Source organism: Coturnix japonica, chromosome 6 (assembly GCF_001577835.2).
Source record: "Coturnix japonica isolate 7356 chromosome 6, Coturnix japonica 2.1, whole genome shotgun sequence".
Taxonomy (NCBI): Eukaryota; Metazoa; Chordata; class Aves; order Galliformes; family Phasianidae; genus Coturnix; species Coturnix japonica.
This window is the reverse complement of record NC_029521.1, coordinates 28127324-28196723: the sequence shown is the minus strand read 5'-3', so window position 1 is coordinate 28196723 and position 69400 is coordinate 28127324. Positions and strand designations below refer to the sequence as shown.

The window sequence follows — 69400 nt, the reverse complement described above, 5'->3', positions numbered from 1 at the left end:
GCACGGTGTTGTGCATGACAAGTGGTTAAAATCTGCTCCATTCCATTGCCAGGAGGTAGAGGGATGGTGAGAGTAGTCGGTGCCTCTGAGAAAGGGATGCTGCTTCTCCAGGCAAGCAGTATCTGGGCTAAGTAGCACTTGGTAGTGAGCTGCAAGATATTCAGCTAAACAACAGTTTTAATGGGATTTCACACACTTCAACTCATTGAGTTGAGAAGCCCGTGGAAGCTGTGCTGCAACGAAACACATCCAATAAATGAATATTTAATTGCAAAAAATCACAAGAAAGGCATTATTTCATCTTTTTTCCCCTCTGATGGCTAATAAGCTAGGCTGTCAATTGTGAGAGGTATGGAAACCTGGCTGGATGTGAGCTGATCCCCTCTGCGTGGGGAAGAAGGGAGTCAGCACTCTGTGTATGTATTTAGCACCGAGGTCAAAACCCCATGCTGCAACCCTCACCCTGAAAATGTCATGCAGAACGGATGTCAATAAGTTTTTTAATTAGATTACATAAGTAGTGTTAAGATAAAGGCCAAATAATTTACTGGGTGTTTAAGAAGGTTTTAAAAAGGCAGTTTTTCCTGTTAAATGGAGTTTGAACAAATACAGACAAGCAGTGACGCGCTGTGATTCCACTTCACAAAGGTTAAGTGATAAAATTAATGCTGTGAAAAAGCTTTGTAGCGAGTGTTCACATTAAAAGTCAACATGTGTTATAAAGGCTATAAACACCTGTGATCACTAGGGAAAGAAGTTTGAAGAGAAGGAAATCCCTGCAGGTTACTGGCAGTATTCAGCCATATATGCAGCTTTATTCTAATCTTTATCACTTACTCCTGCCCAAAGTATCATCATCTCTAAAGAGAAAGGGCTGAGGGCTCTTGCACAGGACCTGAATTTCAGACTCTCCTTTGGCAATATTTATTTATGAGCAATTGGTTCAGCCATAAAGCCAGGAAAATAGTTGATCACTAAGGCAATGAGCAGCCAGCAAGGATGCTGCTGCAGACACACAGACAGCAACATCCCCAGGCCTGGGTCACCCCTGCAGCAATTTGGGATGAAGAGTGCAGCACGAGATCCAAGCTCGTTTTTCCTTTCATCTCAACCATTCCCAGATCGCAGACTGTGATTGCGGCTGCGGCTGGCTCCCTGCTCACACTGTGCTTCAATGCCCTCTCTTGTCTGCAGCCAGGCAATGCCTCTTGGTCTGCTCGGCACAGAGCCTGGCACCAGCAATGAGCTGGGCAGCTGCTGGTACTGCCTGAGGATGGCTGGGCACAGGGCAACATCTGCATCCTGTGCAGGGACCTGTTATAAAAAGAAAACTGCTCTTTCCCAGCATCGGAGCTGATACCGTGCGTCTTGCCTGGGTTAATGTCTGCAGTGCATAGGGAAGTGCCAGCTGATCTGCAGGAATGGCCGTTTTCATTTCAGCACAGCATTTATCCCAGTGCCCAGCCCCTGTCTGAATTAATAAAGATAAAAGCGCAATCGTATCAGTATCGGGCAACGCTTGAGAAATAAAAGGCACAGCTCAGTTTACACCATACATCCCTCAGGGATGAGAGTCTGCCTGCAGTGAATGAGCTCAGCTAGAAAGGCTGTCCACAAATAATAAAAATGATCAACTCCTTAGAGTTATCTTATCCAGTCATCTTCTGGGAAACATTGGGATCAGATATAGCCTACCTGAGTTATTTTATTTGGCAAATAAGCACTTTAGGCAAGATTTTCAGGAGGCAAATAGGAAATGAGAGTTGGAAAACATTAATTAAATGTGAATACAACAGCTTAATGGGTTTTATCTCCAGATGAACTGAAGATGACTCTTTGCCATTCACTTCGTCAAACTGCAAGCAGAGATAAATGAAATGTAGCAAGAAAAGGCGACCAGGGAAAAGGTGAAAGATGTGGCAGGTTGAAAAGACCAATGTAATTTGATTTGTATTCAGGATGGATCAGTTCACAAATTCTACATATTGCTGCCAAACGTCTGCATATTCAAGTAAAAGAACACTTGATTCTTGCAGTAGCCACTTTTGTAAATAAAGCCATGGTGTTTGAACACCCTTTAACAAATGGGCTTTTTCTACAGGCTTCATAGAGCTCTCTCTCCATAGGAGAGGTTTCCTCATGTTCTACTGACCAGGACAGACAGATATGTCCAGAAAGCTCAGCATCAGGTGTTCCTTCTGTATACAGAGCATGCTATATATTCATGGGACACAGCTAAGCTATATCTGTTTAGTATTAAACCTGCATATCATGTAGGGCCCTATGACATTCCTAATATTTGGCTTTTTGTTCTATATGTTAGAAATGGCCAAGAAGTAACACAGATGGTTTGGGTTGGGTGGGTTTAGTTTGGTTTGGGTCTTTTTAATTTGCTGTGTTGTTGTATAATTAGTGGAAACTAATCTAAGAGCGTGCTTGCAGGTTACCTGAAATGTGCATGGACTTAAATCAATTCTTGTCTGTAGATTTCATTACTATCACTAAAGGGAAAAGGTTTTCAATAATGCCCACTTTTAAACTGCCACTTGTGCTTTCCACCTCCACACTGAGTTAGAATTGGCTGACACAAAGACACAGCCCGTTCTCACTCAGCACTGCATCCCCTCGCAAGCACAGCACCATCTCCCCCACCAGTTCAAGGAGTGCAGTAGGGGATACTTATCTATAGATGGCAATCTTCTTCTTAGCAGCGAGCTGAGGTGAAACCCATGTGCTGCTCTTCTGGAATTAAAACTAAAGCACCATTATGTACATACACACACGAGTGCAGACAAACAGACTTTTACAGTGGGATTGTACAGGGTGCATTGCAACTGAGCTTCAGGCTTGTATTCAGCCCAGAAGTGCTGCTTTACAATTAAAAAATCTTGAATTAAAACAGGAAATTATTAATGTCTGCTCAACTGCCCAGCTTTGATGTCACAGGGAAGTCTGCTCTGAGTGAGTTCTGCACTGTCTTACATGGGCAGAGCATCAGCATTCCCGTAGTGTGGTCTTGTGTATTACAGCAGAACATTGTGCCTCACACTTCTCACTTTTCTAAAATATCACATCAATTATTCTATTTTTGATTTAAATCTATATTCCTTATGGTCCTGTTAGATAAAAAGAATAGCAGGACACTTTCAATGGGAGGCGTGGTGGAGAATTAAAGAGTGCTCTGGCATTCACTTTTCTGTTCCTCAGATTAAGGCTATTTAAGAGAAAATGGAGGGAATGATACAGAAATAGCATCCAAGGAGGGGACGTTTGATGTCTGTGGGGATCAAACACTGTAGAATGGATGGTGATTATCCTAAACCATGGGTGTCCAACCTTTTGTCTCGATTACACTGAGTGAAGAGAAATTGTCTTTGGCTACATGTAAAATATATATAATATAGTTAATGCATATGTGTAATTAAAGCTTTATATATATATATATAACATAGGAAAAAAGAGAGTAATGAGGACATAAATCTAGCAGGTTGGGCATGTACATTCCACACCCTCTTCATCTGATCAAGAAGAGTCTGAATGTTTTCAGCCTGTCTACGTGAAGACAATAAGCAATTGGCAATCACTGCGGACTCGATGGGGAAAGGTGGTTGGTGCCTAACCAAGGCACCTTTCCTCAAGTGGGTCTACAAAGAGAGACACCGAGCCAACTGCCACAAGTACACTCAAGGGCTGCTTTGTATTGGGGAATTAATGTTATATCAAAGGCTAGTCTGCAGCATTAATATGTTTAATAGACACGTCACATGCACCTCAAAGAGATTTTGATATGTATTTGAGATTGCTATGGCCTTCATTTAGTTCTGGCCCTGTGCTAACACTGATAGATATCAAATAACCTCTGCTGACAATGGTACTGTGTTATTGCTGGAAGCGCCCTCCAATGAAGCCCCCTTTGGCCTGGAGTCTGGGGATACAAAATGTCAATGCTGTCAGTTACCCAGAAGCTGAGTAATTAAATACACAAAAAGTCTGGGCAGATACAAAGTTCTCACACACGTTAAAGCTGATAGAGGCAAGATTCTCAAAGCACAAAAAGCCCCCTTGCTCTAAGTGCATGGCCCTTTTGACTCTCTTTACACGTGTTGGGATGCACTGCTGCCTGTTTTGAAGCAAGTCCCAGAGAAGCCCCTCTGTGCTGAATTCACCAGTGAGCGCTTTCAGGGCCCACTTTTGATAAGCTGCAAAATCTAAGACTCCTCATTAAATGCCAGATAATTTGACTGCCCTAAGGGCAGGATTGGTGAATGGGATATGCAAGCTTGGGTCCGATTTCTTGTAATTAATGAGGTCTGAATAAACAGAACCAATCCAGACTGAGAGTGGATTAAATTATTGCACCTAGCAAAGTTCAAACAAGGAATACATGAACAATAAAGTAGGTGAACACAAATCAAGACACTGAGTTTCTGTAAAAACTTCTATAAGCTTTGAAATCTGGAGCTCAGTATGCATCTTTTTTTCCCTAAAGATTTAGAGAATACCAAGTTTCCAGGGTGCCGATTCTGAAAGGTTTATGAAATGCTTGATATGGGGGACCTAAATAGTTATGCCTCTTCTAATTTCTATACGGTGAAGTCATCCACATTTATATTTTATCTATATTGGTCAAGGGAAATTTCATTCCTTGCAGCTTCTTAGTTTTCTTCACAGTGTTTAAGCATTGACACAAGGTATAATTACAGCTAAAAAAAAAAAAACAAAAACAAAAACAAAACCCACATTGAACTAGAGTAGGGTAGTTAAAGGAGGTTTGCTGTAAGCTGCAGTTAAATCCACATGTTGGCAGAAAGCAGAAGTATTGGTTGAGCCTTTGCTCAGGGAAAAAGCCAAAAGTAACACAAGCACATCTTTAAAGCAGCCACATTTTCTCTGAAAAGCAGTTTCTCAGGAGACTATGGTCAACTTCAAGGGTGCCTTTATCAGACATTCCAGGGGAAAAAACAGGAAGAAGAGCTGAGCGCAGCAGGTAACACGATAGGGGTCTGCAGCAGTCACAGGAGTATCAGTTACGATAAACCAAGCTGTGCAACAAGGAGATTAAGATGTGGATTACCGACCACTTACTATGTGACACAAAGAAAAGAATAGCTTCAGATGCCAGTTTGACTTAATCTGGTACTGGCGTTCTTTCCTTGAAAGGATTAATGGGCATGGTGGGTTTTTTTCTGCTGAGGCATTTTTAAAGGGTTTGTCATAATAAAGATTGAGAGGAGCAACAAGTAATGACAGAAACTTCAGCATCATCTATTAAGGAATTTGATCACTAATTAGCCATTTCTAAGTCAAAGCAAACGGCCATCAGCTGCGTGCCTTGCTTAATTAAGGAAACATTGTATTCCAATGGAAATTAGCTGTGGTGGTGATATGGGGCCTTGAATCAATTTCTGTAAACGTGAATACAGCTCAAAACACACATTGATTGTAAGTGTGGGTGTATGAGTGCTTCTCATAGAATAGCTTGAGTTGAAAAGGACCATAATGATCATGCATTTTCAACCCCCATGCTACGTACAGGGTTGCCAACCACCAGACCAGGCTGCCCAGAGCTACATCCAGCTTGGCCTTTAATTCATCCAGGGCTGAGGTAAACATATCTTCCTTTCGCATGGGTTGATGATGCCATCTTGCTTTCCAGGCATTCCTCTCTACTCTTCCCATGCAATGCAATCTTCATGCCAATATACAGCGTAACTCACCCTGGTGTGTATTTTCATTCCTTACATCCTGAGAAGATAAGAATTGCCATAGAGTAAGTGCTCCACATGGCATTTTCCAGCAGAGACTGAGAAGCACAGAGGCAGGGCCACAGGACTCCAGCTGCAAAGAGTCTCCCTGATAACACACCTTTAAATAGTTTGTGATGAATATTTACAAGTGGAGATTGGGGGGGAGGGGGAAGGGAAGAGGTTAGAGCTTTATAGGCACTCATTCAAAATTCCATACGTGGCTTCAAGCAGCTCAGCTAACACCAAGGGGTGCACCTACAGGACCAGAGCACCAGGGTACCCATCTGCTGGAACATGTCCTATTCCCATGGCTCTCCCTTCTTTCAGTCTGCTGATATTTCCTCTTAACAGATGAAAGGTGGCATTTTTTCCTCTAAATTGAATCATCTCCAGTCAGTTCAATACTGCTCTTCAATGTTCATCAGCATACATTAGCACATCATTCCACATTTACTTGAATACAAAAAGCATTTCCATTTGATTTTTTTTGGGGGGGTGAAGTAGGCTTACCTATAAAATCATTTCTGAGTTTTAGTCAATCATAAATTCCAAGCACTGCTGTAAAAGAAAGCCACCTCTATTTAAATACGTCAGGAAGCGAGCATCAAAGAGAACTCTCAGAGAAACCTTCCTTAATTTATACCTGCAATACAGAGATTTCATGCAGCTCAGGAACTTTGGGTTCATGCTCACCCATCTCCCTCAACTATACATTTGGGACTCTTGTCCATCCACTGCAGTTCACTCACATCCCAGGACAGGTGACAATCTCTGGCTACAGCCGTGGGTTTTCCTCATTGCTTTTTCCCCAGCAATGAAAACAGGGGCAAGACAGCAACAGCATCCCCAGCTTAAGTTCCTGTCTTGGCTTACACCCAGTTCCAGCCTGTTGAAATCAAATGGGCGAGGACACATTAATCAGATGTCTCAACAAAGAAAACCCAGGCTTGAAGACCTTGGAAGCTTTCAAATGCATTTTTATGATCAGAGAGATGCATTCGTAGAGGTTGGGTTGTAGGTGATGCCATCTGGGGCCAGCCTGGGTCTACCAGGATCAATTGAAAGAGAATCATTAACTTCTACATGCTTTTAATTAGTCATTAGATAGGATGAGTAAAGTCACACCAGCCCCGCAGATACTTCCTTCCAGACTGTTTCCTGTTATTTCCATCATAATTCAAAATTATTTCCTATCAGGAAATAAATAAATAAAGCAGAAAATCTTATTCCAAAGTGTTGCAGTGAGAAAGGTCTGCAAAGTGAAAAGGCAATGTAGGAGCATAGAGGCAAAGGCACTAGTGTGAATAGAATGGCGTGATAAAGGAAAAAGGCTCACCCAACTCCAAAGATCTAGATTTGTGAGGAAAACTCCACAAGAGAAGAACCTCTAACCAGAGATCCTTCTTTAGTGCTAGCCAGCCCTTAAATGAGGACTAAGAGAGGTGCAGCCAGGCCCCACACCCTGCAGCCTGAATTGACTTCATCTGTGCTCTCAGGGCTGGTCGGGTCCTTTCCCAGGTGTTCAATCAGTGGCTCAGGCCGTGACTCAACAGTTCCTATACATGAGGCATACAGAAAATCTTTCCACATCATAGCAAATCCTTAGCAATGATAAGTTTGGAAGCTACTACTTTCCATCATCTAAAGATCATGCCCAGCAAATACACAGTGCTGCTAACAGCAGTGGAATAAATATATTTATTTAAAGCCAACTGGACCTGTTAAGAGGAGCAAAGGCATTTTAACACTTGGTTCAAGACAACTCTTGAGCATTACTGCAGTTTTTAAGCAGCAGTAATCTGTTCATCCCATCCACATACATCTACATCTGCACAATGGCTGAGCTCATCCACACTGGTCCATCCATATGGAGAAAAGGAGGGAAGGAGCATCACTGACAGCATGTCCATTCATGTGGTCACTGCAGTGCCAGATGAATTGCTCTTGAGTTCACCCCAACCACACACTTTGCTTTACGGAGTTTATGGAGCACAGCCAACTGCAAGACATGGGAACTGCCCCAGCAGGATCATAGCACGGGAGATCTGCCACTCATTCCTGTGCCACTGTAGGATTTGTAAATATCACAATTAAAGGCTGTTTTTTTTTTCTCCTATCCGCTACACAGGTGGTTGGATTTTCACCAGACCATTTATGATCAAAATTAAAACCTGCTATTTGGTCAGTTCATAAGTATGCTCCACCACACACCACTGTGACCTTTAGAAATGCCAGTGTTAACTGGAGCACTCAGGGACATCTGAAGGATATTTGTTTTCATGGGCCAACGTGCAAAAGAGCTCACCTTCATTTTTAGCAGTTTCCCCAATATACACATGCGAACCAGCCCAGATCTCATCACATGTAATTGAAAATGTACAGTTTTGTGCTTCCATCCTGAAGGGAACAAGCCAAACAACAAGCTCCTGTTCGAGTCCGATTCGGACAGCAGCTCGGCAGTGTCTCGCTGGCTGCTCCCTAACAAACCCTCCATTCATTGCAGTTCCGTGCAGCTGAGCTGTTTCCACCTGAGCCAGCGTTACAGACCTTTAATCAAACAAATGTACAAGGAAGCTCAACTACTTAACTGCTGTGCTTGTTCTGTGGGCTGAGATAGCCAAATACAACAGAAAGAATTTTACCCCGCTTGAGACGAGTGCATTTCCTTGCCGTTGTTCCCAACAAAGGGCAGCAGGTACAAATGGCCCACTATCTGTGTCACTGAGAAGTGGAGAGCAATTTGTTTCTATTAAACAGGATGCTTCTATTTTTTATTCTGTTGGCTTAGCCTCTCTGCAGCCTGTGCCAATCATGGTTTTAATCTGAACTGCCCTTGACCGTTCCTGCTATGCCACAGAAGAATTCTCTCTTTCCACCAACCCACCCCCTCCCTTCCCCGTCGTCTTGTACAGGTAATTGTGAGAAAGCAAGTGAAAGCCCTGGGGTATTGGATTCAAAACACAATCCTGCCATTCTCAGGAGCATACAAAGAATAAACTTGAATGCGACATTGAGTCCTTGCAGACTGCACCTGCTGGTGAGCTCCAGTTCATGGTGGGGTCACTGCAGGCCCCATTGCTCTGGTGGCAGGAGAGCTCCTATGTTTTCAGTTCACAGTGAGATTAGATCTACAATGTTTGACCTGTCTAATTTATTTTTTGTTTGATGAAGCAAGGAGATCCCAGCGCTCTGTTAAATGCCTTCCTACTTCTTCCCTGGAGAATGCTGCTGGTGCCTTTCAAGGACCACTGATGTGGTGGCATTTGGAAAGGCTGTAGATTGGAGTTGGTGTAATTTAATGTTGTATCTACATACAGCACAAAACTTTTCTGTCTTTACAGACTGACCTGCATCTTCTTTCCATAAGAGTCTAAGGGGAAAGGCCCACAGAACTGTCCCAGGTGCAAGTTCTGGTTTATGTGTTTAGGTTTCCGTGGGTTTCAGTTTGGTTTGTCTTTTATCCATCTTTCTTTGGATATGGAACCTGTCCTTAGCACCACTAAGAGTGACTTTGTTCACTTCTGGTTCATCACTCCCTATTTTTACTCTCTCTTATTTTTTAGCAGACAAAAACGTTGATGACTTGGTTCAATGTAAGACATTTCTGCTGGACTCCTTCAGAAACCATTTTTATTACTGATACTAGAAACTGCAGGAGCTGAATCCGCCTTAATGACATTTCTGTGATGTTTTCTGGCCTGCTTGCACCCAGAGCTGACTGGTTTGCTTCTGTTGACATCCATCAGATAAACTTCCTAAGCAATTTCACAGGCCAACACTGTGATGTAAATACATTTGAATGCTGAGGCTTAGCAGGTTTGAGGCATTCGCCACTCCCTTTTGGAAGCAGAACATGGAAATAAGAACTGAATTTTAACTAAACACCTAAAAATTCCTTTTTTTTTTTCTTCATTTTGGTCCAGAAGTCTCCTAAGAGAACAGATCTCCTGGCACACAGTGCTGTAAGGCCCTGGGAAACTGGAACTGCAGCTACTCTTTCTGCACCATACTATACCTGGTGCTGAGATAAAATCAGAGGCCTCCGATATAAAATCAGGTTTTTGTGAAGGGCTGCTGTTAAACAACTTCTTATCTTTAAAAAGGAAGGTGTTCCCATCTGAATTTTTTAGGGAAAAATTCGGGTTCATTATAATTTTTTTCTGAGTATTTTTGTCTATCCCTAAGGCAAGAGATAAATGAAGTGTGATAGTCCTTTGGAGAGCTTAGGAACTATTTGTGGTGAATAATTTATTCGACAAATTTCGTCCTTATTTCAGTTCATGAATTATCTGTGAACTGACTTGTACTTCCACGAATTTATTCATAATTCAAAATTATTCAAGAAATGTTTCTGCACAAACATATTTCTCTGCACAGTTTGCTTATGAGCAGATTATTGATCTAACTATTCATTATCTGCAGTGTACTGCTTGGAGAGTGAGGGGAAATTATTCTTTTTCAAAGGCCCTGTAACGCATCTGTAAACTCAATTTCAAAGGTTTTAGAAGGGGTAATCTTTCCGTTTGCTGCTTTCATGGGATCTGAATTCACTTCTGCTAATGTTTTTGGTCATAATTAGCAGCCCCAGCTTCTGTTTAAGTAGATGTTTGAAAGTGATTTAAGTAAACTGACTGTGGTACATAGGTTTTGACACCAGCCAAAAGAAATATTGACTGTATTGACTTCTCTTTCATGTATTTCCAACCTACAGTATAGGTATTTCCCTGTGTCTACCTAGATTTTAGGTATATAGACATATAGTAATCAAAAGCACTTATTAATTTATGGACAAGCATTAGAACTTGTTCTATGAAATATATATATAAATATATAAAAGGAACATGGAAAGAACTATTTTCCTCTAACTTCACCTTAGTTTTCTAAGGATCTAATGCCCTGATTTAATTTGATGCAATTACAATAAAAGCTGCAATCTAAGGCAAGCAAATGAATTTTGTGTCAAGAGTGAAATACAATCTGTTAAAATTGGTTTGAAAATACAATTTTAGGTCTAGTACAGCAAGTCCTGACATTTCAGATTAATCTGTCCTATAACAAAATTAATGACACTCAAAGTTGTTTAAGAATGGCTGTTAACTATTCTTACCCTATTCATCACCAGCTCTATCAGTCTAATCCAAGGAGTCACCAGGCTATTAAGTACAGTATATCAGCTCAGCTTAAGAACATTCAGATTGTGATTGTTTGAGGGATCACGTTCCTAGTAATAGAAATATGAAGAACGATGGTAAATAATGAGGGAAATCCCTCTGGAAGTTTGTTGATGTGGTGCCTGTACATTTCTGTCACCATTACTCTGCTAAAAAAAAATAAAAAAATAAAAAAAAGTTAAAAATTAGGGGTCATTTCTGATAGGCAGGTGGTGTGGGTAGCTTTCTAAGCTTTTAGGGCTTCAGGTGGTGCAGAATATCTCATGAGAGAGCCTTTGTCCAGAAAACTTGAAGATCCTTTCTCCAGCCATGTAAAATCCATACAAGCGCCATGCCAAAGGCAGGAAAAGCGAGATTTCTGCCACTGTCCCACCCTTGGTCCAGGCTGGAACCTGGAAGGAGACTTCAACCTGACTTCAACCTGAATGGCAGGGCCAGGTGCTTGTCCATTACACTTTGCTTTGCACCTTTTGTTACTCTCAGACACACCACAGTTAATGGTAATTTGTGTCCATTTCCAGAAATAGGGCCATAGGAAGCTTTTTGAGCAGTTACAGCAGTGTGTTCATCTGCTGAACTGAAACAGAGGAGCCAGAATAAATTTTGTTCTCTGCTTTCAATTCTTGGTTGTTGTTTTTTTTTTTTTTTTCTTAACTCAAAATGAAAATAATGAAATATTCAACTTTTATGTAAAGTGAGCTTTCTTGAGCTATGATTAATTTGGGGTACTGTTATTATAGGCTCCTTGGGAAGTTCAAAAGCATCTGGGCAACATTCTCGGTTGTATAGTCTGATTTTTGGGTAGCACCACCATGTTCTATCAATATTACAGTTCTCCTTGTTCTCAGAACCAGCACCGTGAGATATGCATTTCATCTAACAATGAAAATGGCACTTACCATTTCATTTAGCTTTGTATCTCTTTTGGTCCAAACTACTTCATTTTGCACAAACTATGGACCTGATTCTTTGCTTCTGCTGTTGTGAAGCTGGGCTAACATTACTGAGGTGAATGGAACTGACAAACAGAATGCTGGGCACACATCTCTGGCTGTGCACTTTGTACTCTTTCTGACAGCATCTCCTTCCCCTCCCCACAGAGAGGACCATTCTAGGATTTCTCACCCAAAACTTTCATAGCTCACATGGATAAGTTGATTCTTCCTTACTTTTGACACTGAAGGTGATATCCATTCCTCCAGGATAAAGTGCTACATTTGCTCACATAATAGCCATACTTTTTGCCCAAATGTTGCCATTAAAAACTCAGGTCTGGCCATTAGGCTCTCCCTGGAGTGAAGACGAAGAAAATTCAGGACTAAACCTAAGCTGTAATTACCTAACTGAATGTTCATCCACTCACACATTTTTCATCCACTTTGAAATTGCATTCCCCTATACGTTTCCTGTATTCTAATGCCTCTCCAGCAGCTTTTAGCTTGAATCACCGGAGTAATCGCTGTCCTTCATCGTAGTCCAGGAAGACTAAATGCAGAGCTAACACCCCACACGGAAGGGATCTGAATCACATCACCGCAAAAAGCCTGACAGCTGGGTTTATCACATTGGCATGTGGAAAAGAAAAATTGCTTTTGATGCTTCTCTCTCCCCCTGTTATTGTTATTTATTTATTTCTTTATTTTTTAAGAGATGAGGCTAGAAATATTACGCAGAGATTTTTCTTTTAAAACCGAGAGGGATGAAATGAAGAAACACCACCTTGTTACCTGCCTGGGTATTCCACACAGAACTAAATGTGAGCTTTCTTAGGGCAAGGGTGAGTTTTGATGCAATGAGAGAAAACATGTAGAAATGATGATGTTTCTCTTCTAAGTGAAAAGTGTAATTGTCCTTGAAAGACCGTGGACCAGGCAGTTCAGAGCATGCAGGAATGCAGCATCTGGGTTCTGGTGTGATTTTTATGCTTCCATTTTAATAAATACAACATATAACACTGCATCTCTAGGCACAGGAGAAGCAAAATAATCAAGAGCTTTGTGCTCAACACCATTCTATGTGATGCCAGCAGATAGAAAGGATGAGGTAAGTCTGGAAACCAAGTACATCACTGAAGTGTTTGCTGGTATGAATTCGCTCTTGTAAGCGATGGTCATGATAGGTACCTCTCTGCACCAAGTAGTACTGAGAGCAGATTCCTCTGAAAAGCAGGTGGGAGCTAGGAATTGCTGTTTGCTTGATGTTCCTGCTACAGTTTAAGCTAGGAGACACCTCTGAAGCTAAGCAGCTTATACAAACATGAAACAACCCATAACAAATGAATACTTACTTCTGCTTAGATAGTCTGTCTATCAACAGTTTTAAGATAGCAGCAGGGGCAATTTAAAGGGTAGAAAACAAATAAAGTCCATTTATTAGCAGCTGAATTTTTCATGAATATATTGGTATTAAATATTAACCATATATCAGTTTCTAAAAGAGGGTGAAAATTGGTTTGTGAGAAAATTGTTTTTAGTTAGACATATTCCTAAGTCACAGAGCCTTCAACATTTTATATTACTGCTTTAAAGTGCTAAGATGCAGGGAGATAAATTCACCTATGAGGCACATGTACATCACAGGAAAGGGCAATCTCTACTCACTTATTAGCACAGTAAAATCCCATTTTCTGTTACTGAGACCCATGTCAAACAAAATAGACATTTTGTAGTCATGTTTATTTTATATTTCACTTTATTATTTAAAAAGAACATGATTCAGAGCCAAGTTGTTGAGGAAGAGGTGAATTCAATTACCTGGGACTATAGCTACAGATATAGTAATACCCTTCTGCCTGAGAGGTTGCTCCAAAGAACTTGGAAAATGTGTAAGATGTTGGAGTTTGGAAAAGACCATGTGAAATTTTGGAAACTATGAAGGCTCAAGTGGATAAAGCATAATTCTGTCCATAAGAACTTCTGACTGTGGACTGTGCAAAACTACTGGTGTTGTCAAGAAAACCGTAGCGTTCAGCTGCAGATCTGGGTAGTGATGCTCTGCTTCTTGAATGGAGATGTAACTGATGGGTACTCACGGGGAGAAAGAAGCTTCACCTGAAGTCAGTGAGAATGAAGATCTCAGTTTGGAGGGAGTGTTGGTTGGTGCCTCTGGGCCATTGAAGGCAGGTGAATAAAAGGCCACTTGTAGTGTAGCCATTTCAGCTACCAATAATACAACTCATAGGAAAAAAAACAAATTCTAATTGAGGTCATGGGTAATCTTGAGGTAATTCTTATTGCTTTTCCCACACGAGATGTATGCAGAGTGAATGGTGCTGCTGACAGCAAGCAGCTCTCAGCATCAAGGCTGGACTACCTACACAGAAATTTCTCAAATTCCTCAAACTGCTGCTGTGATATAAACATGGCACTGAGTTATGGAAAGGGCAATGCAAGATAATAGAGTCCAGTGTTACTCTCCACATAACATTGCAATCCAAATTGGAATGATCACAAAGCCCCAATGACAGCCCTCTGTGCAGGTCAAACCACCACGAGGTCAGTTCTCATGGCAAAAGGAGCTCTCCCCTCCTCTGCTGAAACGTGAATAATGTGCCAACTGTCCTACTTTCTCCTGCAAAGTTCCCATCGAGATTTTTCATTAGGTGATGCACGAACCTTGTAGGCTGTAAATTAAGCATGAGAACAGCTTGGCTGGCAGTGTGCAGTGATCTTGGGGCAGCCGGGGCCAGGTCTGTGCCCTCAGATGAAGCCAGATGTAATTTCTCTGCTGTCAGGACTCATCTCTCTTTGTTTTCCTTCCTGTGTATATTGCACCCTGCTGTATCATCAGCCGCTGCCTGATTTGCATGTTTAGCTTTCCTCCAGCAGGAGTCAAATAGGGCCACAGGCTTCAGCTGTGATAACTCCCTTCTCTTTCATGTTGCTGCAGTAGCTTCCACGAGGCAAGTACGTTATCCAGAGAACAAGAAGTTGAGACTAGTTGTTTGGAAACAAATGATATCTGAAGCTGCAACAGTAGCGCTGGAGGTGCTACAAGCAACTATCTCCACAGCAGGAGTTGTGACGTCCAGGAGCTCAGCCAGCCAACCCTATTTCAGGTAGAAGAACTCAGACTTAATTATCCCAGCCTCCCAGGTCTGACTGCACCCAGACAGGTGTTTCAATGCCAGGGAGAACAGCCTGCAAGAACACCCAACTCCAGCACTCGGGAATGCTTTTGTGTGATGACATGCAATACCATTTTGCTGTATAGTTACTCTAAAACGTAGGCTTGCTCACCATCTTGTCCTTAAACGGCCACAGGGGTGATCCAATTGCTGAGCCAGTATCAGAAGAAATAGGAGTTGAACAGAAAGCTCACAGAAATTTAGTATTAGAAACACTGGAAAACCAGCTGCACAATCACCTTGGTGACAGGGTTCCACTCAAGTCAAACTGGATCTGCATTTGAAAGCACAAAGTCAAATAAAAACACAATATAAAATCTTGAAAGGAATTGAAGGAGTCACAGTCGCAACGCCTGAGCCTAGATTTTAAAATGCATGTATTGATGTAAGCCATATGGAAATGGCACAGAGCTATTGCTAACACAGAAGAACAATACATTTTAAGTCAAGCCTAAAATAGACTCATTTTAACGGTATTCTTATTCTAATATCAGGTTTCACAATGAATTAATTTGATGTGTCATTTTTCTCGCTCCACAGAAACGTTCTGTTCCTTGGAGAGGAAACAAAGGTCTTTGCTTTTCCAACTTCTATGTGTCAAAAATATTGAAACTTCATAAAACATCTTGTTCTCTCTGTTTTGCAGGATTCTGATTCGGTCAGTGACTGAACTCTTATGCTCCAATTAATTAAATGGCCATCTCATAAATTAAAAATATATATATCCCACGTCCTTAAATCTCTGAATCCCAGCTGGGAACCTGAAAGGCGTGAAATACACAGTAATCATCTCGCATCAACAGAAACTGATCTTAAAGCTGTAATTACATGATAAATGTCTTTATGACACATGCCCACTATTTGGTCATGCCCTAGAGACAAATGCTAAGAGCCAAGAGAACAGGGAAGGGGGGAGGAAATGTAGCTGATATCCAATCCCTTCAGCTTGTTTGCAATTTCATTGGCTTTCTTTCAATGACCTGAGACTTCCAAGAGCATGATAGATATTTCCTAAATATTTTACATTCAGGTAATTACAGTAGTATATGGATTTGCTAGTCAGTTTAGAGGAGACCAATTAATTGCTGCAAATCACAGTATAAGAGATGATCCTGCAGCAGGGGAAGGGTCACATCTTAATAAGAAGGAAAAGCTGGATACTTATGGCTAAAGTGTGCCACATTCACATCCACTGAAACTGGTCACCTCTATGATATTGGCTTAGGAAAACCCCTCCATATGTTGGGTGTTCTGCCTCAGGATCATAGGCTTAGGTCTTAAATGTCAGGAGCTCACTGCTCATCAAGTAATAGAGGATAAAAATTTTGCATCATTCTTTATATCAGTACACCAATACTTATATCATTATTATTCATCCAGCATTTCTGTGGCACACCACTCACCTTTGTTGGGGTTTTTTGTTTGTTTGTTATTAACTGAACTGCTGTGGGCTTGTCCTGTTCCAAGACTAAAAGCTGACATCCCTTCAAAAACACCAACCAAGGGAGGGTTGGGGCCATATTTTCAGCATCTCTCTTGTCTCATAATGCATACATTATGCAAGGAGAGTGATCACAGAGATATGTCAGGGTACTGGAAAGGAGTCCTGAGGAGATACAAAGCTACAGAGGCTCTAGCGTGGGCTGGATGGTGGCAACAGAAGTGGAAAGGAAATCTGCTCTAGCTTAGAATGTAGCCGAATCCCCTGAAGAATGTAAAGAGCAGACACATAACAGAAGTAAAGGTTACAGTAGCTGAAATACACTTGGCTTGCAAGAAAAGTTGCAAGTCTCCGATATTTGGGCCTACTGAAATTGCTAGGACAGACAAGATGCTATTATCTGCTTGGGAAACAGATGGACAGTACACTCAGAGAGGCTGCTTTTATTTCTAGTGTCTCTGATGAAGGCAAAGTAAAGTAGGCCAGACACTCATTTAATCTTAGAAAGCCTTTAGTTGAGTGATAGCACAGTTCCTTTTGTTAAAAAATGCATTATCGTGTCTAATACATATTGAGAAAATTGAAAGGAAGGCAGTTCCGCCAGTTAAAGTTTAAACATGCGGTCCTTAATGGTTCAGAAGCTCAAAATGCAGAGCCTCCCACACCTGTCAGTTTCGTACTTTCCAAACACTCATTCAACAAGGCTGAAATTAATATTGTTATATCTATTGGCGAAGCAGCATTAATAGATTGCAGAACTACTATTTAGGCAGCTAAAGTTATCAAGGTTTGCAAAGTCCTTTCAAGTAAAAAAAGTGGAATGGAAATCTCTTCAGAAACACCTTCTGACATCTCGCAAACCCATGGGGAACGCATTCATTTCCCTGTTAAATTATAATCATACAGTCACATTTTCAAGTTTAAATGCAACACAGTAGCGGTGACTTCTCAGTAAAATGATCATACTGGAGTGTCATCGTGGTACTCGGATGGTTCTCTGCTTCTATTAATCTCTACATCACAGGTAGATGCTGATTCTGACTGGAAAATGGCAAAATGGAGATTTTTGCCTTCTTTAGCATAGCAGTAAAGCTAATTGAACTGCCATACAAAACAATTCTGAGCTAGCTGCACCAATTCATCTCCATCCTGTACTTTTGTGGCTTCATTTCACTCATTGTCAAATATGCCTTGAAAATTGTTTTTGAAGCAGTTATTTTTCTAAATCCATCAGATCTTACTTACTGCCAGTAATCGATGAAGCTTCTCAAGGTTAATGAGAAAGATAACTTCCATATTTTGATGAACACGTGGCTTCTCCTATTGACTTCAAAGGCAATCTATCCAAAGACTGAAGCTGCCATTCAGAAAGGAATACTAAAGACTCAGGTTAATCTTAAATCAACACAGAGACAATTATTTTGTATATTAAATGCTATTCCATATAAAATTTCATTAAGGGCTCCTAATGACTGTACAACTTCAATCCCAGTTCCTTTTTAACTTGGATCACTTAAAAATAAATCAGATACTTGTTTAAAAGAAATATATGCTTGTATGGCTTTCTAGATTAGAGCTTTCAAAACAATCAAATCCTGCACTGTGCTTATTCCCACCAAGCAGACAATAAACCTTGAGGCCTTCTCAGTGAGATGATCACACTTTCTAACTTCATTGAGTGTCAAAAACAACAATGCTAGAAATAAAACAGAGTGCAAAATATCTTGTTTGCCAGCATCCCCTTCAGAGACACCAAATGTAGGGTCCGCAGCTCTGCTACAGACCAGTACTGCCCATGCCATTCTGGTGAGGCCAACCTTGTCTCTGCTGGGAACATCCCAGTGCAAAATGGACTTGGGTGAATCTCTTGTCAGTCCAACCCTTTCAAAAAATTAATGGGTGACCTCAAGTTTCCCAGACTTGAGCAAATTCTAGCAATTCATTCAGTAAAAAGCAGCTGCTGTGGTGGGATTCTTTTAATTTCTAAAAGGAATCTCATGACACTGAATGAATACAAAAGGTTTTGAGAGCACCAAAGCAGAGAGACTGGTAGAGATAACTCCCAAGTGTTCCAAGTAGTCGGACAACATGGACTGAGGGAGGTGTTTTGTTTATGAGACTATGCTCAAGGTTAAAATAAGTGACAAATAGCTTCAGAGAATAGGAGCTGGAATTCACAAATAAGCCAAGCGTGACGATGATATCTATGATACAGTTATAAAAACACATTGGTGCAATAAAATGTAAATTTGAGGTATACAACAGACCAAATGTCTGTATCATTTTTCTCTGCTTGGTGTTCTCCCTGGAAAGGCGAGGATGCGGAGTGGAATCAGTATTTATACAACCTCAATCTCAAAGAGCTTTCCTAATATTAAATGCATAAATGAGCTTTTATTTTCACCAACCGTCTCTGGAAATGCTTCAGTTTTAATGCAAATGAGTCCCAAAGAGACAAAGAGAAAATAAATATTTGTTTTCCATTCAATGATCTGTTAGGTTTTATCTACTGTGACCCTTCCCTAGCTTTACTATCAGATATCCATGCAAACAGGGTCATTAGAAGAGAGCAGCTTTCTTTGAAATTAAACATAGATTTGCCTGAAAATTTCCTTATCTCTTTACATTTACATTTCTAACAATGCCCGTCCATTATTGCGAGGCTCAGTAGTAAAATTCAAAAAGGTCATTAATAAACGCTTGTTCACAAATAAAGGATTTTAGTGACTTGTTTTGCAAAGAGAAGCTTGCTTGTTTAGTATACAACATAATTGCTTCCTTTGGCCATCTGCTAAGCGGAGAAAAACTTGGAGTTAACAGAGGTATATTTTGATTTACAAAGCGCAGCAAACATTAAAAGAGAGTATCCACATCTTATAAATACTATCTGTGCCATCCTCAGAGGTGAATATGCAGTATGTGTTCATGTGCATTTTACTAGCAGTACTCAAAGGACTGAAGCACACACGTCTACTTTCTATGGCCTGTCGCCTCCACATGTATATGTGCTCATAGATCTCCACAGCCTTCCCAGATCTTTCCTCTTTGCCCTCCCCCTGCTGCACAACACAGATAAAATTCTAACTCTGTCTTTTATCCATTATTTTCAAGATAGATGTCTGGGGTGTACTGAGAATTGGAGGGTCAACCAAAGAGCCAATTGTTGCCTTCAAGTAGAATCATATGATCATAGAGTCATCCAGGTTGGAAAAAACCACTAGAATCATCCAATCCAAGCATCAAATCCTGCAAACACATCTGTATTTCTAAATACAGATCTGTATATGTATATACATACATATATAGACATACATCTGTATGTCTAAATACAGAAGTGTTCAATACCAGATATTACCCCAATCATACAGCTTCTGAATGGGAATGTACACATGAATGTGAGCTAAAGGAGTACCTGTGACCGCTGAAGAAGAGTAGGAAAGTGATGAGGACCTTTCCAGAAATGCTGCAGTGAATCAAGCACCTAAAATGCAAAATTAGGGTTAAAAGCAAAGCAAATAAGTATTTTCTTTTTCTTTTTCTTTTTTTCTTTTTAGAAATAGTCTAACACTGACTGCAGTTTAGCTGAATAACAGATAATATTTTTTCTGTAGGGCATTTTAATAGCCCGTGGGATATTAATGAATAACCCATGCATGAGATTTCAGAGAGTTTTAACTATCTAGAAAGTTAGAAATACTCCAGCAGTTACAAGAATGAACTGCTAGATCAGCTAAAATGAGCTGACAACTTGTGTTGTAAACATTCAGGATCCAATTTTATATTTAACTAGATCATAAACTAATGAACCAACATCCTTAAAAGGTCCCATATATTTTTCATAGTCTCAAGGAGAATACACTATAAGTGCAAAGATGGCTCACTGCACTTCCTTCCCTATGAGATATGATGTTCTCACATGAAGTGAAAAGCCACCAGGAATTTTCTATGCTGACACATGGCACACAGCTCTGTGATGCTGGAGGTGCAATGAGAAGCACCCACCTTTCTGCCCTTCAGAGCAATTTTCCTTCAGGGGCCCAACAGCATTAAATGAAAGATTGTCACACTTTGGATGGCCCACAGAAGAGACAGAATGTTTTCAAATCGCTGCCAACTGACGAAAGTATCCCTTCTGAGCAAAGCACTTACAAAAGGGCTGCAGACTATTCTGGGATTTGACCTTTCAGTGCAAGGAGAAATTGGGCTCGCTGCAGCAAAGGCCAGCAGCATCCTTTTTGTCAAGCTGCCTGCGTGCCAGTCACCTTGCAGGATGAAGTCTTCCCCAAGGAAAGCATCCATCGGATTTTATGTCTACCTCCTGAAAGCACAAGGAGGCAGAACCTCCTCCTGACCCTCTGGAAGCCAACGAGAGAACTCCTTGACTTGATTGGGAACGCGTTCAAGTAATGATTCAGGTGGATTTGGTAGAGATTTGCAATTCAAAGGCTGCCATTAGAAAAGTAGCATTTGAAACTGTGTTGCTGTGTTGTGCCTCATGTAGATCAGTATCAAATTAAATTTCCCTATTGTACCTCTTATGTTGTTAACACAATGAGGGGAGTGTTGTTTGCCTCATCTCCATCCTCCTAACTGCAACATCCTTTTCAGTTTAAACTATACAGAAGTGAATAATTATTGAGGCCTTCTGTTTACCATCCTTAGAAGATTTAATTTATCCCAATAAACATTGTGAAGCAGACCTTTTGCATTTGCAGTGGCATATAATTTACTTGGAACAAATGCTCTGGGTTCGGTATAAAGACCATTCATCAGGCAAATCTGAATCAGAGGCAGCTTAGAAAAAGAATCCTTTGTGTAATTGTTTTCCATCACAAACAACATGTGGGAGAGAAATTTAGGCAATATTTTCAAACATTGTAAGCTACATAATTATTGTCCTCTGCAAACCTGGTGATAGTTTTTACAATCACAATTGCACTTTATCTGTCTAATCACCTATTCACTGTGACCAATTACAGACTTGGCATTGATGAGGAGGCATTTAATAATATTAAATACAAAACCCTAGATTTGAATAATGTTGAGTTTATGACACAAACTAACAAAAGCCAGGAAATTCAAAGGCAAGGTTTGCGCTCCATCCTTAATTCATGGCATTCTGCCTGAGCGTAAGAGCACATATGAGCACTGCAGAGACCTCTGCTACACAAAGATCATTGCAGCGCTGAGTTACAAAGGAATAATGAAGTCCTGAGATTAATTTTTAATGCTGAGGTCTTTTGCAGATTTAGTGTGTAATCGCAACAGTATTCTTGGTATGCTCTACATTCACATCATTTTACCATACAAACACCTGGGGAAATGGAGTTAGACCACACTGTTTTCTATGTCTGTTTAATACCACTGTCCTGGCACAAAAGAAGCAGTCAGTAAAAACTGGGAATCCCCTCTCTTTTTCCTCTGGTTGCTTCCACTGGTGCAGGCATCTCTCTGCAGCAGCGAAGTGAGCACAGCTGTCAAAGAAAATAATGAAATTGGTGCACAGAAAGTCCCTCTTCCCAGTATCAATTAGAGGAATTTTGAGGCTGCTCTAAATTTAACGAAACTGGAATTAATTTCTGGACACCCTGAGCAAAGAGTGATGGGAAGCGAGGGCAGAGCAGCATCTCCTCTCTGTCCTCCTGTACAGATTTCACCCAGTTTGGGTGTGCTTGGAAACTGCTCACAACATTATTCTGATAATTCAAGCATCCCTGTTGAATACACAGCAGAGGAACATAGAAAAGATATTTTCATCTTTATCTTCTCTCAGTGCAAGCACATTGCATTGTGCACTGTCTGCACAGATTGCTTTGTTCTAAGTTTTCAGTTTCATTCAAAGAAGTGCAGTGGCATCTCAGCAGTTTCAAGGAATCAACTAAATAAGCTACTGTGATCCAGTTCCAAACTTAGATACCATATATTTGTTATGCTGTAGCTTAGAGTAGCAGCTTCAACACCATTGGGACCTCTCTCATAATTAAGTATATCACAATATTTTGAAAACTGGATTTTGCATTGACAAAATGCAATGGCTTCCAAACAGCTGTTATGGTCTATCATGTAAATCCTTGTTAGTTTGTGGGTTATTGACCCAACAGACTCTAATGGGAGTTCTTTGGAGATGTTCAATCTATTGTATGTGCCCAGCTGCATCTGATGCGCCTGTTATTTGCTCTTTGAAGCTTTAGGGGCTATTATGTGGGTCCAGCTGCTGACAGTACAATACAAAATTTCTTATAATCTATCAGATACATAAATACTAAATTCCTCTTCTGCATTTAGGTGCGTGTTTTTGTGGCTTTTCCATCTGGCCCCTGTCATTACTCTTTTATCAGCTACTTTGGCAGAAAAGGTGGAAAGAAAGGCAGAAGCAGTTACTGAGATTTTACTTAGCCTTCAGCTTGGGAAGCATGAAACAGGAGGAGCCCTCCATAGGGACAAAGGTGAACAAAATCACAAGGCTGCTCCTCACCCGTTTCTAGCTTCATGTCCAAGATCAGCACCAAAAGCCAGTCTCTAATATTGTCAGACAGCATTACAGAAGTGGATTGGCTATTCTAGAACTGGAAATGAATACGTTACAAAGAGGAACTGGGTTACCCCATCTGCTGCCCAGCACATGAGCTTGGGGTACCATATTCCAGAGACTGCACTGCAGGAGCTGTCCCATCCCTTCCTGATACCATTCTGGGTTCACAATGAGAAGCAATCATCATTTTTGTATGAAGAAAAGATTTAAAGTCTTTAAAAATAATTATCTGGAATAAACCTTGTTAAAAATACTTTTTTTCTTGAGGTTACTGACTGAGGCTTCTTGCTGCTTGATATAGCCTACATTCTAGATGTTGGGTTGGAACATCATAAATACACATATTTTGATATGGTTGCTATCTATGCCAGTTATGTTAAATGAGGCTTTATTTTCTTCTGAATATTACGTTCATTTTAAAGACAGACCAAAAAAAAAGAAAAAAAAAAGAAACCCTAGAGAAATCACAGACGACTTCTCATTCATGAGGCATGATTTACAGTGGCTGTAATTCTTGACCTACAATTTCTGCAGACATTTTAGGGCCATCAAACAACAGAAAAAGCAGCACTGCACTTCTAAGGAAGAATTTGCCTTCTTCATTAAAAAAAAAAAAACAACCCACACAAATCACCCTATTGCATAAGAAATCCAATTAAATTAACAAATATAATCTGTCTTAAAAAGTACATTCAAACATTTAATTTGCATAGAAACAGGCAGCGCTATTCATTTTGATAGAAGAAAATCAAAAGTCATAGCTAGCAGCCACTCTTCTAAACCAGATTTTGAGCACAACCCCCCAGGGCTGTTTCTACCAGTTTTCCAATAAATCATGTAATGACTTTTAGAAAAGACAGATATTTAATTCTTGAATTAGAACTATAGGACCATAACCAAAGACTGACAGCCCTCTTTTTCTGCCATACTCCCATACAAACCCTTTCAGCCAATTGGCTGTGAAATAATGCAGTAATTAGGCAATTAGATATTTGGGAGAATGTAGAATGAAGCACCGAATGCTGACCTTTATTACTTAGATCAAAGAACATTGGAAGAATGACCAAATATATCTTGTTTACAAGCTCTCACTCATTTTTTTCAGCATTTCAAAATTAAGAATTGGGAGATCAGACCTCCAAAGCTATCCATAAATTTGCAGTTGGTATCAGATACATAGGAGATAAGCCACTTTCTTTGTGCATAGAAAGTACTATCTCTTTAATTACTAGGTTGTTTATTTCCTTAAATATATTGATTTATACCTATAGCAGTTATTGAGTAGCAACAAGATAAAAATTACAAGCTCCTTGTTCCCAAGTATCTTCTCCAATACCATCAACCATAATCAACACTTGGAAGAGTGAGGAAAAATGAAAGTAAACCACAAACTAAATCAACCCACTCCAAAAATTCCCTTTTCACTGAATCCTTAGTCATCAACAGAAGGAGAATCTCCAGAGATGGAAATTTGTGGAAGTGCTTTAATTTTTATTTCTCTTTCTGGTGAAAAATAACAACTTTCAGTCATGCATAAAAGAGGGAAGAGTCAAGAAGTTGATCTATTAACTAAACCCCTCTACCCTGTATTCTTTTACTCTCAAACCACCAGGCAGCTGGAAACTGCAGTGAATGCAGATGCTATACCAGGCACTGAAATAACCTACAATGTAACTGGTGGGAAGATTTTACATCTGGAGGCACTGGGAAAGTCAGGCTTTCTTATTCTGCTTCTTTCATTGGCATCTTGACTGGAAGAAGAAGAGTTTGTACATTTTTCCATCTGTTGGTCAGAAGTTTCAGACTGTTCTCCTGGTGGTCCTTTATTTGTCACTGGGGACAAAGAGTTGGATAGGTGCAAGAACTTGCCCTTTAGATGCAGCTCCTTTGGACCAAATCTAAATGCAGAGTAACTCCTCAGTCTGTAAAAGTTACAGCATAAAATGTTTATAGCTTGCACAGCTGGAATCCATGAACATGGAAGTTCCCTCTGAGTAAGATGCATTGCAAGACACAAAGTCTCTTTAAAGCATAATTTGTGAGTGAACATAATTCTCTAATTTAAGTTGCATATTGCTTCTTTGGGGTTTTAAAAGAATATTCTGGTTCTAAAAGCAAGAAATGTGATTATTTACGTGTGCACCTTGGAAGCCAATGAGAAAGACTACAGATGTAGAAGATGTGCTCAAAGTATAAGTCTTTCAAGTAAAAAATCCTGCAGCAGAAATACCTCATAGGCCATTCTGCCTCCTTCCCTCACCCCCATATAAAGAAGTTCTATTCGCAATTACAGGAACATCTTACTTGAAGCTGCAGGAGCCCCAACAGTGCTTCACTGGAAAATTAAATGCCCTTTGTGGAGGTGAATTTTTCACAGGCTTATTTTGGCTAGAGATTGTCTTGGATGCAAAATAAAAATATTCAAATGTAATTAGATCAAATTTGAATACGTGTTTTTTCTGCTGAACAAGTAGTTGAGAACAGTCACTGGTGGTCATTTGGCCAATTACAGTTTGAGGGTTTCATCAGGAGAAGTCACATTTTATAGATTGTCCACAAAGGCTTTTAAAATTGGTGTAGTTTAAAGTCTGAACATCTAAGAAAATACATATAAATTTCTTTTACATATATATGTATACTCATATAATTATATTACACAAATGTTATATATTTTATATCTCTCTACTCAAAATAGAACTTCTGAAATCCCCACCTTGACCCAAAATAGTAATGGAAAGTAGAACTTCTGTACTGATTTCAATGGGATTTGATTCAGGTTCTTCAACACTGTTAGAACAAGGGATAAATTAAGTAACAAGTTTGTTGAAACTTGACCTAAAGCCATTTTGCTGTTTTCATGCACACCGGTGAATTCCATCCCCTCTCTCCTGTGATGTAGCCCACCTTGAGGTCCAAGAACTTCTGTGCATCCTTTTGCTCTCATACCACATTCTTTTTTAATGTCTATACCTCCTGATAAGTCATTGAAAAGTAGTATAATGATCGGATTGAACTGCTTGTTCACTTAGATTCATACTACAGGACAAAACAAGTCCAAGTTGTACATGAAAAAAAAACTCACTTGCAAAAGTTTGCTATTGCACCTGAGTACTGAACCTGGAGATCGGAGCTGCCTAATCTCAGTAGTTAAAGATATAGTGGCACATCACATTTCATGACAGTGACTTTTCAGGACAGTTCTTGCTGTCCTGACATTTCCCCCCCTGGCCCCAGTCACCACACACTGCTACCAGTCATGTCAGAAACACCACTTTTCCCTTCCCTTGGTCTGTAGGCAGAGGCAGAAGGGATATCTGCAAGCAAGATCTAAGGAGTGAAGTTTTCTCATTGCTTTAGTGGATAGAATCGAGATGTTGGTTTGCACCCAAATACATAGAGAGCACAAAACTAAGAATCTGCATAAAGATGTTTAAATCCCTGTATCAGCTGTAGACAAAAGTTGTGCTTGTTACCAACATATCCTTTACATTCATTTGTAATTAGTATCAGGAACACAACGTAGTGAAATAAATCAAGTGAACAAGACAAGAGAAGGCATGCCTGGTTTAAACTCAACCTGCCATAAAAGCTCTTTTCCAGCACAGTACAAACAGCAAAATTATTGATTAACTTGTATTACTCCACAAGAAGAACAAATTATTGCTGATTAAAGCCATGCAGGTGATAAAAGAACTTAACCAACAAAAGCTGCCAGCTTTAGGTTGGGAAACAGCTGTGTCCCTAATTATGCAGCCTGATTTATACTCTATTAAATCAGTATATAAGTAACCCATTTCTCTGAAAGCATTTAAACCTCTTATATTCCACCAAACACAGCGATTTTATTTGAAATAAATGTATCCAGCTCTTTTGGGAACATATGGTATATTTCTCTCTTATTAATAATTCAGTTCAAATGAGCAAAAATTAGTTGGTGCAGTTACAGCTGATTTTGTCCTGAAAAGATCTGCATTAATTTTAGACGTTTTGTAAATTGGGCTATTAAATAAAAGCATTATATGTGAATTACCCTTTAAATTTTAAGCAAGTTGGTGGTTTAATGATATTTTCTCGTCAGATTCATTTTCAATCTCTAAAAAATTATAGTCATTATAGTAAGACAAATTTTTAAAACCCTCTACTTCCATCCAATTACATACTGTACTAATAAGTAAACTAGAAAAGTTTTGTGCTTCATTTCTCTATTTCATCTTTCCCATCAGACGGCAATTGCTCTCTTCACTTCTGCCTCCGCCAATGAAATCAGACACTGACCTCACTTCTCCTCACCTGGTCGCTCACCTCCAGCCTTCAGCTCCAACCTCTGAGCCTTATGCTTTGTATCCTTCTGCCCTTCTATACATCACTCCTGCAATGTGTGCATGTGGCTCTGGGCTGGCAGTGATGCATATCAGGGAATTAGGAGGAAAGCAGGTATGATTTTGTGTGAGAGAAATATCAGCCCATGCTATTGAATTAGCCTAACCTGGCTGTCAGCTCTTTGTGATGCATTCTCTGCACAATGGAGGTGCGTAGCTCCTGTAGCACTAATGGGAGTCCTGCTAGTGAATCATGAGGATGCACCCCTGTCCATTTAAGTCCTGCTTCCATTGCAGTGACCAAAACATGTTTAAAATACAAGTGCATGGTGGAATATAATGCCAAGTAAAAGACATTCCTGATTTGGTATCTGCTCCATGGTAAATCTTTAACTTTTTACAGAACTCAGACAGGCACAAACCCATGCATGTGGTAAAATTAATTCAGAAGCATGAAACCCGAGCAGGCAACTAGACAGCTATTTTTAGCATAATATTTTTCTTTTTAAACTCTTGTGGTCTCTGACATGCTGCTACAAGTAGGTTCATTGTTACGTGGTTCTATATTCATGTTTCGCAGGCAAATCTAGAACAAGGAAGCTTAATTCTGATCTTACTAACAAACACAGACCTTTGAGCCAATGTCCTTTTCCAATACACTGCAGAGTATCAAAGAAGCAGTCTTTTCCTTCCTGCTGCCCTGGGTTTAGTTCTGTAGCTTGGCTTAGTTTACATACTGAGTGCCTAACTATTAGCAGTTATGCGTGCCAATTAACAAAGACAGCCTCTTAGACTTCTACATGTAGGATATCTCAGAATATTATCACATAAATCACTCTAATGTTAATAACCGCTTTGTTCGCATAGATTCATCCGTATCTGTACCTATTTTGTTATATTATCTACCATTTTAGAAAGCTATCCAGCTTACTTACAGAGTTAAATTCAAATAGTCTAAAGGTTAATGTGAAACACTGGAAAGACATTATGAGTACAGCAGTATATTTTAAAGGCTCTTGGCTGTTAGAATCACTAAGAATGAACGCCCAGCTCAGTGTGACTCCCCAGTTCTGCACCAAGGAAGGTTACAGAAAAAAAATTTCCTCTTCTGCACGATGTTCTGCATGCCTTACCTCACTGATATCAGGGTTGCAAGATAAGATGGTGAATGGTAACAAATGGGGCCCTGGGCAAACTAATTTAGTACCAGATCTGGAGGTTGGTGGCCCTACCTGTGGCAGGGGTTGGAACTTGATGACCTTTGGGGTCCCTTCCAACCCAACCCATTCTATGATTTTATGAAATATAAGTCTCAAATGTTTTGTTTCTTGCAAATTCTTCATTTGACCACAAGTATTCTGGTGACAGAATCCCATAGGTTTCTTTTAAGCCCCATCATAGAATCATAGAATGGCCTGGGTTGAAAAGGACCTCAAAGATCTTCTAGTTTCAACCTCCCTGCCACAAGCAGGGTTGCCAGCCACTAGATCAGACTGCCCAGAGCCACCACATCCAGCCTGGCCTCAAATGCCTCCAGGAATGGAACATCCACAACCTCTATTCCTAACTATGAGTTCATGGACATGCAGATGGCTTTGACTCAGCCCTTCCAGGTTCTGTGTCCCTCCAACACCCCAGCCTAGGTATCCTTTCAACAACAGAAGACAGGTTTGGAAGGGGCTGCTCAGAAGCCAGTGTAGCTTTCAGAGGTAATGAAGGAAGTTGAGAAGGAAAAAGCAGCAGCAGTAAGAAGTTTAGCCAGTCTGTAACAACACTGTCTGTGCCCAGGTAGTATCACATCATAGGGCATGGCACCACCTTGGTCCCATCGAGCTCATGTTTTCCACGAATGTCAGAATGAGTTCAATAAGGAGCAGGGTAGAGCATCACAGCCAATGCTGGCACAGGAGGCCACATGCTTCTGGCATTTTAAAGAGCACTGCTTCTCCATACCCCAAGCTGCGAGGGTGATGTTGCCTGATGGGATGCTTGATGGGCACCATGGTTGTGGGTTTCATCTGCTCTTCTGAATGGCCATGAGTCAGCCCTGACAGGTACTGAGGAGGACATGCTTTGGGCAGATATGAATGAAACTGTCCCTGGAAGTAAATCATGTAAAGCAGCTTCCTTCCATTAGGAATAGAAGTGGCATCAATAACCAATTAAGAGACTGATTTTGATCCCCCATGTGGTTTATGCCGTTTTATCTCCACTTGCTTGCACTGACAAAGCCCTGACTTAACAGCAAGCTCAATATGACAAGACACAAAGTTGTTTTTGCTATATGTTCACATTCATTAGAGGGTTGATTTTTCAAATTTTGGAGAAGAGAATAAAGACAACATTGGGCAAGAGCCATCACTTTACCTGTGCTGCCACCAACTTTACAGTCTGATAGGAATGATTCCAAGCACCACTATATATATATATATATATATAATTATTTTTTTTCTGAAAAAGATAAAGGAAATAGGTTTCCATAATATGCAAAGAGAATGTGCTTTTACCTTACTGTAGGAAGCTTAAGGCCTTTGAATGAAAAACATACAGTTGACATAGAATTACACCCCAAACAGCTGCACTGTGTGTTTAAAATCACTGATGGGTAGTTTTTTATTTTTCTAATTCAGAAATTAGTTTTCCAGTGCTCATTACAGGATCTTTCTGCTGATCCAAGCCTGTTTTTCCATGCAGTCCCTCCTCCTTCCAATGCATGGCAAAGGCGAGCGGATGGATAACGTCAGATTGCACTGTTTATTTTATACCCTCACAGCTCTCAGTCATCACTAATGGTTGAGGCCGGGATCTGCACAACTTCTTTGCTGCTTTTCTCAAATGGATACAAACAGAACTTTCTGCTCCATGACTTTTATCAGGATATTTATATGAGCACCTGCAATGTGTATATGTGAAAGAGAAGTGCATCCTCTTATCTCTCCCACACTTTACCCGTTGTCCTACTGCCACTGCTTCCCCTGATATCCCATGCCTCTACGGCCCACTCAGACAGAAATCCTCAGGTTAATAATGGCAAGTACTGATAAGATAAAAAAAGGCAATAAAGTGTGTTCAAAGGGGCACTCTTTGATCTCCCAGCAATATTCTACTTCCACTGATCTTGAGTGCTGTCAATACTTTAATGACACAAACAACCTGGCCCAGAGGGTGCAGAGCTGGTAAAGCTGTACCACTTTATGCTAGCAGCTCTCAGCCTGACCACTGCAAGTAGAAACTGAAGGAATGTTTTCTCTTTAACAAGTTTCTTGAGCAATAGAGCAAGATTCATGTGGGTTTTTTTCAGTGAAATAAATGTTATAACCCTATTCACATACCCTCAGCTTTTTGCTAGTCCTCTGTAGGAAGATAGCATTTAAACATTATTCTAGCTGTTTTTTTAGTAGTTTTATATTTCATTTATCCCAAGCAAATAAATAGTTAATGAGCATTTTATATAAGTGTGTGTAGCTAACAGAAAGCTTTCCCTCTGTTAGGCTATTCCTGCAAGACACTGCAAGAGTTTAAGGCTGGAAATTTTCTCGTCTACACAAGCAGATCCCCACAGAACCATAGGCTGGAAAAGACCTTCATGAACGTTTAGTCCAGGCATCATGGAAGTGCTGTGAGGGACTTCAAGGGAATGGTAGCCCTGAGCAGAGCTATCATCCATAAACACTGGAGTGTCTACAACCCCATGCAAGGCACTGTAAGGAAGAAGCAGATGTTGCTCCTGAGTTGGCTTGGAAGCTCTGCGCAGGTCACCCAGAGATTTGGGCCCTTCTGACAGTGGTACCAGACTGGGGAAAGGAGAAGGCTGTCACCTAAACTTCCATCCTCACCCACTCATGTGAATAATCACTGGGAACCTCCCTTAGGTTTTTCTCTGTTCCTTTCCTTAACATTAGTACTGTTGGTTTCTGGATGGTCTGAGTTCAAGAACTCAGGAGAAGAGTTGGCTACATGTAAGTCTTTGAGTTTCAGATACTTAACAGGGAAGGATTTTCTTGTAGCTGAACCTTTCCCTTATGATAATGTGTCAGATCTGGTGAGATCCTAATTAGCTCCTTCACAGCTGGATCACCTTCACCCTGTCCCTCCACCAACTGCTATCAATAATGCAAACACACATGAACAGGTTTAAAGGGAAGGATTTTTCCCACTGAAACAAAAAAAATTCCTCAAAACCAAATTTTTAAAGGACTTAGATTATCAAGATCATTAAATCACATAGGTGATATATAACACCTTCAAACATTATATATGCACAAGGAGAAATAAGCATAACTTTCTTTCCTCATATTCCCCAACACACCCTAAAATTAGCTATATTATTCCCACCCTTTTATCTAGATTCTTTCCATCATTTATTTTGCAAGGCTGTAGCATAGGGAAGCGCATTTCTTTAATCTGACTCACCATTCCAGAATAGTGAATTCAATATGGGAATACAAATCCACCACCAGTCCAATGGGAGCCTATACTTGACAGAGGAAATTCCATGCTTACAACTGTGGCTGCTGATCTAGGCATACAAGATATGTACGTACATCTTCATCTCAGAATCAACACCATAATTTGCGTCATGATTTCAAGTTAATTTTTGAGAAAAACAACAGATGTATTCATATGTTTTTATGAATGGGGGCGACAATTAAAATATGGAAAACCTTCCTGACTGATCTCTGATCATTTCCCTGATATTTTGCATCTCACAGTGAACTTCAGCTAATTGTCAGTAAGGCACCTGAAACGCTTTTCAAGCAGATTTAAAAGAGAGTTAGAAGAGCATCAGTAAACAATTAAGCTGCAGTTTTATGATGACACAGAATTTAGTAATGAGGCTTCGTATTTGTCTCCAACACGCAATAGATTTGAAATAAACCCCATTCCATGTCAGAAAAAAAGCAAAGCCTGAATTGACAGTGCAGCAGAGAATTTATTTTTTCCCCTTTTCTCCCTAGCTGAAGTTATTATCACAACTGCTAGAGAATTTGTGAGATTGGGAGATAAGAATCATTATGATCCATTGGGGACTCGTCAATCACAGCAAACTGCTACCAGAATCGAAATTGCATCTGCATTTGAATTAGCAACATTACTCGCCAATTTAGTTCAGAGTGAACATTTTTCCATTGAAGATGGAATTAAATTAGAAAATGAGTGAGTCTTTAATTTCCAGATTATAAATCACTGAAAATAATTCAACTCCTGTACCTTAAGGCCAATTACATTATCCTAAGCGACATTTTATCTCACAACCTTCCAAGTGATTTCATGATGGGGAACCATCACACAAATCAGTTTTGCTCTAGTAGCAAGAAATATATCTACCCACAGAGTTAGACATAAAATACTAGGAACAGTTTTAATGCTGGAGCTTATTTTACATGAAATTTGATTGTCTGTTTGATAGTATATTTTCACGTATTAATGAACTGATGCATATACTTGAAACGGTCAAGTTAGGTGTCCAAATCAATGCTCAGTGTTATCAGTATCACAAAACCACTATGAAAATAAGTATTTTGTTTTGACATAGAATAGCTACAATTTGAATTGTTCTTAAAGGAGAAATAATTTTTTTCTAAGTAAGCGTATGTGGTTTTGGTGGTGTTTTTATTTCCCTTCTTTGTAAGGGCAGGAGAGAGGATGCCAGCTTCCCACTCTTACCAACCTGGAGGCACACATTCTCCATGAAAAAAGATGCAGCATAAAATTAGAGTTCTTATGAATGGAATGGTCATGTCTGCACATGTACTTTCAAAGAGCCCTCAGCTAGCATGGATTTCCCCTCCTCTTGCTATTTTGCCCTGACAAATGCAGCAAGTCCATTTTCAAAATGTAAAGACCTCAGTTTCATCTCCTCGAGACATCAAAAAAACCCATGGTTGAATTGCAGGAATCTTTCTACTGCAAAGCTTCAGGTTTTGGCCTCGTTTTCCCATGCCAATACAACTCTCTCAGGACCCTTGCCATGAGTTCATGAGACCAACAGGCATCTGCGGGGCTCACCACACAGAACTCACTTCAGTTACAGACAACATTTGCTAATAGCTGCTGACTTTTGCCATCTTGGTCACTGCTCCTTTCTTTTTCTTTTCTTTTTTTTTAAGCTCTTCTGCAACTTTTTCAGTGGTTCACTTTCTCTTATTCTGCCAAATTCAGTCATTTTCATCTCACCTTCCTTGTCTGTATTCACATTTTATTTTTGCCATGACTAGCATTACGGTTGCCAGCAAATGATCATGAATAAAACATACAATACCCTTTATTTTATGTATGTAATATAAAATGTATTTTATATTATTTATATTACATTATACATTTTATATAGACCTACATTATGTAAGTAAAATACACAACTCACTTTTTGTTAATTAGCCACCTGAGCTCGAATTTAGCTTTTAATCATTACTAATTACCAAATTCTAATTATTTTCATTCATTTTATCTACCTGTTCACTTCATCAGCTTGTTGCATTGTATCTTTAAGAACTTACGTTCCAAGTAGATGGCTCTACCTTTAAACACAGTATAACAGGAAACTGTGACACATATACCCTACAATAAAAAATGCAATATAGTTGCCAATATATTTTTTCATCCTGAATGCCACACGGGCACTCCTGACTTCAGTCAGATTTGTTTACAATGTGTGTTATAATATCATTATCACAGAATACAAAAATGCTGCTTTATTTCTTTAAGCAAAGTTCCCTTCTGGAACCAAAATTCTATATCTAAACATAGACCTCTATTTAGTATCGCTAAAACAATCCTTTAGTTAGTTAACTTGGATTCTTAAACACCTAAACCCAGGCTGTGAAAGCTGATAAATTGATTGCAGATGACAGACTGCACTGTCTGTTTGATCTAGGTTAGGCAGAGTCAGTACCAGACTTCATGATATTAAATGGATAAATATCCTATGTTTCTCATTTTTCAGTTCACGTCAAATATCATCAGGTTGCTATTGATGTTCTAGTATTCAAACAGAACTCTTAGAACGTCCATCTGCAAAATCCTTGGGGTATTCTGCCATCAAAGGAACCCAGAGAATCCCAGCTTTCTGTACAATGTGATAATGGTTACGTGACCACAAAGAAAATAAAAACAGATCTAGTAAAATCACCTGTAGAACAAGAAGGTAGTTATCATCCAGCAAGTAGAACATGCAAAGGCTCAGTCCTTATCCTTCTTATGCACTTAATTTCTTCTCCACATCAAAGGCCTACATCTCTGAGATCCATCCTGAACATAGGCACCTAAGCAAGCTGTTTCTCACAGGTCATAAGAGCAATGGGGAGTAGTTATTGGGCATCCTGTCTGCAAGGCTCTGGTTTTGACATGTGCTCTTCCTAAAAAACACTTGGACACCTCCACTTCCAAGATGTTCTCCTCAATGTCAACATTTGCAATCAGCTCATCCTAAATAGCCCTACTGCTGACTAATCATACTTTTCACTTGAAGTGAGTATGGTTCCATCATCACCATTACACCCGTTTTATCTGACTTTTTCATACAAAGCTTCAAGCATAAATCATGCTCATATAATGCCCGCAGACTCACCTAACATATATAAATTCAGTGGCAAACTACTGGAGTTTACTGGTCTTCTCCTTACACTGAGCATGGAAGACAGCATTGGCTTTTAGTAATGCTGAACAACTGTGTGCCTGGAGAACACAGGGGTTTACATGGTGAGTGAAGTGTCAAGAATCAGTTCGAGGGTCCTTACTTGGGAGCTGGAAATGCAAAAAAGAAAAGTGTTTGACATTTCCTCTCATCTATTCCCTTTGAGTCTGGAGTCTTCCAAAGCTGCCTGACTGTCCTGAAGCACTGATAAGGGAACTACAGCTTGAACCCCAGGGTCCTATGGTGAAGAGAGAAGTCCATCCACACAACAGTTTAAACCTTTTCCTTATAAATGAAGACATAGTCCTTTGGACAGATAATTTTCCTCATAAAATTAATTGAACCATCTTTCTGTTAAATTTAGTCTCCAATCCCCTATAAATACATTTTTTACCAATCTTTTCCTACCATTTTGTCATGCACTACAGATTATACCCAGAATTCAGCAATGCCAGAATAATTGAAAACTGAATAAAATTCCCCATCGAGATAAATTTTAGTTTTGTTCTGCAATACCATTCTATTATTCTATTCATTTAACTTTTGGAAGGTAGCAAAATAATGATAAATAAGGGATTGTTGCATTTAATTGAACATATAACACAAAGTTGCTGTTTCTCAACATATTCTGTACCCTTTACTTCCATTTAATTATGTATGAACTCTTCAGGAAAAAAAAAAAAAAAAAGCCCTCTCAAATAATGTGAGACGTCTACTGGGGGAGAAGATTTAAAGATGATAAATGTTATTTAGAATCACTGTGATATGATTCATATTGTGATGCGATTGGGAACAATATTAAAACCCACCAAGGCCATTATACCTAAATTTTTGTTTCAATTCATGCAATATTGCTGCTGCTTAATATGATTTCTATTTACTTCTTTCCATTGTTAGTGTTTTATTGAGGTTGTGTCGGCTTTATCAAGCTAATCTCTGCTGCAAATGGAGGTCAGCAGAGCCAAAGCACTGGCAAAAAGCCTGTCTCCATTATATTCTGCTCAGTATGAATTTGCTTGAAAATCATCTCTAATACAAACTCTTTCTTCACCATTCTTCGATTATAATATTTCTACCTGCACAAAACCTGACAGCTTGATATTTAAAAGCTATATAAACTCTCACAATCTAATTTCATATTCATCTTTATAAAGAGATACTGTACCTCATTTAAAGTAACTGTGAACGCATTAATCAATAGGTTTAGAATCATGTAATCTTGGCCACAAATAAAAGCATGAATTTTGGGTAATTTTAATTGTAACTTAAAAATGTACATAGCTATTTTTATTGAAAATGACAGTAAGTCATTAATTTGCATTCTTTGAGTGTCAAGGTGAAGATAAGTAATCCTGTCATGCCCTTGCTAGAATACAATTTGGCAAAACAGGATATTGTAGAAGCTTTATAAATCTTATATCTATATTTCTCCTTGTACTGGACTATGGAATAACGAAAAAGAGCATCACATAAATTTACCTACCAAATGGGGGTATGCTCTCTCTTGAATACCCACACATAACTTCCATTTACATTAGTATAAAATATACATGTGCACCAAGGGGAAGGACAGCCTACCAGATATACAAAGAACTAGAATAACAGCAGAATTAAAGTTCCTTAACTAACTTCCAAACCATTCTATATAGCAGGGAAGATATGCTTTTTGGTTTGAGTTAAGCATTGAACCTAAAATATTTGCATAAAAATAACTGAAGGTATACTACAAAGGAATAAACTGTTCTTCAGTGACTGACTTAGATCTGCTTTGCTTTAAGATGTTAGGTTTGCATAGCGCTAACTGGAGTTTAAAATCAAGGAAACTCAATTAAAAATAAAAAACCAACAAGCCAAAACACTCAAAGTTGTTTTTCAGGACTTTCTGTAGTAAGTTTCTAAATACATTTTGGAACAGGTGATTGAAATCTGACCAAAAAAAGAAAACCCACAGCATTTTATAATAATGTCCCGCAGCAAAACTATGGCACCAATAACTAAACAATACTTTATCACCTTTGCCACTCTCAACAGCTCCCATTAATACTGAGATCATAGTGTTAGGCCTTCTATTCCCCAGCTGACCATGTTAGTGACAGCCAGGGCTTAGGCAATGACATTGAAAAATATTTGCTATGACACAGCCACAAATCACTGTGAGACAAGTTTAAAACTCAATATTCACTGAACTTGCATCTGTTCTTTTCTTGTTAGAACATCAACAACACATTTATTATAAGTTGAATTCCTCAAAGTATCAAAGCATTGATGGAAAGTGATAAAAATTATTGTCTGATAAAACTAGGTGCACAGAGGGGCCTTTGTCAAGCCAGTTATTCACATGAAGCTATTGTCTGAAAAGGAACCAGGATGCCCGATGAAGAAATTTTACTAAGACTGATCTTCATTTACATAAAAAAAAGCACTCAGCACATGAACACAAGTACATGTAAATCAAATTTTCTTAATGGTCATATCAAACAACTATTGATTGTTATTTTCATCTCTCCCTGAGAACCTAAGCAGACATTTACAGGACATTGTTCTTTGCATGTGTTTTGGATCCTCTCTGAACAAGATGCTTCTGAAGCTTCCCATTTATGGGAACAGTGGCATGGTGGCTGTCCTAAATACAAAACCCTTCCAAAATTCCAGCTTCAAATCTCATGCCATCAAGGATAAGTCCTGAGCACGTGCAAGACGCATTTTTTCCTGTTTTCCTAAAGCTTTGTTAGTAAATCACTCAGGCAGGACACAAACTACTGAAGGCAAGGGATGAATATCTACACTTCTTCCTATGCCCCTTTGCAAGAAGAACAAAGTAGACTATATAAAACAACAGTCACTAAATTACCAGGCCAGCCACTCTCCCTGTCCTCATTCACTGTATTGTGTGTTTCTACCCTGTCCCTGGACTCAAATGACAATAGATAGCTATGGCAGGTCATTCCCAGAGCTTTCACACCAGGCCTGTCTGCTTTCCTTGTCAAAGCACACCAAAGGTTAATCCCAATGGCTTAATCGAATACCTCAAAGGACACATGGAAGGAGATGCCAAAGAAGGTGAGGAAATTAAAGAGAGCTATCATGCTCATGAGGATCTGACCATGGTGGGTAGAAGTACGACAGAAGCTTGCAAATCATGAAGGTAATGGATAGGGTGAGTGTACAACTGATAATTGAACAAAAATTCCACAGCTCTAGGAGAAGGTGCAATGCTTTGAAACCCTCAGGAGATCAGTTCAAACAGAACAGAAGGTAGCCTACAGTAGATCTTCTGGTATTCCTTACTATAGGAAATTTTGGACAATGAGAGCTTGAACAGGACCACAGCGGTATCAAGCAAACTGAATGCCAACATACAGATGCAACTGAAAGATGCAGTAGTGTACCTTGCCACATCACTGATCCAGTGATTACAAAAGCAGAGAGAAATAACAAGTCAACGTACTGAAGGTGGCCTGGAGATACTCAAAACTCACCTGGAAATTTTCTCATGCAACCTACTCTAGCCAATCTGCTTTAGCAGGGGATAGGACTAGACGTGCTCTAGAGGCCCCTTCCAGCCTACACGATTCTGTGACTACAAATACTGGCCCAGTCTCCATACCCTAACCTGGTGAGCATTTCTTGTTGCTGATGCCTGATTACAGGACAGGGCAGATTGCTGGTCTGACACAGCAAGGATTCTCTTGTGTTGTAAAAGGGCAAAAGTTGTTTCCGACACATGCTGAACTCTGCATTAAAATTCCATGAACCACCCACACATTCTAGTAGATGATTTTCCTGATAAGGAATAATTTCTCTAATGGCAACATTTTGGAGGCACTGAAGAGGCTGCTCAAGAACGGGAATGAATAATTCTTAATAGCAAGTTTCACAGCATACTGAGTGACAGTTCTTAAATTATATATTGATATATAACACACTGGCCCTATGCCATGCTGACCAGTCAGTCATTTCCAACAAGGCATCGTTTTTAGATAATGCAGTAGGTAAGGGACAGAGCCATAAATGCTGGCTCTTTCAATCGTACCAAAATCTTCCGGAACTTCATTTTGGTTTGAAAGATGACTGTCATCGCTATTGGTATCAAGGAGAGACAGCAAGAAATGTATGTAAGACTAATCCTTTCTCTGCTTCTCTGAGACAAGAGGCATAGCCCATAGACTTACACTTAGATGAACCCCAGAAAGTTAGACACTTGTCTGAGGGTTAATCAAAACTTCCCTGTAGGTTAGTACACCTTCAGTTTAACCATTAAGTATATGCACTGTACATGTATTAGTGCTTCTTGCACTTCCAGTACTTGTAAGACCTCATAACTGAAACAAAGATCAAAAAATGCATATGGTATACTCCTATCACTATAGCTGCTTCAAAAAACACATTTTCATCAAATAGCTACAATTTCTACACCACCTTTTTCATTTCTCTAACCTAAGTGTGTGTCCTTTGCTCTTTATGATCCTCTTTAGTGTAACACTGGAATGTGATGGAAAGTACAGAAATAGTAGCAGGGTAGTACAACCCTAGGCTGCAGCAAATAGGAACACAACCAAATGTAGCAACCTTAGATGCAGAAACAAAGGAAGAAAAACTGCTTACCTTTGGGAGACCTCAGACACACAGGGACCTCCAGCAAAATGCTTTTACCTCCACTGCTAAGCCTTAATAAGGTCTGGGAAGAGGTGGATCCTGGCTCCAGCCCTTCTGGTCACTCAACTTCATTGCGTGCACCTGAGCTCCCCTGGGCTGGCCCTGCCTTCCATCAGGTGCTCAATCACTGCTTCAGGCCACGACTCAGTATTTCCACTACACTTAGAAATCTAGATTGCTTGGCCAGGTTGGATAAGCACATGATTTTTCTACTGTTTGCCCTACGTCTTTTTGTACATACAGGGTTGAGCTCACAATGATCTCTACAATTCTTCTTCATAATTCATCTGCCGGTCATAATTTGAAAACAACGTCAACCAAATAATACAATATAATAATGAACTTTGACCTCTCTTATCAAGACAAGCAACCCAAACAGTGAAAATGGAAGAAAACATCGAGAAGCAATGTTGGTATGAGAAGCTGGCTTAAAAAAATAAAGGTACTACCTCTTCTGTTTCAGCTTTGGGCAGTCTGGACTGGTACACTTCCAAACACTGCCTCAGCCCCAATGGTCTGAGTGCAAGGCAGGACTGGAGCTCTATCTTAATATCTGTCACCTCATCCATCTCAGAAGACCAGAGAGAAATTCAAAGATTACAAATTTGTGCAGCAAGAGCCCAAATATTGCAGAAATATTTTAATTTCCTTTTTGTGCTAAAATAATATACAGTAAGTTTCATGGAGTAGTTTTAGACAGTTGTAGTTGCATATCTAGTTATTACCAGGCTTCTTAGTCTCTTTGTTAACCTCAGCAACAGTGTTATTTTCAAATTGGAAGCATTCTGTGTCTGGAAACTGTGTCTTGTTTTGCCAGTGGGGTGACCTAGAGATCTAATCAGCATTTTCACCAACTTTGCAAACATCTCAAGCTCTTCAAAGAGAAAGTTCTGATTTAAAAGAAAACACCTTCAAAATTCAATCTTCAATAAGCTTTTCAATGAAAGAGCCCAAATATTTTCAGTTACCTATTTTGAGGAACAAATCTTCAGCTCTTTTTCAGCTCTTTTTCAGCTCAGGTAATAAAACATTTTGTTCCTTTGGCTGTTCTCTAAAATCAAGACAAAAGATACATTTCTAGAGATGATATGAAATGAAATTGAAATGAATGAGTACTTGGGAAAAAAAGAAACCTTTAGTGCTAGAAATGCTTTGTTATGACTGAATAAACTAAATATGCTTAATATGAAAGGTAATGATGCGACTGATTGAATAGTTTGACATTACTGCACATGAAATATCATTAACAGGTTCAAGATGGTTTTATATCAATACCACATCTCGGAATAAAATAAATGGAAATATGGGACTACAATAATTTGTCACTGGAGCCTTTCAGTGTCATTTTAAAAAAATATTATCAGTTAAAGTCTAGTCAGCATTACCTGGAGTGTCAGAAGAAATTACAGCCTTGCTCATGTTTGAGAGCAGGCCCAGTTAAACAGTTTAGGATAACTGCAACGTATGTGCAGAAGACAAGTACCTTGTAGGCCCTCCATCTTTGCCTCCATCAGGCACCACAAAGTCGTATCTGTATTGGCCACTGCTACCAGTTTTCAGAATGTGAGGGGGCATCCGTGCAAAAGCAGCATGATCCTCTCTCATCTCTCTGACTGAGGACAAAAGCAAATTGGGGAAACTTTGCCAGCAGATCTTATACATGAAACTTTTAGGAAGAAAACTCTGCCATGAGTGTGTAGTCACCACAAAATACATACCCATCAGTAAAAACATTTGGGGAGATCCTGCAAACAGATATTCGGTGTTTGCACCTTGTAGGCCTGTCCTTCCTGCACTGTGGTTGCAGAACTCCAATTGGTTGCATAACTCCAATGAGAGGTGCCTTTCTGAGTAGATACTGTCTCTCAGGCATGCCTGGGTGGTGCCAGGCTTATTGCTATTATTTACAAGGTGGTCTTGTGAACAAAAGATTGCACCGCAAACTCAAAGATCAAATATGCATAGCCTGTGTCAGCATCTAATGGCCAAATGATTTACCAATACTCACCATGAGGATTAGCTTACCTGATAAAGACCCCTTAGATTTTGATGCTGGCTTGGCTCTCCCTTTCACCTTCCAGAGGAATGACAGTCAGCATTTCTTTATTCACCCATGGGATGCAGATACTCACAGCCATCTTGATCAGTGTAGGCCATTGCCTTGCATGAAAGCACACAATACTGAGGGTAGCAAGCTGTAAATCAGAATGGTAAATCTGAGCTGGCATTTTGTGGCTGCTGTATTAGCTGCAGATTCTCTGCACACATCTCGTTGCTTTCCCATTGCTGGCAACAACAGAGGTCAGCAGTACTTCAGTTACACTGCTGTGCACAGCCTCAAGATGATAATCACCACTTCTGTCTATGGAGATTTGTTTTCCATAGAGCTGTGTCAGATGTTCAGTGTATACACGCCTTACATTTTCTTCCAGGTTCTTGCTACATCTTGAAGGATGCTCACCTCATCCTTCACTGTTTTGTTCTCTTTACTTTTATCTCCCTAGTGCATGTCAGTCTCTGCTCAAAGCTCATCACACCATTGACACTGGCTGAAAAATGGAACCAAAAACAAGAATATGCTTTAAAATACAATCACAGATCATCATCAAGTATATTTGACAGACAAGACTTCTCTTCGGTAGAAAGTTGAGTAACATAGAGTAAAAAGTTAGTGTTGAGAAATAGTATATTTATGAAAACACTGAGATTTGGGCAGACTAAAACAAGTTTTATGATTATTTTAAGCCTCCCTCTAAGACTTTAGCATTTTAAAATATGTTTTATTCTGATGGTTTCCAAAACAAATCTTTTCCTTTCGAAATGGTTAAAACCTTAATTGAAATTATAGCATTATGAAGACCAAAAAACAAAGTTATAATTGATTCTCTGCCTCTTTTTATTTTCAAGATGGGTGACTGCTCGTATTGCTGAGAGCTCGAGGAACTCTATTTTTTTATGTAATCCAAAATGTCTGTTTTTATTTCTTCTCCACCCCCCCCACCCCCAAGCTATATACTTATGAATTCTATTTTAGGTCAATTAATGGAACTTCTTTCTGCTAAATCATTAGAACTTTTCCTTAATTAAGAAAACTGAAGCCCTGATGTCATTCCACTAGGGAAAAAGAAAGTAACAAGTTGTGACACGCACAGAGGATTAATGTGGAAAAGTCGTTAACTCCGCGTGTATTTTTTCTATCGTGTCCTCCTTTTCTTTGGTTTCTTTGCAAATCCTTAAAACTTTATAAGCTACATTTACGTTAAGCTGTTCCTGATATGCTCCAATAAGTGTGCTTTAGACACATTGTTAACATAAGGCCAAATCTGTAATACAGCATGGACAATTAAGTGCACAATTTTTGTATAAATGCAAAATCCCTCACTGTGAATTATTTAATTAATGCTCTACAGTTCATTTAATAGCGCTCTTTCAAAGGCCATTTCACTCACAGAAAACTAATTTCATTCTTCGGGTTGATTTAATTAGATTGTATGATATATGGTATTGCTAATTCAGTGGCTCTCTTTGCAGTGTCTAGGCCGCTGCTCCTATTGTCGGCAATCTGTCAGCCCCATTTTTAACAGTATTGAAAAATTCAAGCTTTATTATTGCTCGCTCACTCTTTCTCTCCCATCAGGAGGAAAGTAATGAGCTTTTCTTCTTATGAGAGCAAGCAGAGAGTGTGGTGCCCTTAGCGCTTCAGGCACCGAGCAGTATTAACAGCCTGATTCATGAGTTAAGTTTCTAACTGCCCGTGGCTATTAGCACTCAGTCCTTTGGCTGTCATTTAGTTAAAAAGACTCTTCGGTTAATTCACTCTTTTAATGAGACTGTGCTATTCAACTAATGTATTTTACTGTATGAAAGGTCACACCAGGAAGCAAAACAGATTGGAGGGAATGTAGCGGGAAGCCTGGCTGTCAAGAAACAGTTCAAGCCTCGCAGGCATTTAGCGGTCCCGGCGCTGTAATGGGCTGGGGAACTGATGGGCCAGCGCTCACCTCAACAGTTGAGCGCCATAAATCACAGCTAAATAGAAAGCAGATTAATCAGAGCCACAGACAAAAAGAGCACGTGTTTCATTACCCATATAATCACTAACATGATTGCCAGACAAGCCGGGGAGCTGTACACAGGGCTGACAAAGCGCAGCATGGCACAGGGCTCGGCCCAGCTTAGCTGCAGCCATGCGATCGACTCCTCAGGCTGCTGCTCTCCTGACTAGGAAAGGCAGCGGTAGGGCTGGGGTCAGGCACGAAATAACAATGGGAAGTTGTGGCCATAAAGGCTTGGTTTTGGTTTCCACAGAGCACCTCTGCCTCAGCACAGGCTGCAGGTGAGATGCAGATCTCTGCACTGAGCAGAGCCCAGTGCTCCTACTGCCTTCAGGTGTCCCCAGAGCCTCCAGACACCTGCCAGCACCAGCAGGCAGGCACCAAGCTCACGGTGACAACTTCTGTGCTTCTCCAACATCGTTTGCTTGCGGTGCTTGTCCTGTCACCATGGGCTGATGCGCAACATGCACACCCACATTGCTCAGCTTCTCCCTGCTCAGGCTAAAAATCTGCTCTGCTTCAGCATCTCTGCACTGGATGTCCAATCAAACATGTTTTTCTGAGTATTGCTCATTAATTTACCAAAGGAGAAAATGAGAGGAACTTCCGCTTTTAATAGTTTCACATCTGTCTGCCAGGGAGTTAAACATCTGAATTATTGTGAGGGCATGTGTGTGTTTTGCTCATTTTTAATTAGTGCCACTGGGGGGAAAAAACTTCAGCACTTTAGGGGCAAAAGTGTATTATTTTTTTAGAAATTGTAATTCCCTCAAACTACGGTAAACAAATCATTCTGATTTAAATTTCCCAAGCAACTTCCAAACAGGGAAACCGTATGTTTAATTACTAAACATCTGTTGCAAAGAATACCCCTAGCTTTTGCAGCACTGATATCGCTGTGTATGAATTTTAAAACCTGTCAGCAAGGCATCATGAAAGCTTTGGGAGCAGAGAGCTGCTCACTTTAACCCCTGAACCAGATAATCTAACAGTAATCCATTCAAAACTAATCAAACATTTACAGAAACGCACCAGCACTGAGGAAAACAATTCATCATCTTCATATGCTCATTACACTTCCAACATCTCAATCTACCTATGTAAATGAGACTGGGGATCTGACATCAGGTCCATGTACAGAAATTATAAACAAATATTCATCCATTATGCTGCTGAAATTTAACAGCTGGAGCACTAACAGTAGCTGAACTCCAAGCCCTGAGTATCAATTATTTATGAACCTAAAACTGACAAGACTGTCTAGGTGAATTAGCTGCATATGTCAAGCTTTGTTATAAATCCCAGCCTACTGTAAAACTCATTTTCATAGAATGTATGTACAAGGCTGACAATATATCAACAGTACGGCATTAATAATTTAGAAGAATGGTACCATAAGGGAGCACCTAGAAACTCTGCTCTGCAATATAGTTGATATTACAAATAAAAAAGTCAAATAAAATGAATTTCCCATAAACAGAGAATCAAATAAAGCATTTCTCTATGATTTTATATTCAATTTTCAAAAAACTTACCAGTTGATACTTCCATTTTTAGGAACCATAAGCGTCTCCTGAAGTTGTTTAATTTTTTGCCCAGTGCTAAAAACGCCTTTGAATTCTTAGTTCTCTTGTTGTAGACTGTGTTGCATTTATTTTACTTCTACCAAAAGAGATCTAGAAGTGAGCAGAGGGTAGGAGGCAAAAGGAAATTGTTGTTTGCAGCAAGCAGTACTACATGCCATGGTTTAAAGACTCTGAAATACAATAAAGAGACTAACTATAAGTACCGTTAGTTTATGGGCTAAAATCTACCTTTTAACGAATGCATATGGCACAAAATGAGGCAAAGGCAGCTCTGATCTGATGGTAGAATTTGGTTACATCTGTTAACCACTGGTGCTATTTGAAGCATTATGAAGTTTCTCTGCTTTACGTTGTGCAAGAAGTCAATATGGAAGCTACTGGATGCTAAGTACAAACATATACATAGCATAAGTGGAACAAAAGAGTAAGTTCTAAACTGGAGCTATTATCAGCCTAAGGAAAAAGGACCTTGGTAAGCCTGTGTATTCATCTAACCTATGTCCATAAAGGCACTGCTAGTTGTGGCAGTTTCTTGCCACTCAGGAAGGTTGCCCACACAGAGAAATTAATACGCACTCTTATGAGAATTTATGGCTATCAAATAAACAAGATTTTATCTCATATACAGTAGCAGCCCATATTTTGATCTGTGAATACTGGCTTTCCTTTTCTCCATGGCACAACTTTTGATTGTTATGAAAATTAAAAGGGGGAGGGAAGGAGGGAGAAGAGAGAAGGACTCAACCCCAGACTTGAGTGAAACACAGCACTGATCCAGGAAAAGGTGACAAGATATTTGAGTATTCTGATGCAGTGAAAAGAAAATTTAGAGGACGAAATAGATCCTTAGTGATGCACGCATTCACGTGAAAGCAGAAATAAAATAGTAGATTTTATCAGGGACGTAAGGAAAATGCTGTAATGCCATCACTTCATCTTCAGGATATCATCATTTCTGACTCAGGAAATACTTGCAAAAAAAATTGAGAAAATGTAATAAATCTACAGTAGCTTTCAAGAGAAAAAATGGAGAGAAATATGTGCCTTGGTGCCTGATACACCACATATTTATGGAAAAAAGAGTTTTTTCAATAAGCTGTCACTGGTCAGACCCAGGGAGATCCAGAGGTCATCCAGTGCATCCTCCTGTAGCACAAAAAGAAGGTTTGTATAACAATTCCTACTTCATTCTTCAGTCTGCTGTGAATTTCCATTTCCCAGTGCTTTAATATTATCTGCATGGGTTATTTGCTTTATGTTTTCATAAGTAGAGCCCAATAATAATAATAATTCACTGAGGGTGAAATTCACTTCCGGGCAGAAAGCCCAAGAAAAGGCCTTTGCATCACTCAAGTCATTCCAAAGTGCTTAAAATAGAATTTGTTTGGATTTAAATGGTGCAGAGAAATTACACTGGCTCTTTCTATAAGAATGACTTCACCTCAAATGCCCCACAGTGCTGTGGTGCTGTTTGGATGCTTACCATCAAAATCCATAAGAACTGTCCCCATGGAGTTCCAACGTAGAATGAAGATCTTGCAGTCTGCTCAAAACAATGAATAAAGGAATACAGGCCATCCACAGAAGAAACATCTTTTCATTTCCGGACTTAATTAACTGATTTGGTGCCTGATGACATCTCTCACCTTGCATGTTCTTCTTGTTAATTGATGCTTTTATTAATGCTCCCAGTCTCTTGTTCCTATACATGGCATCTACAAAATTTTTCCCTATGGCTCTTCCTGTTAATGTTCAAAATCCTGCTTGAATACTTCCTCTTTTCCAAAAGCCCTTAATTTTCACCTTCATAATATAGTAAAGGTGAACTCTGTTATAGTCAACATTCAGACTCCATATAGAATTCCTTTGGGCTTTTGCATCTGTGGGTTAAGCTCAAAAAACAGAGGTCACCAGCAAACGAAGAGTAATCTGAGTACACTTGTGAGTCTGAGCTAATATTTCAAGCAATGAGGGCTACGTGGTGCATTTCCAAGGCATCAGCTCAACAGCTGTATGTTTTCCCTTTAATTTCTGAGAGGGCTTTTCAACACAATAGTCCCATGATTTCTTGAAAATTTTAGTTAGAACTGAGCTTAGAGCTGAGAGCCTCATAATCATAACTCAGAAACTGGATTTGGAACTGAAAAATAACTCAAAATGAAAAAAAAAGATTTTTTTTGAATTGGCTGTACTTGGTGATAACTCTTGACTTATTCTCCTGTGCTATTGCAACAAGCTATGATTCTGGAGACCTACTTTTGTGACTAAAAGATAACTCTCTCGGGAAGAAAATTGCCTCTCAGACATAAATCTTTGAAACAGGTGTTTACAGGAAAGTAGCAAACATGAAAAAATGAAATCAAATATGCCAAGCTAAGTAAGCATTAATTTATGGACATGCTGCTTCAATTCATATGTGCAGCAGGCACACAGTGATCCTAGAAAAGCAGTGATAGTCTTGCTAGAGCCTCAAAGTTGATGTAATTAACTACATATTAGTACATGGTCACTGCTATTAATTCTTTTAAAATATTTTCTAGCTGTAAAATCTCACTTAAAACAATTTTTGCTTTTTGTTGGCAAGTAGTTTACTACTGTACAAGTCATGCTCATTATTGCCTATGGGGAGTCAGTTGCATGTTGTCTCAGCAGCAGATGACTGAAACATCAGCTTTGTTGCTTTGTTTGTTGATGATATTGATAATTGACTTTAAAAAGCAGCACAGGAAAAGAAAGTGAAGATTGCTTTGCATTAATCGTGAATATCACATAGTAATAGCAGACAGCACGTTTGACTGCATTTTTGCCTTCCAATTAGACCTTACAACTCACAACCCCCACTTTTTTTTCCAGCAAAAAGTTTCCCATTATAGAGCTAAGTATGAATTAGAAATGTCTAACATCCAAGAGTTTTCGTTCTTCCAACCTCAAACTGCTGTCCATATCTAACAAACGCTACACAAATAGTGGATTAAAAGTAGATTAAAGTGATCTACCTGTACCACTCAAGATCCTCTGAAAGTCAGACATAGACTATAGCGTAATATAGTAGTTTAATATGGCATCCAATCATTCACGTAAGTTGTAACACACAAGGAGTAGAAGCGCGCACTGGGACAAGATATGTTCTAAATCTTGATTTATAGTGATGCCTAACTTAAGTACTGACCATCAATAGCAAAAATTCCAAAATGAATGCTGATTCTCATCAGCCTGAAAAAAACAAACAAACAAGAAAAAAAAAACAACACAATTACCATCATTCATAATATTAGTGCAGTAAAAAGGAAGGAGATCCTCTGTTTTCATCTCCTGGCCATTGGAAGTAGTAACAACAGGCAATATAAGCAGATAACTTTGCTCCAGCTTTATAGTGGAGCGACTGATGACCCAGAAGTGCTACCATTTCTGAGTGTTCACAGCACCAAGTGTCACCCTATCTGTCTGCCACCTTGCTAAAACAGCACAGGGGCAATTTTGCTTCCAACAAAGCAGGTTAGACCTACTTGCCTAAGAAATACAGCTGCTAATCCTAGGCAGTGCTGTTGCTTTTGCATGGCCTGAGCATACTCTATACACTGACAATTAAATTTACAAACCATTTCAAAATTGCATACGACTAGCAACAAAAATGAGGATTGCGATATTTGGATGGCTGAACTTGATGCCTGATAAACTCCTACTTTCTTTCCAGCTCATTTGGAGGGTGCAACACATGTCAGAAGACAGAAGTTCACTTCTAATGTTTTACGCATTCTCACATGGAAAAGGTCCTTGTGGTTGTAATGATGCTGATTTTCTAATGATGTTGTCACAATTGATGCTTAAAACAAGCAAAGCTTCTGTGTTTTTGGAGAACGGCTGCCTTTCCTAGAAAAGAAAGCCAACAGAGAAATGTTAGACCAGTGTAAACAAGCTAGGCAGAAAAATCAGGGAGTGAGGACCAGGTTTGCAGCTCTGCTAAATAGAGAGATTCAGGATGCACTTCTGCAAGCTTTTGCCTTGCCTTTTAATAGAGTGTCCAAAGCAAAGAAAAGAGTTAATTTAAGAGAGTGTTGAGAGCTGCTCTTTTGTTGTGGTGTTCTTTTCAGATTTGATGTGAAATTTTTCCCCAAATGAATATAAATCCTTATGATGGCCCAGGCCTTGCCCTCTGACGACTTTTGGATATTATATGCTGGTGTGATTGCTGGAAAGTTTTTCTGAAAGTTGGTTTAATTTAATGAGACTCTATCTTGGGAAGCAAGCGAGGAAGGAAATGGACTTGTAAATATTTAAAAGTTTTAAGAGGATCGTGTCATATTTATAGCCTTTGATGATCTTACTTCTACAACACCGTTTTAATGCAAAAGAGGGGGGAAAGAATGTATCTGTGAATGTATAAAGTGCACTCTCCCCATATAAGCAGAGCAGGCACCAGGGGAAACAGCCCCTTACTCAGCCCAGTTGTGCAACTGTACTCCTATGTGATGTGGTGTGAGTCCACGTGCCTAGAGACCCTGCACAAGTGTTTATTTCAAGAAAGCAGACAGAGGAAGTGTGCTTGAATTTAATGATGGCATTTCCAAAGGTAAAGGTTTCAGGGTCAGAACTTAAGAAATATTCATCGGGAAGAAGGTTTTGTGTTCTCTGTCTGCCTAAACATGAGCAACAGAGATACATTCTTGAATTAATGTAAGGGCGGCAGCAAAAAAGCCTTTTAATGGTGTGGAATGCCCATTAATGCAGATCTCAGCAAGAAAAAGGAATTATAAAGCAGATATCATCTGCACAAAGAGCTGAAGAGGTCCTTTGCTGGTATTTTTCCAGTTATTGAACTACCAGGTGTGACAGCATAACACAAAATATGGAAGCTCGACAAATGTCATACTAAGTACTTTTCAAAGCTGTAATTGATCATCAAATTCCAATAACAGTTTAGGTACTTTTGTTGATATTGAGATTAATATACAGGTTCCTGCAGCAAGAACCTCTTCAGTTTCTGACCTTGGCTGGTAGTAAAACCCAATCGATATTTAGACCAAGCAAGCTTTCCAGAGAGGATGCACTGAACACATTTGTTTTCTTAAAAAAAAACATACTGCCATCAGCTAGAAAATCTAATCCACTCTGAGGAATATGATGGAACAGAACTGAATAACAACCCCAAAGGACACAAACATTCTCTTGAATTCAAATAAGGTTTAATTAAGACTTTTTTTTTTTTAAACCAAAAAATCTTTTAGCACCATGATTTTCTACTGTTAGTTTCTTCTCAAGGAGGAAGCACTGAGATCCTGCATTAAGAAAGGCATTTTATGTTGAACACCTGGTTAGAGGACATGGAATAAGCAATATGATATAAATACTATGTCCACATTAGACTGTCAAATATACCTTAATGTTCAAGGTGCCAGCTACATACAAGTATTTCAACAGCCAAAAATAATTCCTGGGTACTCCCTGAGAAACAAAAAAGCAACAGATTACAAATACATTACATTCCTAACACAAATTTCTCAAGAACAAGTCTGTTGACAATATGACATAAATGACACTTACCCAGCAATTAATTGAAAGATTTGAGTGATATGAATTCATCATATGTGTATGTATTTTCTCCTTTCTATGTCTATCACTTAGGCTCATATAAAAATATAAAGTATAATGCAAAAATGTTAAAAGACTTCATTAGTCTTGTCAATGTTTTTGTGGTCTTCCTTAGGTCTACTTTCCTCTATCATGTGTTAGGTTGAGTGAAGACCAAATTTCCAGAGGGTTTCAAACTAATCTAAGTGATTTTCCTTCTTTTAGAGTCCTGAATCTAAAAATAACTGAACAATGATTTTTTTAATAGTCATTCACTGGATTAACTGTTCTATAAACATCTAATCCATCCAGCCAGGAAATGGATGAAACACTACCACTTGTGTTCCTTTCCTTAATGAAGTGTGCATTTCCCTGCACTGCTAGGCAGTGAAAGATCTGGCCCACATTTGATACACACTTGAGTAGAAATAAAGTAAAAATAAGTATAGAGAGCGCGGTTGTTAATCGCTACCTTTTCCCTTTCCATTCCCCCGGTGTAAATCATCAGCTATTTCTTTGTACAAGATTAGTTCACAAGAGCACTAGAAGGGTGGGGACTGAAGCACATCCATGCTTTGGATGACACAGGTTTGGCACTTACCATAGACCTGCAAACCATACCCTCTTAAATCAAAGTGCTGCTCCACAGCAGCACCTTAATTGTTCCAGGTGGTGTAGTTGGTAAACATTTGCTTAAGATTTTATGCATGTACTACACTTCAAGATTTGTTTTCTATTTACAATATTTGGTTTTGCTTCAGTCTTTGATAAAGTCCTGGCCTCACTGCAAATAAAGTGAGCTAAGATAAGTTATGTGTGTACACTTACATACATACATTTTAATGTATGTTTTTATGGAAACAAATTTTTGTTATGGCATTAGAGTTGAAACAAAGTGGGATCTAACAACAGTGGCATATACAGTAATTCCACTGCAGAATGTGGGCAGGAGCCTCATCTGTACTCTGGCATAGAGCTTTTGTTCAGTTACATTTCATGTTTTATTGTCATTGATTGCATAACAAATAGAACAGCAATAATACGTGCAGATGGATGACTGTATCTAACCTGTGTGCTACAGATTACCTGAAGCATTCCATTTTCTTCATCTCCTTCCAAATGAAGAGTGAGGAGTAAGGGAGACACATCAGCTAGCTCCCCAAAGCCTCATTATGCCCAATACACTAAATCTCAACTACTCACTACAGGAAGACCTCCCATGCTGAGTCTCGATGCAACATAGAACACATTAAGTGCCAGTGTCCTGAGCAAATAAGTTGTAGAGCCTGTTGCTCTGCAAGCTCTACAAGAGCCCACAAGATGCAGAGAAGGACAGTTCATCCCAGACATTTTTGGGACACAGCTTACCCACCTGGGCTATTGCAACTTTCTGGCAGCCCCTCACAGCTCTCTGCACACAAGCTGGGAACTTTTACAGCTCCATTTCCCCCTCCTGCTTTGTGACCGGGAGGTGACACTGCAGGCACAGGGGCCCTGCAGGTGCCAGCCCCTCCAAAGCGGTTTTGCATCAGGTGACCGCTGCATCGCCTTATGGTGAGTAAAAGTCATAAAACTACCATCAGCTCAATGGCTGTAATGACTACTCTGAAGCTTTTTATAGGCGATAAGCTACTGTAAAGGTCTGCTGGTAATTTGTGGATAGGGTACATTACCGTTATCCTTGAGGAATTTCAGCTTCCTTTTTATATGCCTTTTTTCTCTTGAGGGGACTCTGAAATTAACAGAAGGCATTAGTGTGAAGCTCTGCCACAGCCTCTTGCTGAGCACAGATTGCATTTATTTCTCCTCAGACATGCTCTCGTGCTCCCATGAGAGCTGTAGCCTGCTGATATGAGGCTGGAAGCCCGCTTCTGCCCCTCATGGGTTGGAGGGTGTCCAGGAGACAGTAAAGCAAATGAAAATATCCTGAAAAAAGGCATAAAGGGAAGACAGAAACCAAACCAAGCTGGGGGATCGAGGGAAGGGTAGAAGGAGTAGAGGAGGTTGCTCAATTTTTGCCCACATCAGTGAAGTGCTTCTGGTTGTGCAGGGTAGGTTCCTGCATTCAGGTTAGATGTTAGGAAAAAGAAAGAAGGGGAAGTGAAAAGTATCAGCACAGGCTGCCCAGGGAGTGGTGGAGACACCATCCATGGAGGTGTTCCAGAGCTGTAGAGATGTAGCAGTGAGGCAAAGGGGCAGTGGGGGTGGGTTGGGTTTGGGAGTCCTAGAGATCTTTTCCAACCTTAATGATTATTCTGTGATTCTATCACAGTTCCTGGGAGAAGCAGGCAGTTTTCCCTTATAAAGCTACTACAGTACCATGTTTGGGCCAGCTGCGTCCCTAAAACTGAATCCAAATGAAAATGGAGGGTGATGGAGTAATTTACCCAGTAACAGCAAAGCTCAAGCAACCGACTTCTGTGCACATTGCTGGGCTGCAATGGATGTGTGCCACAATCTCTGCACCACAGGCAGTATTGCTACCAACAAAACAATCTCACACAGATCATGAAATGTTAAGAAGTTCATTTGTTTAAAGCATTATGAAATAGTTCTCTTGCAGATCTCATCCTTTAATTTCCTGCACCGGGGCTGAGGTGTGGGACACCAATACTGACAGATCAGATTAACACCTCTGATGCAGAGATTTTCCACTGTGCTACTGCAAAACACATCATCACCATTGCAATATGAGCTCTGGATTCTGGACCTGTTGCTCCCTGGGGCCTTGAACAAACTAACAGAGCAAAAATAGCAAGAGTGATTCCTTCCAAAGAGGGAAACTAACCTGCCTGGGCTGCTAATACACCGTTTGGAAGGGAGAAAAATCAAGATGATGATGAATTGTTCTTTTGCACCTTCTTAGTAAATCTATTCTCTCTCAGCATTGCAAGGTTCCATATAAACCTCGTAAGTGCAGCAAATTGCTCAGCGCGCATACAGTGGTTGGAAATAATGCAAAGACTGGAGACAGAGGAGGATTCTAGCTTTCTCCTGCTTCAGACAATGATTTGGCAAACCAGGTATAAGGCCCAACATTTATTTGGGTGATTACAAAACTAAGAATTTTTGGCAAATGATTTGGTCCAATACACATGGAATTGAATATACAGAGAGAATTTAAGCCTTAGAACTTAAAGTTAAAATATATCTCAGTCTTTAACAAGCACAGGTTGGGTTGTTGGGTTTCTGATGGTTCCAGCTTAACCACAAGAGGACAGTAGTTCATGGTGAAAAAGCACAGTACACATTCTTACAGCTGACAGAAATGCATTATGCAACCAGGACTTACTTGTGTTGTATGCATATGTAAGGATTTCCTGGATAAAAATAGGATTTCTTCAGCTATGCAGCAGTGAGGGATTTCACAACTGTATAGAACTGGTTTAAAATGCAACATTCACCTCACCATATTCCCTCTGTTCTACAGCTCCAGTGCATGCCAATGCCCCACAGGAGCTGAATGTCATTCCTGCTGTTATTCCCAACCAAGCTGCTGGTAGCCCACCCATGCCTCAGCTTGTGCACCAGATCCTTTCCTTGGCAGTTCCTAAGGATGGCTTTATTATACCATTCTATGAGTTTGTTATCATTCCGAGGTTATGAATAGATCTAGAAAAGTGATACACCCAACTTTGAGCAGTCAGACCTGCTCTCCAGCTCATTGGTGCTTAGTCCTCATTTGCTGCTCAGCCACAGCTTTGACTAAAGACACCTAAATAGTCCCCATGTTGCAGCTGAGCTTTACCAGCAAACAGGTACAGGATATCTGGACACAGCCTGAATAAAGATGCTATTTTGTAAATGATATAGCAAGTAACAGTACCATTTTGTGAGTGGAGGGCCATTCCCAACACACATACAGCAATGGAGCACAAGCCCCTGCCTTGCTAAAACCTTGCAGTGCCTGAGGACAAGGGATGTGCCATGCTTTGTGGTTACCTTACCCTTACAAACAGCAGCTTTAGCCCCCTTGCTGCAGAGATGCTGCGTCTTTTAAAACAGAGCTGTGAACTCTTATTGCAATAACATTCCTACCTAGCATCAAAGATCCCCATTTACCAAGCTCAGAGACAAGTCTGGGTACTCTACAGGGCCAACAGAGGAAGCTGAGTGGAACAGAGATTGTGAAACAGCAATTGAGTTTAATCAGTGAACTGGAACCAATATATTTTATAAAGGGTTTCAGTTACTCTTCTATCAAAAACTCCAAGTTTCATTATAAATGGCTTCTAAACCACCTTAGAACTAATGCATTTTACACCAATACAGTTTTGAAATAATATCTTGGCAACACTCAGGGCTAGGAGTGCAACTGCAGGAAAGCAGAATACCGCAAGGAACCACAGTCTTCTCAGCTGCACTGAGCAAAGCACCAAGCGGCTCTTCTCCCTTCCTTCAGCCCCTTTCAAAATGCTGGGACTCAAGAGCAGTCATGGTGCACCAATCAGAAAGATCAACATGTTCGAAGGGTAATATAAGTGGTGCAAGGGAAAAGGGATCAGCACAGTAGAAGATGCCACAAAGTAAAAGGGAAAGCACTCACCTGTCTCTAAAGGGCTACACTCCCAGGAAAACTCCACTAGGGAGGGACCACCAACCAGAGAACCATCCCCAGTGGCAGTCAGCCCTTAAATGGGGTCTAAAAGAGGTGCAGCCACACTCCACCCCTTCTGGTCCCACACCTGAATCGCCTTCACCTGTGCTCCCAGGGCTGACCGGGTCCTTTCCCCAGATGCTCAATCAGTGGCTCAGGCTGTGACTCAATAGTTCCCATACACGGACAGAGTGAAAAAATAGTGTCTCCCTGCCAGAATAGCCAAGTTTTGTGTTTTTGCTTTTTTTCTATGAAAAATGGCAGCAAATAAAAGTGAGAAATATATAGTAAGACACTTTCAACATCAATGTATTTGGTGCTGTTCTATCAGTCAGGTGTTTTTTTTCTTTAAAACCACTAATGTTCTCTCAATCAACATTTTCTCTAAGTGACGGAACCACATGTACAGAGGAATTTGGTATGGGGAGTTTGCTTGCTTCACTACATTTTTGTCACAGCTACAGCTTTATACTCAGAAGACCAAGTTAACTGATAGTCTGAATCGGGTGTCCAAAAGGAAGCCCGCTGCATTAAAGTCAGGTCCAGGCAAATCCCCTTTCCAGTACGGCTGCTTCTTCTCAGTACTGATCCCATTGTTTTCTTCCTTATGACCTTTTCAGGAGTCCTCACATGGCTGAAGTCCAAGGTCCACCATGCACTGACAGTGGTGGGAGCTGCTCTGTATCAAGGCAGCCTTCAGAAGAAGGAGAGAAGCCAGTCATGTCTACTGGCTGCTCCACGCTGCTTTTACAGACAGCAATTTGTCTCTGTAGTGGAATAGAAAAAGACTATTAACTTAACCAATGCGCTACATATTAATTACCAAAATCATTAAAATAAACTTTTTTAGTACTACTAAGGAAGCAATTAGAAAAGTAACTTTGTACATAATACTTTTAGTTCTAGAATGAGAAATGTATGTGACTACTACGGGCCAAAACATGGCACATTTAATTTAAACCCTGGCAGCAAGGGGCAGGTTCCATTGCAGCTATAATAAATTACATACAAGTGCTACAGAACAATAACAAAAACTGTGAGCCATCCATTTCAGTACCATTTACAAGAAATCAATATCAATACTTAATGCAATACTGGTGAAAAATGAGCAAAGATACAGAAAGCATAATAAACCAGTAATGAAAGACCTTGCAGTGTTTCACTTTGGAAGAAAAAACTAACTGTCTATATTTTCATGTAGAGGGATATTTCACTGAGGCAATGTGCTGGAGGTATGAGTGTTTTGCAGATCTAAGTTTAAAATCACCTCTTTATTAAATTTAAAAAAGTTTTTTAAACTGCGGATTACTAGCTTAGTAAAACTCATACATATGGAAGGAAGCATTTCATCTTCCTGAGGTCCTGAATATATTTTTCATTGGACTGCTTTAGATCAAGCACGGCTCTGCTGTGTACCTCTCTGAAAGCATGGGCAAGGCCGCTTGCTTCTGCCAAATTTGGGTGTTCTGTTTGGGAAATGAAAGGTTTAAACTTTCTGTTTAAACTGGCGAAGGAGATATCATCAGGTAACCCCATTTCCTCCACTGGTTTTGGACTGCCATCCTCCTCATCTTCATCTCTTTGCACTGTCAAGATAGATAAGTAGGTACATAGGTAGGTGGATGGATGGATGGATGGATGGATGGATGGATGGATGGATGGATGGATGGATGGATGGATGACAGACAGATTAGAAGTCTGACTGCAAAGTTTATTCTAATTAAAAGAATGTTCCTTTCAACTAAAATCTGGAAGTCTCTGAATTTTTCCAACTCCAGTTCTGAGCTCAGAAAGTCCTAGATGTGCCAGCTGATACTTCCAACAGCCTTCATATGTGGTGAAGCTCTTTGCAAAGAGGAAGATGAGAAAATTCATTTTTAATGAAACAATAAACAGGTTTAGTTGCAGAAATTGAAGGTTTAGACAAGGGAGCAAATGTCTGCTGGAAACTGGAGGAGATCTGGGGTCACACTCAGTGAAGGACTTGTGGTCTTTGGAAGGTTTCTCAAGAACGCACACGGCAAAGACTATCAGTAACAGTGACAGAGGCACTCTGTAATCCTATTGCAAGGCTTGTGTGATAGGATTCCCTGTGAGATAAGGATGTCTTGCTGTACTTCATCTTTCACCCACCATCGGTCTTAAGGAGGCTGAGGAAAATATAATGAGGCTAAGATGGCTGCACAGGCCACCTTTATTGGTTGTCCTTCAGCTCAGACATCCAGGAGAGCTTATTCTTTGCAGGAATCATCTCATGGAGGAATTCATCAAGTGTTAGTATGTGAAAAGAGCAAGTGAGGCTGCTCTTTTCTACACAGACCATTTTCTAGGTTTCGCTCATGCAGCTGCTGGGTTAGTGAAAAGCTAGTAAATGACAAAAAATGATAGACAACATGGGTCAGAAAGAGATATTTTTGTATTTGTTCATCCACCAAGTGTAGCACTGTACCATGTCCACTCTATGCGACAGCAAGAGGAATGGAGAGCAAAAGGGCTCTGAGGCTTTTCTGGGGTTCATTACAGGGCAGGGACTGTCCAGGTGGGCCACAAAACAAATTCTGCTTTAAGGACCAGGTCTCCATCAGGAGGGGACTTCTTGTGCCAGTTCCTACTTCTGCCAGTTCATTTAGTAACAGCAAAATGGCAGCCTGAATTTTTCTCACCTGAAGGCCAAAATAATGAATAGCTACATTAAATCCACTGATGGGCACAAAAAAGAGCACCAACAGCTGCAAATAGTTTGGTATTGCTCTACTGTATCAAATGGCATCTTACTTGAGCAGGATTCCTTGTGGATCCTGGTACTGGCAGATGGCATACAGCTCTACTCTCGTGTTAGCAGGAGTATGTCCAGAACACTCACAGCTGTGTAAAAGTCAGTGGGAGCTTGGATTATGTGCAAAATGAACAATCATCAGGGAATAAAAATATTCTAATTGTTGTTTCCACTAATCAGCTTTTAAACATACCCCCTCTCTGGGAGCAAATCAATTTTTTTGCAAGTAGTACAAGAGACTCCTATTATACAGTATGAATTAAGTCTAACTGATTAATCCCTTAAGTGAAATTTCTTTGTTTGAATTAATTCAGCCCTTTCTGCTGCCACTCAGTTATTTTGCCTGAGGACATCACATTTGTTTGCTCCCTCCTACCTGACTAGTCACACCCATTCAGTACTGTAATGCCCTCATTAGTTAAATGGATGACCCCTCGTTATAACTGTATGAAACATATTGCAGTAGGCATGATATCTCACTCTTTAGATCTGTTTTTCATCACTGAGTCCAACCTGATAATTTAAGTCTCTGAGCACAACAGGAAATGGCCCGATCCAAATCCCAAGGAATATTTGCAACGATTTCAACGGCCTTTGAGTTTAGGCCATAATGAGATTACAACCCTTTTTTTTTTTTCCTGCAATTGTTTTCTGAAAGTGACCCTATGCTTTTACCGCAATAGGAAGAGATGCTGGAAAGGGTTTGGGGAAATAAAAAGTTGAATACCCAGTAGATGGTGCTGTAATCAAATTCTAAAACCTGTTACACCAGAGCCACTTAGCTGCGCCGTGGCAAGTTTCTGCAATGAATAAAGAAAGTATGTTTGCTTTCAAGGCATGTCACTGCATTTAAAATGTACTGATTCGTCTGAAGTAGTGATTGTGGAGGTAATATGGTGAAACAACATCGAAGTTGAAAAAATAAATAACGCCTGTTGAAGAAGAATGATTTATTGGATCTTTTCTCCATGGTCCTATGTTTGCAGGAAACGTGAATGAAAGCACAGATAATGCATTCATTTGGGGCAAGCAAAATGGAATTCTTCCATCTTTGCAGTGTTCTGAATTCTACCTCGGGAAAAAGCTTTGGCTTTTTCAGACTCTATGACGTTGTTGCTACAGCTCTCCACCACCTGCTCTTCCATATCCAAGTCTCAAATTCACCCATTTTGTAACAGGAGCTGAATACAACAGCCACGTCCTGAGATCAGCCCTTACTTTCCTCCTCCGCAGCCATAACTGAAGGTCTCTGCTATTGATAAACTTTGATCTCCTCTCCTGCTTAACCTCTGAATTGCACCCATCTGATCTGCAGCTGTCCCAGGGAGGAAACTCCTGGGTATGTCAACAGGAGGAGCTGGGAGACATTCAGCACTGATGCGACAAATACGTGCCTTGGTGGTATCTTGCAGGAAGCTCGGGGCCATCGCTGAGCAAAAAACCATGGCCAGAAAGCCATGCTTGTGCTTGCTGGGCCTGATTACGTGAGAAAATACTCCTATTTGTAGATTTTTATTTGACCTCCAAAGTCAACCTGGACAAGTGTCCTTTCCAGAAGGAACAGTGCCTGTGCACAGCTTCTCAGGCCAAAGCCTTGATAAGCCAGAGCGTGCATCATTTTGCTTTTAAAGAAGCCTTCAGACAAAGTTCTCATTCACTTTAGAAGAACACTTCATTCAACACTTCCCTGGGCAGTGTGACTACAGACGCCATACACCTGCTTAAACAGATAGCCAAAGTCTTAGGAAAACTGAACCAAAGGAAAACTTTGTCTCATAAATCACATTTCCTCCAGTAAAGAGTTCTCACTGGTGCAGAAGGCAGAGCTGAGGCAAAGATTCCTTGGGCTACAGAATTTCATTTAACACACAACCTAGTTTTTAAATGAGAAATACAGCAGGGTGAATGCATGTACTTCTCTGAGCATAAAACTCTCTTCCCAGTGCTGTTAATGCACACATTACAGCCCTCTGTACCCATGCAGGTTTGCACTGAGACCAAGGAAGCTGCACAAATACATCTGAGGACAGGATTTTCCCCCTAGCATAAATTTTTCAGAAAAATTAATTATTACGTATGATAATTTTGGCTAATGAATACATTTGTATGACTCATTTATTATGTATCAGTCGTTTGTAAGGTATCCACAGCATGTTTTATTAATTATCATTAAAAGTTTGTGTTTACTTTAAGCCATATCTCATCAGGATTCTTTCTGTGAAATGCTGTAGTCTTTCTTTTAACCTTTCCCAATCTCAGACCTGATTTCTGCTTCAGCGAGACGCCAATCCGCTTTCTATAGAAGACAATAGGAGGCTTTTCAATGCTTTCAATGGTCTATAGATCGAGGTAATTAAACACAGAAGGATATCATTAGGTCATTGGCCTACACCAGGCATGTAGGTAATAATTTGTGACACAGAAGATGGGGGTGGAACAAACCTGAAGCATCGCCAAGCTTTCCCCCTTCGTGGTGTCAGAATGACCACAGCCCATCTCTGGAGGGGTTGTGGTTCACAGACCATCACTTTTGCTCTGTCTTTGTCCAGGACACACAGGGTAGGACCCTTACCCAGAACCATGACTGCTATCGTGTCGTTTCCTTTTTCAGTTCATAAGCAAAAGGATCGATGTTACTTTATGTTACTCTGCTGGTTCTTCAGTTGTAACATTATGCCGTCGTAAGGATAGAAATTTCTGTTCCTTATATAGGATTTGGGGTTTTTTATGGAGTGCCTATTGAAAATAGACAACTGTGTTTCCTTCCACACCCTGCACACATATAGTCTCATATTTCTCCTTCTCCAGTTTTGTCTAAGCCAGGATGAAATGAGGCAGAATCCTAAGAAATAGTGAAAGGGGAAATCCCAACTGTTGCCACTAAAAGGAGCTTCTGTCATTGGTCATCAGATGTGTGAGTAGCTTATATATATGTATATATATGAAAAGATAAAATTGACTAAATGTACATTGGAAAAGAAAAATAAAAAGGGTGAGAGAGCCCTTGTAAGGGGTTGCAGCAAGACACTGCATACTTTGCATTGGGAGAGCAGCCCCAAACCTACAGACCTAAAATAAGAGCTGAATACCGAGGAATAATAAAAACAACACAAAAATCTGAAGGAGGAAATACCATTTGAATTTCCATCGGCATCAGAAAGAAGCCATTAATTAAACACTGGAGAAAAGGAGACAGGCAGACGCTGATGCTGGTCATATGCAGAGCAGTCATCAAAAGCAGCCTTCTGGCTACTCCAGAAATAAGGAAAAGGATGCTGAGGTGGTAGTCCCTGAGTTGGAAAACCACAGAAGAAAAATAGATCATCCTTTTCTTCTCTACTGTGCCCATCTTGTTTTCCTTTCAGCGCATTGATTCCCAATATATATTGAAACATGTTACCGATGTTCTCATTTTTCACACTTAAACAGCATCAAAGGGATAAAAAGCCAAACTAATTCTGGAGGTAAAACAAGCAAATGCATTTTCTCCCCATATATTTTGGTGCTGAAATTCGACTCAGGCTGAATTTTTGCAGCTAAATTGCAAACTCTGGAGAAAAAGAGGGTTTCTATTTGGAGCCCTAATACAGCTTTCATCACATGGGCCCAACTGCATCGCTGTGCCTCCGACCCTTTCATCCTGAGGTGTGCTATTTGAGAAATGCCTGCTTCCAAATGCAGCAAAATGAGAAATTACAGCGCCTGTCTAACAAATCAAAAATAAATGAAGTAACAACATAAAGGTAAATTTACTGTTATTTATAATTTACCATTTTTACCTTGTTTTCAATTGTCTCTTAGTCCTCTTCATTCTAGGAGCCCATTACATTTTATTATGCTAAACCCTATCTTCTGTCACATAAATTACAGTTAAAGATCTTAATATTAAAGCCTCTTAGCTCCCAGACCATATTTCAGGCTTTGTTCAAACCAGACATTAATGCTGAAATTGAACACAGATCACTTTGTCATCATTACCTATGATCTCAAAAGTATAATACAATCTTTGCTATATATGGCACAAAAATGCTTCTTTGTGTAACACTGAATTATGGAGATATATTGATATTCTTAATATTTTGACAAAACAATAAAACTAAATATGTTAGCTCTTTAGCAGATACCAGCACATCAGCCCAGCTATTCTAATAACAGCTACGGAGGTAAAGGTTTATTTATTCCGGGTAAAATAGAAGATTAATCACATTGCTATTTTAATCTTAATTTTTCCCTGGTATAATTTCACCTTCCTGCTTGCTGATACAGGAAGTCTGTTGCCAGTGCTCATCATCATCTGCCTGTGTTCACAATATCCACCTTTGTTATGGGAACAATATTCTCTTTTCAGTGCTTGCACTGAGAGCAAGGAGAAATGCTGGAGCAGGCTGTCTTTCATCCTCTTGCTTGTTTTTTCTTTACTTTCACCCCAGAATTACCCAAAAGGAGATGTGCTGGAGCCTGGGATGGCCTCTGGGTATGGGGATTCCACCAGGTCTGAGGTGCAGGTACGCATCAACACCAGAGAGAGTGCCATCATCAGCGCTATCATTGGTATAAATTTGTAAATATCCACCAGAGAGTATCTTACTCAAACATCTCTTCCCAAGAGAAGAGGCCCCATCTGATTTTTCTGCATTTTGGTGGGTTTTTTGCAGCCTGGTTGGATGTCTGCTCTTTGAAAAGGGGAAGGGCTGCATCCCAGCTGCAAGAGCAGCTCTCCAAACATAGACAAACCCCCACCAACACTGCTCTGTGTGGGTGCTGGTTTGCATATACAGACCATCCACAGATGATTTCTCCACTGGAATACTCCCCGCAATACTTCAAAGTACCCCTCTATCCACTGGAATTAGAGTTTGGGGTATAGCAATGTCTTTCATCATAAAGAGAGGGTTATTTTTCTAATACATACCTTTTCATTACAACTAGGAGTAAGGTCATGAGTTCTTCTTGTGATGAAGGTATAAATATTACATTGTATGGCTGAAATAGTCTGCCTCCGTTTCTGGAGAATACCCTTGGGTAAAATAGTGTGTCAGGGCAGCTGATTGCCTGCTCATTTCAGTTTGCTTACCTTTTACAAATAAATTGCTGGGCAAATGAATGAAAAGAGAGCACTAACTTCAGACGATCATATTCATAATGCAGCCCCACTATGGTTTCGGAGTCTTTAAGTCTACATTGGAGTTATTTCTGAAATTAGCTATATATATTTTGGGGGGGGGACTGATTTTTTTCCTCGCAGAGGAGTTGGAGGGAATCTTGCAAAAACAAGAATGTGGGATGCAGGAGAAATGGAAATTCTTCACAGCTTGCTTGGATTGAGATGGGCAGATTGCATGGGCTTGGGCTCAGAAAACCTCCCAGCTCACATTGCCTTTGGCTTTGGGATCAGCTGCAAGTGGCTTTGAACTGAAGATGGTGCGCAGTCTTGTCATGTCACGTGCATATCAATTCTGGGGAGCCTGTAGCTAGAAATAAACCTTTTCTCCCACATTGGCTTTCTTATTCTTGTAATCCATCCCCCACTTTGTCGGAAGGAGCAATCTGTTCCCCAGTGTGTGAGCTGCAGCTGACTCCATTGATTAGGTTTTGTAAGAACCTCACTGCAGGCTCTCCAGTGTTCTGCATCTTTAAAAGTTGTTCCTCATTCATCTTTCCATTTTTCACCTTCGTACCATTCAGGAGGTGCCACTGACTGGTAGGTTTTCAAGTATTCTGTTTTCTGATAGTTTTTAGATCCTGTTATTATCCTGCAAGTGCTAAACGATAATGATTCATACGTTCATCTCAAGAGATACGCAGTTATTTGCAGGGTTTGTTAATTAAATAAAAAGATAATTTCATGTAAATGTTGGTCTTAAAAAGCAGTCTTTTTGCCCAACGACTGTGTATTTGGATTTGATTTTTTCAGTTTTGTTTTTGTTTTTGCTACTTGTTGTTCACACACAAGTGAAGCAAGCGATTGATTCGTTTGAGTGAATGAAAAATGCGACATAATTGCTCCAGTCTGTCCAGCCTGAATTATGCACTGCTGGCACAGGAACAAGTAAATAATACCTCATCTGTTTACTGCTCTGATCAACCTTGCCATTTGAACTGGAGGCGAACAAAAGGGAGAGGAAATCCGCAGTTTGCAGATAGCGCGAGCCAGGAATTGGCAAAGAGCAATTACACGGCAGAACAGGGACCTTACAAATTTTGCCTGGCACTCAGCAGAGCTGATAAAAGGGGCCTTTGCTCCTCGGCCTGATTTCAAACTGTCACCCCTGGGAGAGGTCTGCAGGAAGGAGGTGTCTATTCCCACCCCACCTCTTCACCAACATGGAGGAGTCCTGTGCTGCTCCATAGGATTGTGGTGCAAGAAGTGTGCCCATGGTTGGCACCATGGTTGGCTTCCTTTGCTTTGAATTTTGTTGATCCTCTGGTTGATCTTCAGATTTGTATGTATAAGGCCATAAATCTTTACAGAAGACCTCCATTGATCATGTGAATGTTTATGACGCAGAAAAAGAACAGCTATTAACACAGCATCTCTCTCTCTCTTGTTTGGTTGGTGTCTTCTTTCACAACAGCTCCTTCTTGCCATGCATCACCTTTTATGCAAAGCAGTGGTTAATGCAGTGACATCATTCATCTAGAACTAAACTATTCCCAGTAATCCTTCACCATTTAACTGTTGTCCTGAAGTCCCTTGTCCTTGTGACATCCTAGCGTCACCATCCTTATTTGTCCTTTGAAGACACACATAATGAATGTAAAAATATCTAATTGCAAATCAGTTTCTGCTACTTCTGGTATTGTTGGATATGCATAAGAGTAAAGAACACATCAAACTGGACATGCCATCAGCTGATAGCCATAATCTCAGGCAGAAAGATCAGAGAGCTTTAGAATAAGTATAAGCAAGTACAGAAGTACTGACACTGCTGGTGTCAGTAAGCAGGGCTCAGTACAGACTTCCATTGCTCCATATGGGTTTGTCCCTTTAACCACATCATTGTTAAATTTAAATGCTTGACCTGAAATCCACAGTAAGGAATAGCATTTGGAAACATGACTCTACAGAGGTTAGCCAGGACTTCATCATCATAGTATCATAGTCTTGTGCGGGTTGGAAGGGACCTTAGAGATCATTGAGTCCAACACCCCGGGATTCGAGCCTCTGTGCTGCAGAGCGGCACTTCTACCACCTGCGCCACCGGGGCACACAACTTGATGTTTTAGTTGACTTGATGTGTTTAGTTTGGATCTGAGTTTTTAATATCCATATCAGAAGAAAAAATGTGTTTGCTTACATTGTATTTTCCCATACACAATCACTGATTTTTTAAAAATTATTGGGTTTAAAATTCAGATCAAGCTTTTACAATTTTTACTACTGACCTTCATTACACTTCTTTCTTTCACAGCTGTCAAATTAAAGTGATTTATACCTTCTAAAGTTAAAGCATATTTCCGATGATCGTGATAATTATCTTGCAGATAAGACTCCCTCATGTTTAAGACATTAGTTCGACAGGGGGTTGTAATGGCAGCCATAAGTCACACAAGGACTTATCTGTTAGGGACCATCTTGATGCATGCACCCAAACAGCCAAACAGCCATCCCATTGGGCTCTCAGCTCAACAGAAAGCTGGAAGTACCAGAACTTCTGTATTTGAAATACTTGAACATACAGTCCTGTGTGACTAGCTGATATGAAAGCGACTGTAAAGTGAATGAAAGATTCTTTTGCATAGAAAAAATGATCTTTCCACAAAAAATCATCAGTCCTTACTTAAAAAAAAAAAACAAAAAAAAACGGCATGGACAAATATGCAAATATGTGTTCTGTACATATATGGTATTATCTGGCAGTAAATTCTATCACCAGCTGAACTATTCCTCCCCATATTTCAGGATGCTGCAAATCGCTGCTTTCTGTAACACTGAGGGGAGAGCTTCCTCCAAACACAACCATTTCAGTTCCAAAATGATGAAAAGCAGCAAGTGAATATGCGTGAGAAGTTTCCAGAATTATAAAATAATTCTTTGTACCTTTATGAATTGTTATCTTTAAGCATCCAAATAGTAATCACGTCTAAATAAAGACTTGGTCCTCCTAGCAAAAACATGTGCCCTGTATGACCTGCTGAAACCTCACATCTCCTTGGACAGATCTGCATCTGTGATGGGCAAATGTGGCAGATTTGGCCCTAAAATTGTTAATTTTTATAAACTGGAAAACAAGTTTGCTCCTATTTCTTATTTCAAAGGCACATTTTCACAGACAATTCTCCCTATTGCTGCCCCCAGCACTCCCCACTTTGCCTTATCAGCCACATGTTCTCACGCCTGTTTCCCTCTCCCTTAAAAAGAAAAAAAAAAATAACAGCCAGTCTCGTTTTTACTCAATTCCTTCACGTAATTGCAGAAAATGTGAAGATCGATTGGGAAAGTAGCACATAGCTGTCAAATGGTTCTGTGGTAGCAGTCACTACAGGAGGAATAAACCTGCTTTGGTGTGAGGATCCCCACCTGGACATCCTCCAATGGTCCCGTAATTTTCTCCCCTATAACTGTGTTTTAGCCTCTCTGCTGCACAAGTACCATAGAATCACAGGATCGCTTGGGTTGGAAGGGACCTCAAGGATCATGAATCTCCAATCCCTCTGCCACAGGCAGAGCCAGCAACCTCCGCATTTAATACCAGACCAGGCTGCCCAGGACCCCGTCCAATCTGGCCTTGAATGCCTTCAAGGATGGACAGGGCATCCACAACCTCTCTGGGAAGCCTGTGCCAGTACCTTACCATACAGGAGGGCAGACATATAAAGAGAAATGAAACAGTGTAATGCTTTTCTTTAAGGCACTTACTGTTCGCACAGTGGAGCCCATTTTATGTCACCGTATGAAGGACAGGAGTCAGGTCCAATCTCCCAACACAGGGGAAGAACTGCATAGGGGCAGGTCAGACTTTTAAAACAGAGGGGTGTCTAATCAAGGTCTTTGATGTTGCTCTTTAGGCCACCTGTAATTGCTGTGGATCTGAGTCCGCACGTTTTCCTGCACTGAGCACTGCACTGTAGCGTTGGCCGTTTAATGGCATCTTTGATATTCAAGCAGGCCAGGTTTAGGGAACAAACTGAGCTGTCGACAGAGGCAAAATGTGTGCAAAGGCTCCTTGCGGAGCACCTATTAACTCTGCCTTTAAAAGACAAATACCCCGATTATGTGTCATCTTGGCAACCATTTCAAAACTGCTCTGAGAAGACAGGAGTAGAGACTGGCAAATCACCGGACCTGGCAAGCTTTGAAGAGATTTGAGATGGAAGCTGATTGAGATTCATAGATAAACTCATTCCTGTGACAAAACTCTTTCATTATTCTCAACAAAAAGATTGCTGTGCCTCACAGATCATAGAAATGTAAAGTATTTCCACGGAAGAAAGACAGAGGCTGAAGCTGATATGAGTCATCTTTTGTGAATCTGAATTGAGTGAGTAACCAGCAGTGGAGAGTGTGGGTTTCTGTTCTCTGCTAAGATGTTTCTACATGATGGCCCCTTTTATGATATTTCTGTGGAGATCTCCCTTTTCCTGAGAATTACAACGAATGTCAAGATGATCCAGGGTGATATACAGTAACAGTCACACAGCCATGGAACATACTGATCCTGCCCACCTCCAAAACATGGCTGTCACTGCCTTTGTTTGTTTCTTTGATTAGCACCCTCTCCAAATAATTGCTGTCAGGGTAATTAGAGTCTTTAGAAATATACCAGTGACCAACAGTTGCTATTCTTGTCCAAAACAAGTCCCATTTTTATCGAATTACTCGGTTAAAATACAGGCACTCGGTTGCTGCATGATATTCATTTTTCCAATTTCATATACACCCCTTTTCTCACCTTTTATCTCCCAGCTTCATGCCTCATCCTGAGGCTGTGAGCCTTTCCACAGCACTCCCATGGAATTAAGCTGTTGGAGAAACCAAGAATAAATCTCAGATGCTTTTATTTAGTTTTTTCTCAGCTAGAATACTTCAGCTGCAGACGTTTTATGAGAGAAAACTAGAACAACAAAGTCTCCTATCAAGAAAAGAGAATGACTTGCTGCTTCTATCACCAGCATCCCGAGAGCAACACCCAAGTAAGGCAAAACATAGCGCTTGGTGACCTATCAGTGCCAGCGCTGTAAAATTAGCAGCTCTCCTGTGGGTAGAAATTGGGACTCATCCTTCACAGATTTAAGCAGGAGTGTTCATCTGCACAGCACCATCACGACTGGGGAGGTTCTGGCCAATCCAGAAGCACATACGTAAGGTTCTGCAGCAGAATTGTGTGTGTTTGGGGAGATCGCAGTGGGAGCAGACAGCAGCATCTGCAGGAGGATTTGAAGCACTTTATGCGCTTTTAATGTGTATCATGTCAAGCTTTGTGTCTGCATATGTTTCTTTACCTTTAATGGTGCTTTCAAACTACTCCTACATTATAGAGTTCCCAAGTATTTGATTTAATACATGTTTGTAACTTATGATGTACCCACTAAAAACACTGCAATATTTACCATTGGTTTCAGGTCCTTTATCTGCAATAAAATCTTTTTAGACACCCAGAAAATATTTGCTGATCCTGGAGATGTATTTCTGAATAGCTTTGCATTAAATTATTCATCATAACAACCAGAGATTAGCCCCCCCAAAAAATCCATGCTCTTACTGGTGATGGCACAGCTTTTTCCACGCAGTATAAACAACAGTTGAGTAACACCTGATGTATCACACCAATTAGAAGTCCCCCCCAAAGCCTGATTTCATTCACATGTATAATTTGGTTAAACAATGACTTCCAGAAACTACAACCTTTTAATAAAGATATTCACTGCTGGCAGAAATCTCATCCTGCTCTCTGTTCGTGCCTTGGTACATTTTCTAAAGGTTCTCTGCACTTTGTTACTTAATTATGCATCATGTTTACCGTACTCATTTTACAATTACACGGCGACGTGGTTGTAAGCAGCAGCTGCTAAGGGAGGCGAGGAAGAGCCTCGGTTATCTGATAGCTCCCTTGATTCACTTTCCTGCCCCAGAAATAAGAAGCACCTTTGATTGCTCCTTGTAAACAGGCGGAGGCAAGTCTCTCAAGATATCCCATCATGGTTGTCACTCATGGCAACTGGTTAAAGAGCTGTACAATTTATATTGTTATC

The 69400-nt window shown here is 40.1% G+C and overlaps 2 long non-coding RNA genes across 2 annotated transcripts; both read right to left on the bottom strand.

The window, feature by feature from the left end:
* Positions 1-13613: 13613 nt before the first annotated feature.
* Positions 13614-20034, bottom strand: LOC107316219. Its single transcript, XR_001556240.1, has 4 exons — positions 19898-20034; positions 17731-17842; positions 15157-15318; positions 13614-14966 (listed from the first exon to the last, which is right to left on the bottom strand). It is a non-coding gene; the product is annotated as an uncharacterized LOC107316219 (long non-coding RNA).
* A 28261-nt stretch (positions 20035-48295) lies between these two features.
* On the bottom strand, positions 48296-55458 carry LOC107316228. The gene is made up of 4 exons (XR_001556242.1): positions 55381-55458; positions 52508-52566; positions 50643-50708; positions 48296-49136 (listed from the first exon to the last, which is right to left on the bottom strand). It is a non-coding gene; the product is annotated as an uncharacterized LOC107316228 (long non-coding RNA).
* Positions 55459-69400: the final 13942 nt, after the last annotated feature.